We start from the raw sequence: 71,665 nt of genomic DNA on the forward strand, positions 1-71,665 counted from the left end.
TCTCTGCCCAGCACCTGCCCACATGAGATCAACCTGCTTCAGCCCACCTGCTGCGAACTTTGCCCCCCTCCCTGCCATGTGCCTGACTCCTATGTGCCATCCTCGTGGCTGCTCAGCAACTGCCACCCTCCTCCCAGCCTCAGCAGCATCTCGCTCACCACCTGCGACCAGGCTAATGAGAGTGAACCTCCGCACTGCTAGATGAAGATGTTTCAAACCCTTACGGACCTTTAGTAGTCAGTATAACTACTCAGCCAGTGGCCTTCAAATTGGATGCTCTGCAAGGAAATGCTTTGATCCAGTGTCTCCATTTTTCCAGAAATGATCTTTCAAGTGAGAAATTGAAGAAATTCTACCATGGAATTTTTTACTCTGAAACTAAATAAAAGAGGTGGGTGTTGTGGTTGCAATGGCTTGTGCTGCGGTTTGGAATGCCTGTATTTTGGAATACTTGCATCCTGGCTACTCTGCTCCTGATCCAGTTTCCAGTTAATGTGCCTGGGAAGGCAGTGGATGAAGGCCCAAGTGCATGGATTCCTAAATCTCAGCGTGGCCCAGCCTTCGTTGTAGCAGGCGTATGGGAATGTAAAATAGCACCAGGACATTTGTTCTCTCCCTTTCTCCCCTCTTACTCCCTTTTTTTCCCTTCATACCAAACAAATAAAAATAAATAAACACTTCTTGAGAAATTAAATAAATACCACCACTCCCCAAACCACATAACACTGCAATATATAATACTTAAATTATCCAAGGACCAGATGTAGCTAGAATGGGTATGAGCCAGTTGCGCAAGCCACTGTTCCTGCTATGACAACAGGCGGACTAAATCAGCCTGGCCTAAGGACCCACCAGTGTGTGCAAGATCTGCCACTGGGAGAAGATCTGCTAGAGGAGCTTGGGGATGCAGGAGCTTTGTCAGGATGCAGTCTCTGCAGCTGAGTGCAAGAACCAAAGCAAAGAGCAACTCAGACCAGGCCAGGTTACAGTACCCACTGGCATATGTGTGACTCAGGTCTGGGGGCAGGAAAGGATGGATCAGTTCAAAACATCCACTGGCAGATCTGAGAACCAGAACAGAGTGTGGGATGGGCCGGGTTGGGCCATAGTAAGAGCCAGTCCACATTAGAGACAAGACTGGGAGCTAACTGGGCCGAGTTGGGTGGCAGCAACCATCAGCATAAGCTGGAATTGGGGGCAGACCAGACCAGGCCAGGCTTTGGCACATGCTGGCAAATGCTGAGGTGAAATGGGCCATGCCAGACTGGCCCATGGCACCCACCAGCACATACAAGACCTGGTTGGGAGAGGGGCAGGTATGAGCCTGGTAAGGCCTGCTGGGCCAAGGCTCCTGCTGATGAGTATGAGAGCTGGGATTGGGAGCCGACCAAGCTGGGCAGGGCTACAACTCACCGGCATACATTGGCCTGCACATGAACTGGGTTAAGAGAAGAGTTAGGTTGGGTTAACTGACTGTATCTACTGGTGCATGCGTGAGCCAGAATAAGGGCAGACTACAGCATCTGCTGGCAAGGGTTTGGACTAGGGGGTAAATCCTGTTGAGTTAGACTACAGAACCACCTGGAGAGTACAAGATCCAGGACTAGGAATGGGCCCAGATGGAAAACTGTGGGCACCCCTCTGATGGGCTGCAACTTCCACGGGTGAGCATGAGAATCAGGGCCTGGCTAGACAGGTGGTGGCACCTGCTGGCATGAGTGTGGACAGGAGGGTGGAGTCAGTTGGGATGAGTTGCAATTTCTGAATTTCTGAATGAATTGCAATCACTAGTGTGGATATAGGCTGTTGTGGGTGACAGAATGAATTGGACCTGGTACAAGTGGGAGCGCACACAAGAGATAGGTCTGAGATCATCTCAGATGAGATTTCTTTAAGAGTGCCCCCAATTAAACTGCTGGACTCGTAATTCCAACCATGGGGAGAGCAGCAAGACCTGTGGTCTGACAATGGAGTGCATGTTTCAAAACTGGGCCTCCTCAGTGGCTTTGATGGAGCAGTGGACAGCATACCCAGAGACACATGGAGGATAAGTCAAACCACTGGAGCCTGCAGAGGACACCTGGTACCATAGCAGAGGGAGGAGGGGGGCCAAACAAATTGGTTAACTACCCCCAGTGAAGCATGACAGTAAATTTCTGGTTGAACGGAGACTCAAAAGTGAACTGTGTCAGCCAATGGACCTTGGAAGGTTATCCTCACCCTTGCATCTGCGAGATCATCAGCATCTCCGAACTATCGGAACCACTTAAGCAGAGCCCTCAGAGCATGCACCACATCAGGGACCCTGGATTGATATCAGGTGGCCATTCCCCAGCCCCGAGTGCTGAAGTGGTTGGGAGGCTGGATTTGGCTTCTCGCCTTGTCTCTCTTTTTCCCCCAGATTCAGGAAGAAGAGAAAGAAAATATGGAAACAATGGTCCCACCCACTTTCCCCTGATCCTAGACCCTTCCCACCCTAGTCATAAACATAATCAAAAATAAAATTTAAAAAAATCCAACATCTCTTCATAGCTGCAACATGAACTGATAAGCATATGCAGTCAAATTACATTTGATGATGACAAGCTTCATAGAGATGGGCAGAAGATGGCAAGAATAATAAAATACATTAGGTTCCAAGTTTGGCATTTAAGTTCCCAGATCAGCAACTTCTTTTATTTGTTCATTTATTTATTTATACATACATACTTGCTTAAGCAAACTCATATATAACCTTGAAAAGTCTCAAGAATCTGGTAATTAGAAATCACCATATTCAGGGCGAATGCCATACCACAAGTGCCAACATCCCTTATAGGCCCTATTTAAGTCCCAGCAACTCCACTTCCCATCAAGCTTCCTGCACCCACCTGACAGATCCAGAGGAGGCTCCTGGCTCCTGGCTTCAGATCAACCCAGTTACAGCTGTTGTGGTCATTTGGGGAGTGGACCAGCAGCTGGGAAATCTCTTTCTGTGTCTCTCTTCTCTCTGTAGCTCGTTCAAATAAAAATAAATATTTTTTTCAAAAGAAATCAACATGTTCACAGAAGAGGTCTAAAACATTGAGCTGACAGATTTTTTTTAAATATCATTTTGGTGGAGTTTTGAATGTAAAGCTAGTCTGGCAACTTTAAAGCACTTTATGAATGTTATGAGTCATATGAAGTGTTACTATTATAAAGGCTATTATAAAAACAAATACCAATAAATAAATAAATACATTCTAAAATTGTAATTCATAATTTAATACAACTCAATGAACATTTGTCTAATGCCTTTTATGTTCCAAGTAGGGGCCTAAGTTTAAGCGAGAGAAGCAAGCTAAAATACACAGTCTCACTTTATTCTATTAGAGCGGGAAGGACAAAGGTGAGAGACAAAGTACAATATGAGGTGATTTCCAAAAATTTTTGAAAAATCGAGTTAAAAAATGATAAGTCTGGAACTAGCACCATAATGTAGTAGGCTAAGGCTTCACACGCAGTGCCAGCATGGTATGTAGGTGCCAGCTCATGTCCTGGAAGCTCTACTTCCAGGCTAACTCCCTGATCATGGCCTAGGAAAGCAGCAGAACATGGCTAAAGCCCTTAGGCCTCCGAACCCATGTGGAAGACCTGGAAGTGTCTCCTGGCATCAGGTTGGCTCAGCTCCAGCTATTGCAGCCATTTGATGACTGAACCAATGGATAGTACTCTCTCTCTTTCTCTCTCTCCCACCCTTCATTCCTCCCACTCCTTTCTGTAACTCCGCCTCTTTAAACTAAACTTTTAATAATAAATCTTAAAAATATGATGTTTGGGGGGCGTGGTACAGTAGCCGAATGGTAAAGTCCTCATCCTATATGTGTCAGGATCCCACATGGGCGCCCGTTCTAATCCTGGTGGCCCCACTTCCCATTCAGCTCCCCGCGTGTGGCCTGGGAAAGCAGTTGAGGACGGCCCAAAGCTTTGGGACCCTGCACCGGTGTGGGAGACCCAGAAGAAGCTCCTGGCTCATGGTTTTGGATCAGCTCAGCTCTAACCATTGCGTCCACTTGGGGAGTGAATCATCGGACAGAAGATCCTCTCTGCCTCTCCTCCTCTCTGAATATCTAACTTTGTAATAGAAATTTTAAAATCTTAAAAAAAAAACATATATATATGTTCATATCAGCTGAGCTCCGGCCATTGTGGCCTCTTCGGGAGAGAATCATCGTCAGAAAGTCTTCCTCTCTGCCTCTCCTCCTCTCTCTGTATCTGCCTTTCCAATAAAAAATGAAAATAAAACTAAAAAGATAGCTTAAAATATGACGTTTGGTGCAAAACATTTTTAAAACCATGCCGTTTTTTGGAATATGGATTTTCCACAAACTTCCTGAAGACTCCAACACATCAGAATCAACAAGGTATAAAAGGACAGGCTGCACATTTTGTGACAGCAAAAAACTGAAATATCTTCAATAATCATCTGAAGTTTCTTTATGAAGGAAATATATGAGATGAAGCTCAAAGATGAGAAACAGAGAATTGACAAGGGTATTTTAAGCCAACGAAACATGATGAACAAGGTCACAGAAATCTTGGATGTCTGGGAGATACTAACTTCCAGTTTTGTTTATTTGAAAAACTGTATGACAAATGTCATTATTCAACCCAAAATTAAACCAACTACATCCACAAGCTCTTCATATTACTCTTGTGGAACTCACTTTTTGTATTTTCACCAATTTTTTTTATCAGCAGCTTTCTTTCTTCTTTTTTTAATACAGACTATCTTGATTTTGGATAATGTCCTCACCAAATAATCTGTACCTGTGTTTCCTCAATAATCGCTTGCTATCCAACAAATTATGTGATTTACATTCTACAGCATGAATCACTGTGCTGACCATAGTGAAGTGTGTGACCAGGCAGGAACCACAGAATACTACACATTGGAAACTATCCTTTCCAACTCCTACAGCTACCAACCTCAGGCCAACCACGGCCAAACGAGGTGACACATGCTGTGAAAGGCCTTCCTCAAAGAAATTTACAACCTCACAGAAGATCCATGGTACAAAAACAAACAGTAAAGTAGGAAATTAGTAATGATGTCTACACATACCTTAGTTCTAAATCACACTGGACCTGATCCCTGCCAAGATCTGCCATTATTCTGTGAAATTTGTGATTTTTTTTTAAGTTTCTGCTTCATCTTACTTTTAAAAAAATTTTACAACTTATTTGTTTTTATTTACACAGAGGAGGAGAGACAGAGAGGAAGATCTTCCCTCAAATGATTCACTCCCCAAGTGAGCGCAACGGCCGGTACTGCGCCAATCCGAAGCCGGGAACCAGGAACCTCTTCCAGGTCTCCCATGCAGGTGCAGAGTCCCGAAGCTTTGGGCTGTCCTTGACTGCTTTCCCAGGCCACAAGCAGGAAGCTGGATGGGAAGTGGAGCTGCTGGGATTAGAACGGGCGCCCATATGGGATCCTGGCGTGTTTAAGGTGAGGACTTTAGCTGCTGTACTATCGCCCCAGGCCCTAGGTATTGAGGTATATATAGAGAGAAACAGAGTCAGAAAACACCACTCTTTTCTACTAATTCACTCCTCCAAATGCCTGCAAAGGCCAGGGCTGAGTTGAGGATGAAGCTGGGAACCTAGAACTTAACTGAGGTCTCCCAAGTAGGTAGCAGGTATCCAGTTACTTGAACCATCACTGCTGCCTTCCATGTCTATATTAACAGAAATCTGTTATCAAAACTAGACTAGGATATTGTCATACACAGGCTTCCTAACTACTAGGTCAAATGCATCCTTCCAACCCCTCCACACATGCACACCTTCATCTTGTTTTCATTTACAAAGATAATACCACTCGTATGAAAATGGATGAGGATCGAGGTGGCTTTCCTTATTTTCCTCTTTGACACTCATAGAAACTGAGATGAGAAACAGAAAAACACTGCATCTACTGGCTCACCATTCAAATGTCCTCAGTAGGTAAGACTGGACCAGGTTGAAGCCCAAAGGCTGGAAGCCAGAATTCAATCCAGGTCCCCATCTGGGTGGCAGATACTCAATACCTTGAGCCATCACCTCTGCGTCCCAGTGTCCACATTAGCAGGAAGTCAAGAGCTGAAGTCAAGTGTCCAACCTAGATATGCTGGACTAGAGCACAGGAAGCCTAACTGATAACTCATGTTCACTCCTGGACATCTTCAATGGTACGCTGAGCAGAGGAGATCACTGGGTGCATCTTTCCTTCCAATTGATGCTGGACTCACTGTAAGACTGGCATAACTTGAGAATGTAGACTAGTAAACAACTCATAGACTGATATAGTAGGAAACTTACTACAAAGCTATTGAAAATGATGAGAAGAAAATTCATCCTATACCATTCGGTCACTTTTCTGGTTTAATAGAACTGAATTAAATCATCAGTAAATAACATATATGTGCCTAAAATCCAGACAGTCAGGGAAAATGTTCATTTATAAATAGCCATATTTTCGTTGACGTTATTGAGTCAAAAATGGCCTAATTAATTAATTTGAGCTGCTTGTTCTAAAATTAGTCATTATAAATCACATTGTATTATGCACATTATTTTAAATTAACTGGAAAAGAAACCAAAAAGATGATAGCCTCCAAAATTATAGCTAAATCGTTACTTGGACTCATCAGCCATAACTCACACGATGTTTGGCATGCCAGAACTCTGTGAAGATAAAATGTGATGGTCTTATGACAAAAGTAATAAGTCAATGAGTCACAAATATGAGGAATGTAATAAGGACAGAAACTGAGTAGGCAAGAAAATACCAAACTTATTAGAGAATCTTAGTGGAAAATGATGTCATAAACAAAAGTAACGAAAGAAGCCTTCTGGTTGGACCAACACCCACTGGGGAGGGTATATAAGAGCTCAAAGCCAAAGAAGACATCTGTAACTCAGAAACTTCATCCGCCTAAGAACAAAAGGAAAACCAGACTCCCCACACCATGGCTTGCTGTGTTGCCCGCTGCTGCAGCGTCCCCACCGGCCCTGCCACCACCATCTGCTCCCACGACAAGTGCTGCCGCTGTGGAGTCTGCCTGCCCAGCACCTGCCCACACACGGTTTGGCAGCTGGAGCCAACCTGCTGTGACAACTGCCCCCCACCCTGCCACATCCCTCAGCCCTGTGTGCCCACCTGCTTCCTGCTCAACTCCTGCCAGCCAAGGCCAAACCTGGAGAGCTACAACCTCACCACTTATGTTGCTCAGAACAGCTGCTGTGAGCCCTGCATTCCCAGAAACTGCTGATGTGCAGAGGTTCTGCTGAGCACCTGCTAATGAGGAACCCCAAAGTCACCTTTCCAGGTCTCACTTGCCTCACTAGCCTGCAGACGTGCAGGTAGACCAGCAGCTCCAGATGTGGAACACTATCTTCAATTTTAATGGAAACAAAATCAAGAATTTTTTATGATTATTTGGAGCTTAACTATTTAACTCATTTGGGCAAATGAATGTCTTCTAATATCAAAATACTATTGAAATTTTAGTATTTCAGATTTCATTTTCTCATCCTACATGCTGCCCAGATTATTTCTTGTGTTGAGTATTTACGTAGTGGCTGAAGGAATTTCCCCATGAGTTTTTTCCAATAAACTTTATTTCCCTGGCAAGATGTGTTCTTCGTTTATGTTACAGTATGCGGTATATCTCTTTTTAAAAAAAAATATTATTTTAACATTTAAGTTGATAATCTCTTAAAGGACTGCCTAGAACTAGTGTGCTAACTTGACTTTTTTGTTGTCTTTTTTGTTCATCTTCTCTTTCCTCCTCTTCCTCAAATATAATTTGGGGACCAGCCTCCATTTATTTACCTACTTTTGCTATTGATTCCCAGGTATTAATTTATTTAATCCATAAAATAGCACTAATAATGAGGAAAATGAAGCCATAAGAGGTACAAAACATTGGCCAAGTCATAAGGTCAATTGCTCATGAAAGCAGGACCAGCGTCTTCTATGTCTGATTGTAAATCTGGTTCTTCCTACACCCAGCTCCCCAATAAGGCTTCTGAAGCTCGGACAGCCAGAAACATAACGAACAGAACTAGGACTTTAACTGAAAATATGCAAGAGAAACAGAATGGTGAGATTCTTTACCAAAACCTTCCCATTCAATTACAATGGGAAAACCGTGTACTGGTTCATGGATTGAAATTAGTACAAATTCAAGTTTAAGATCTGAGTCATGTAATGAGCCTATTTGGACTTAATTATCTCTAAGAGCATATAGAAGCTAACTCTAGTCCTAGCACATAGAAACATGCTTGTTACCACACTCCGAAGTCCTGCTCTAGCAGTCACTAGAGTGCCTGTACTTGTCATATGAGAGCTAGATCTAAAATGGACTGAACGCAGTTTAACCTACTTAGTTTTATTGAATGCAGATTACCATTCAGGTCTAGTATGGTAAATATTATATATATATATATATCTGTATATATATATATATGTTGCATAGAACACACACCCATACACATATACAACACAGAAAGACTTAAGTCAAAACACTGAGATAAAATGAAAGAATGTACATGAGGGGGTTGAACAAGGAAGGGGGAAAACAGGCATTTTGAAACAAACGTGTAAATGTTCTCAAAGTGCCGCTCTGCAAGAGGCACACTCTCAGAGGCTCCTAGAGACTGAGTGTCAACTCCGCTCTGGACACACAGAATTCAGAAGCCAGGGGTTGGGTGAGACACACCTAGGATATTCTCAATGAGAGATTGGTCAGTCGACTAACCCACCTGCCCAGTATTTCCTGAGTGCTTCTCCTGGGCCAGACACCACGATCATCAGGGAGTAGAAAGATCAAAAGAATGCTATTACCTAAAATACCATATATTTCTCTAGGACAAAAAATAAAAGAAGGAAGCAGACAGGCAATTTTACTCATAAGACATGTATAATACATCTGTTGTACAAGCGAGCTGAGCAAACTGTGTGATCTTGCTGTGTTGGAGAAGAGAGCGGTGTCTGCCATGCCAGTGACAAGAAGAATGGAAGGTCCCATTTGTGACTGTCAAGGGTGAGCAAGAGTTGGGGAAAACCTTGGGGCTGTCCAGGCTAAGCCTTAAACCACGTGAATGCACAGGAAGTAGACATAGGGAACAATTAGTCTATATAGAACAGAGACTTGGTGATTCCAAGTCATCAGGGAGCTACAGGGGTAACCAAGGGTGATTGGGGTGAGATCGCATGGGAAGACAAGGAGAGCGAAGAGGAAAGAAATGGGGACACTCTGCACAAAGTAGTTTGAAAGGAAACCTAGAAGCAACAGACTAACATCACTCACTCGTGTTTCTTTTCATTATCAATCAGATTTATAGCTTCCCTGTCATAGGTATCCTCATTGATTGTGTAAGATGTAATTAAAACTGGACAAGTCCTCAGATATGTGTGAGTAGGGTTTCACCCCTTTGAACAATCTATCATCTAAGAATGAATCATTTGTTTTTCCTGCAACAGCTCCAAGGAAAAAGAGACCCTTGCTTCTGAAGATAAAGGGTGTTTTTTTATCTCTGACATGAAGTTTCGTTTTCAACTGCAAGATAGGTGGCTCAACCGCACTGGGTACTCTATTTAGATTATAACAAGTGAATCAGCAGGCCAACTAAGGCACATTATCTCACTTCTCCTGGATGCACTATCTTAGTTTATAAACAAAGCTGAATAATTCGCACGTCACTTAGATGATGGGAGAGAAATAAATTTTATAAAATACCTTAAGCATAAGCAATAAAAGGTGGGTTCATTAGCATAAGCTTGTTACTTATAACTATTTTTGATCTGTAACATTAAGCCTTGCTTATGATTGGAAAATATAATTTTAGACAATAAAAGCAAACTGAACAGCAACAATTCCTTTGCCTTTTATGGAGAACTCAAGGTAGCACTTCAAGAAAGAGATGGTATCTTTCTGCCATGAATTTTTTTTTAAGATTTATTTTTATTTGAAAAGCAGAGTTACACAGAGAGACGGAGAGACAGAGAGAAATCTTCCATCAGCTGGTTCATGCCCCAAATAGCTGCAACAGTCAGGGCAGGACCAGGCCAAAGCCAGGAGCCAGGATTCTCTTCTAGGTCTTCCACATGGATGAGGGGCCCAAGCACTTGCGCCATCTTCCACTGCTTTTTCAGGCCATAAGCAGGGAGCTGTATTGAAAATGGAGCAGTTGAGACATGAACCCACATCCACATGGGGTACCTGCACCTCAGGCAGAGGCTTAGCTGTCTATTCCATGGCACCAACCCCTGCCATAAAATTTATTTACGAAGGTCTGCAAGTCATTTTCCTTTCCTCAAAATGACAGAATAATTTTCTTCTTGGGTCCTTTGTTTTGTTTTGTTTGGTTTTGAGTTGATTTGAATTCCATTTGACAGACAAACAGACAGTGAGAGATTTTCCCATCTGCTGAGGCTGGCCTCGGCCAAGCCAAAGCCAGGAGCTGGGAACTCAGTCCAAGGACTTCCTGCTTAAGTCCTTCTTCTCCATGGGTGGCAGAGATTCAAAAACTTGAGCAATCATCAACTACCTCCCAGGATGCGTTACAGTGAAGTAGACCAGAAGCAGTGCAGCAGGACTCAAACCTTGAGAGTGTCCCAAGCTGCTGTGCCAAATGCCTGTCCTGATGTGGGTTCTGCTCTTACAATCTACTCTTTCCCCTTCCTACCATAATGTAGACCAGTATTTTATGTGAGTGACAAGCCCTTCCACCAAGCTACATATTCCACGATAACAGTGATGATGCAAATTTTTCACTACTGTACATCCAACAGTAATCACATTTTCTAACATGTGACAGTGCCCAATAACTATCTATTGGCTTTGTTTCTTTGATAGTGAAATATTGATCAGTACCAACTATCAGGATGCACAATTTGATAGATGTTCAAACCTAGGGAATATCCTGGTACACTTCACAGATATCATAAATCCACATACAACCATGGAGAACTTTTTCAGCTTTTCAGATTTATTAATCTATGCATCATCATTTTCTCTAATTGAGATGTTGAGCAGTCAGTTGTATGAACTTCTAAAGTTCTTCTTATTTCCTTTAGAGTTCTCTTACTTGCCATCAGCTCTTTTCCCTCCTTTTCCAACTATATTTCTTTTCTCTTGCTTTGAATTCGATCTACAGCTTACTTTGACATTAATAATAGTTTTTGTCTGCATAGCACCTGATGCTTGTTCATGGATTTCATTTCTTTTGATCTAAGATGGACCTCATAGCAACCTGAGTGGAAGAATACGGACATCCTTACCTGCATGTTTCACAGAGAAAAGAAGGGGCTCCAGATAAGGAACTAGTTACTATAACAACAGAGGTAAGAAACAACACTGGAACCAGTAAAGGCCTATTCTGATCCCCATGTGTACACTGGCTGTACAACCCCAAGCCCAAACAGGCACATGTGCCATCACACACAGAGAGGCAGATACATGGAGGAGATGGGAAGAATGTGAGAGCAACCATGGGCTTGATGGATGAATGGGTCCAAGTTGACAGAAGATGATTAGAGGCATAAGGGATGACATTGGCTAGCAGCCCATCCAGTATTCCCTTGTAAATACTGAAGCAACATTAACATCTAAAGGGTAAACTGGAACTAGAATCCAAGTCTATCCTATCATAGCTATACTTAACTTTTGGAGAAAACACATTATAATGAGGGTACAAAAACAGAATCAAATCAATATTCAACAGATTAATCTAGTTAAAGCATGTAACTTTCAGTTGGTAGAAATTTTGATTGAAATTAAGTATCATAGTCTTATACAAATCTTTTATTTCAGCTGTTAGACATGAGCTAAAAAGTCACCTTGCACACAATTGGCAAGGAAGGAAATGAAGTGAACACATTCTTAATAGAAAAAGAAATGGCCGATGTACATACAGAGGAGTGTTTTAAACTAATTAAAAATATATAATTATTGCAATGCAATTTCATTTTTCACACTGCAAGTTGGTTGTTCCATCACTCTTGTAACTGCTTTCTTCACTGTACAGAAGCTTCCTAATTTAATATAATCTCACTTGTCTAATTTAGCTGTCCTTGCTTGTGTTTACACATGGGCCACCATCCACTGCTTCACAGGCGCACTATCAGGACACTAGCTCGGAAGAGAAATAACCAAGACATGAACCAAAATGCCAATATGAAAATTGAGGGTTCCAAGTAGAAGCCTAACTCAACTGTGCACAGTTCCTGTCCATGTGACAGGGAGTGAGAGGCAGAGATCTTCCATCTGCATCTTACCAAATACCCACAATAGCCAGGACTGGGTCAGGTGGAAATTAGGAACTCTGAGACCCACCAGCCAGGTGTCCCACAGGGGTGGCACACCACACCTGCTGTCTCCCATGGTGCACAGTATCAGGGTGTTGGTTTGAAAGTCGAGATGAGAACACAGGCAGTCTTCTATGGGATGCTGCCACTCCACGTGGCATCTTATCTGCTGCACCATACCACCCCCTCCCAAGAATTCCTCTCCATGAGATTATGGATGAGTTGCTCCCAAATACTCTGTTTTCCGAGTTTTTTTTTATAACAAATGCACAAAATTTTATGATTTTTTAAAAAGCTGTGAATAATATTTTTAGCCTCCCATTTTTTTAAAGATTTATTTTTATTTTATTACAAAGTTAGATATACAGAGAGGAGGAGAGACAGAGACAAAGATCTTCCCTCAGATGATTCACTCCCCAAGTGAGCGCAACGGCCGGTACTGCGCCAATCCGAAGCCGGGAACCAGGAACCTCTTTCAGGTCTCCCATGCAAGTGCAGAGTCCCAAAGCTTTGGGCCATCCTCAACTGCTTTCCCAGGCCACAAGCAGGGAGCTGAATGGGAAGTGGAGCTGCTGGGATTAGAACCAGTGCCCATATGGAATCCTGGCGCATCCAAGGTGAGGACTTTAGCTGCTAGGCCATGCCGCCAGGCCCCTTTAGCCTCCCAATTTTTTTTACCACATTAGTGTAATTTTGTCCTTCAAAAGTTAACAGAAGGTAGCCAAAGTTAAATGCAGCTCTTTGAAGCACTACTACTCCATCAGAGCAGTCTACACAGAAGAGGTAAGGAGAATAACAGCCGAGCAGCCTGGACTGGCTGCCAGACAGTATTCCTCCACCTGGCTGGTGCAGGAATCCTAACCCCTGAAGCCTTTGGTGATTTGTCACAAAGCTTGTGCTGTGACAAACAGCCGAGCAATCAGTTCAGATATAGTACTCAACTCAAATAAAAGTTAATTACGAGAACAGAGACTCTTGACAGACATTTAAATGCCCAAACAATTAGAGGATAATGGGCACACGAACATGAACAAGCATCAGGAAAGAAGCCTCCTGGTTGGACCAACACCCACTGGGGAGGGTATATAAGAGCTCAAAGCCAAAGAAGACATCTGTAACTCAGAAACTTCATCCCCCCTAAGAACAAAAGGAAAACCAGACTCCCCACACCATGGCTTGCTGTGTTGCCCGCTGCTGCAGTGTCCCCACCGGCCCTGCCACCACCATCTGCTCCCACGACAAGTGCTGCCGCTGTGGAGTCTGCCTGCCCAGCACCTGCCCACACACGGTTTGGCAGCTGGAGCCAACCTGCTGTGACAACTGCCCCCCACCCTGCCACATCCCTCAGCCCTGTGTGCCCACCTGCTTCCTGCTCAACTCCTGCCAGCCAAGGCCAAACCTGGAGAGCTACAACCTCACCACTTATGTTGCTCAGAACAGCTGCTGTGAGCCCTGCATCCCCAGAAACTGCTGATGTGCAGAGGCACCTGACATTGGACGAGTCAACGAGTCTTAGTGGTCACCTGTCTCAGCACCTGCAACTAATTTACTTCACTTTAGAATATAAAACAGATGGGGTGGCACCTGGAAGTCCCTGGACCTCCAAGAAGAAGAAACCAAGAGCCTTTCAGGAGCCATGGAATTCTTCTCTGTAGCCACGCAACCTGGTGCAAGCTTGAGTAGGTGGATGCCCTGGACTTCCCAAACTTGATTCCTTCATATTAAAGGATATCTTTCTTCGGGTGATTTAGGTATTCTGCTTCTTGGCCTTGTTTTATCTTTCTGGAAACTGAAGAACTTCTTCCTTACCATCCTAATAAATTTTGCATCTCTGGCATAGCACAAATGTTTAATGAGTATTTTTATTTCTGTGAATGTGTTAAATGTTTTGTCTTAACTCCTAGTGTCAACCTTTTAAGAAAAATGGGGACCATAAGTAAAACCGACAATACTAGCACTAGAGAAATTTTTGAAAAGATTTATCTTATTTTTATTTGAAATACACACTGACAGAGAGGAAGAGACATCTCCTACCTGCTGGCTCACTCCAAATGATTGCAATAGTTAGAGCTGGACTGGTACAAAATCAGGAGCCAGGAGCTTCTTCTAGGTCTCCCCTGCGGGTCCAGGGACCCAAGTACTTTGACTGTCCTCCACGGCTTTCCCAGGACATTATCAAGGAGCTGGATTGAAAGTGGAGCAGGTGGGACTTCAGCAGGTGCCCATAAGGGATGCGGGTGCTGCAGGCAGAAGCTTAGCCTGTTGTTTTGGTATTGGCCCTAGAAATGTTTCTTGCTTTTAGTGTTCTTGCTGTTTTAAGATAACCAAATTGCCTTGTTTACAAAATGGTCCAGTATATTGGCATAATTGAGATTGACTGAGCTGATCCAAACCTAGGAGCCAGGAGCTTTTTCCAAGTGCCCTACACAGAGTCCCAAGGCTTTGGGCCATCGTCTGCTGCTCTCCCATGTCACAAGCAGGGAGCTGGATGGGAAGTGGAGCAGCTGGGACATAAACCAGCACTCATGTAGGATCTTGACATTTTCAAGAGAAGGATTAGTCAGTTGAACCATTGCACTGGGCCCCCTAAAAAGATATTAATATTGGCTGAGATATACTTAACATGACCCAAGGACCAAATATACCAAATCCATTAACTAATCCAGTGACCTGATCTAGACAAGAAAATATTTCATTACATAATAATTTCTTTCAAACCTTTATTAACTATCTGTTTATGTGCCATCTATTTTACTACCCTTGTTGTAATAGTGAACTGTTATAGGAGCATAATTTTGAGTACAATTAAGACAGTTCCATAGGGACCAGTGCCACGGCACAGTATGCTGAACTTCTGCCGGTGCAAGCATCCTATTTGGGCACCAGTTCGAGTCCCAGCTGCTGCCCTTCTGATCCAGTTCCCTGCATACAGCCTGGGAAAACAGCAAAGGATGAACCAAATCCTTGGGCCCCTCCACCCAGGTGGGAGACCCAGAAGAAGCTCCATATCCTGCCTTCGGATCAGCTCAGTTCTGCCTGTTGTGGCCATTTGGGGAGTGAATCAATGGATAGAAGTGTCTCTCTACCACCTAATGCCAGTAAGGATGGCACACATACAAAAAACCACCGACAACACTTGCTGGCGAGGATGTGGGGGAAAGGGAACCCTACACCACTGCTGGTGGGACTGCAGACTTGTACAGCCTATATGGAAATCAGTATGGAGAACACTCAAACAACTGAAAATCTGCATACCATATGATCTAGCAATAGCACTCCTAGGAATATATCCAAAACACTTGTTACATGAGAAACCAACATGCACCCCTATGTTTATAGCAGCACAGTCAATAATTGCAAAAACTTGGAAGCAACCGAAATGCCCATCAACAGAAGACTGGATAAGAAAGCTATGGTTCATTTACTCCATGGAATACTACTCAGCTATTAAAAAAAAAATGCAGTTTTTCGTGGCCAAATGGGCCCAACTGGAAACCGTTATGCTAAGGGAAATGAGCCAATCCCAAAAGATTAAATACCACATGTTTGCCTTAATATAAGATGAAAGGATGTCAATCCAGAAAATAGTACCCATATATTGTAATACTATTTTAACCTCAAACAGCCTGTATCTAATGCATTAAGATATTGTGATGTGATCAATGAACATACAATTAATGTGAATCAGACTGCTTATGTTCAATATCAAAGAACTGTAAGACCTAACATACTCTTAAGACCCTGAGGTACTTGGAAATGGGGTGGGAGGGCAGAGAAGTCTTCTATCTCCTTAGAATGTGTGAGGAAGACGTAAAGTATAACCTATCAGAAACATAACAGGTAATTCATAGACAACAGACTCGAATCAGCATTAAACAAAAGTTAAATTACAAAGACATATAGGGGGAACCAGGAGCAATCCTGACAACCTCTTAACAGGAGGTCATATGCACAGAGCAAGGGGGGACCCCAGAGTGGAGCAGGTGGACAGGAGGCTTGTATCCCAACTCTGAAAACTCAGATCCTCACCAAGGACTATCAGTATGGGCACCAAGGTCTACATCCCAACAGACAAGGAGAACACAGGGAATTGGAGTGCCTTCGGAGGCCGAGAACTCCGAGGTCACCCAGCCCCGTCTAGATCTACCACATCGGATGGAAGAGGCCCAAATCCTTCCTCACAGGACCCAAGGTCATCGGAACAACAGCCAGGAGCTCTGAGGAATCTGCAGAAATAGAAGAACAGCAAACCTCCTTTGGAACTAGGGAGAGGAGCTTCTTCTGGTCCTTACTTAGTTCCAACTTTGGATCCCCACCCTCACTTGCAATGACCATCAGGATCGCTCCAGAGGCCCTCCCCCCCAAAAAATGGAATAGATAGAGAAATACAAGCAAAGCTTAGAACCAAACAGGAAACGATCAGCATGGATCCACATATACCTTACTAGATAGGACACAAAGATTAGTTACCCCTTACTAGGGGATGGAAGATTTCTCTGCACACCCCTCCTAAAACTGTTCTGCACCTCAACTGTTGACAAACGCCTTGTTAGATTTATAAGCCAGTTTAGATTATCCTAAAATCTACCAAATTCAGCAAAATTATGCGTCAACACAATAAACTGCTAAATACTAAAATGAAAACAGACACAAGACAGCTGAATAGCACCCTATAACCACTTCAAGATGTATAGCAGCCGGTTCTGTGTACAAACAAAAATTGAAGGGTCAATGAAGTAGTCACAGGGTGTGGTTAAGAACTTGCACTGTTGGGCCCGGCGGAGTGGCCTAGCAGCTAAAGTCCTCATCTTGAATGCGCCAGGATCCCATATGGGCGCCGGTTCTAATCCCAGCAGCTCCACTTCCCATCCAGCTCCCTGCTTGTGGCCTGGGAAAGCAGTTGAGGATGGCCCAAAGCTTTGGGACACTGCATCTGCGTGGGAGACCTGGAAGAGGTTCCTGGTTGCCGGTTTTGGATCAGCGCAGTACCGGCCGTTGCGCTCACTTGGGGAGTGAATCACTGGACAGAAGATCTTCCTCTCTGTCTCTCCTCCTCCTCTCTGTGTATCTGACTTTGTAATAAAAATAAAATAAATCTTTAAAAAAAAAAAGAACTTGCACTGTTATAACATATTGATTACTCAATACCATGTCAACTAATTCCATAATGTTGTAAATTGTTGTTGATGTTGTGCTGGGGCTTCTAATTGATCGGGATGATATTCTGCCAGCTCCACCCTCAGGCCAGAGATGGTCTCCCCAAGAAACTGTTGAATATATCTGGACAATAAGAGGCTGGACTCTATGCTTGGTGTATGTTTGCAATGAAAGAATCTCGACTTAATTTGAGCTGTAATACTGCAACAAGGTGGAGGAATCCACCATGGGGGAAGGGTACGGGGAGGGGATGGGGGAATCCCAGAGCCTATGAAACTGTGTCACATAATGCAATGTAATAAAAAAAAAATGTCTTTCTTCTCTCTCTCTCTCTCTCTCTCTCCCTCCTCCCTCACTCTCTTGCATGCTCTCACTCTGTGTGTGCGTGTCCTTCTCTCTGTAACTGTGTCTTTCAGATAAAAATTAAAAATAAAGACAATTGCATAAGAATAGAGAAGAAAAATACAAAGGCAAATTTACTGGAGCTAGTGGTAAAGGACGATGACACATAGGAAAGCATTAAAGACAGACCAGATAGTGGAGTCATGTCAGCATCCGAGTACGGGAAGAAAGAGGAGGGAAGAGGGAAAAGCTATGGTCTGCCCTAAAGCAAACAGCGTGTCTATGTGGAGAGGAAGAAGATGTACGTGGGGAGGTGCGGAAGTCCCTGTGAAACTTGCTCTCAAACCTTTGCAGAGGGCTGTTGCACATAGGGAGGCTGCGATTCCATGAAGCCTAAGAAGAAGTGACTGGCAGGGGCCCAGATGTTAAATGGAGATATAAAGGCCCTTTGCCACTAATAGATGGTGGTGTTACAGCTCAATCAGAGAAAAGCTGCCGGTTCCTCAGAGACTGAAAGTTTAGAAAGCATACACCAAAAGAGTAAGAATCACAATGCTGAGTAGAGAAATATACTAAATTACACCCACTCAAGCAAAGCTGGAAACCAAACTCTTGGGAGAATCAAGAGGATGAAGAGGATCTACTGGGGGACATTTATATACAGAGAAAAATGTCTTTAGAAACCACCGAATCTTAAAATTGGTAAGTCAGTTGTTGATCTTAGAGCTGATAAGTTAACTTAGTACAATTTTAGGATGCAAAATCAACACACAAAAAAGCAATGACTTTTTTTTCCAGTTTACAAGTTTATTTAACTTTTTTTATTAATTACATTGCATTATGTGACACAGTTTCATAGGCTCTGGGATTCCCCCATCCCCTCCCCGTACCCTCCCTCCATGGTGGATTCCTCCACCTTGTTGCAGTATTACAGTTCAAATTAAGTCGAGATTCTCTCACTGCAAGCATATACCAAACATAGAGTCCAGCCTCTTATTGTCCAGATAAATTCAACAGTTTCTTGGGGAGACCATCTCTGGTCTGAAGGTAGAGCTGGCAGAATATCATCCTAATCAATTAAAAGCCACAACATAACATCAACAACAATTTACAACATTATGGAAATAATTGCCATGTTATTGAGTATCCAATGTTAAAAAAATGCAAGTTCTTAACCACATCCTGTGACTACTTCACTGACATTTCAATTTTAGTTTATATACAACCTGCTTCTATACACCTTAAAATGGCTGTAGGGTTCTATTCAGCTGTCTCATGTCTATTTTCATTTTAGTATTCAGCAGTTTATTGTGTTGAAGCAGAATTTTGCTGAATTTGGCAGATTTTAGGATAGTCTAAACTGGCTTATAACTCTAACAAGGACTTTTTAAAAATTGTTCATTTTTATTTGAAAGGCATATTTTACAGAGAAAGAAGGAGAGACAGAGAGCTCTTTAAAGAGAGACCTTCCATCTGCTCTTCACTCCTCAAATGGCCACAATCACCAGAGCTGAGCTGATCCAAAGCCATATCAAAGTCCAGTGGAGTCCTAGATGGTCCACTTCCAGTCCATCTTCCTGCCACTGTGCCTGGGAATCACAAGTACTTGGGTCTTTGTCAGGATGGAGTTCCTTGCCCAAACCTGGCTGTGGTGCCATTTTAGAAGTAAATTGGCAGAGGGAAAGTCAACATCTCTCTCTCTCTCTCTCTCAAATACATAACTCTTTATAAAAGAAAACTTGCACACTAAAAGCTACTGTTAGCAAAACAGTATAGTTCTGACATAAAAACTGATATGTAGACCAAAAACAGAATAGAGGACACATAAATAAATCCACACATCTACAACTGACAGGCCTTCAACAAAGACACTAAAAGCATACATTTGAAAAGGGATGGGTTCTTCAAAAACAACTGGGCATTCATATGCTGAAAAGTGAAACAAGAACCCTATTTCTCACCTTATTTTGAGTCCAAGGACCTAATTGTAAGATCTGCATTTATGAAAGTACTAGAAGAAAATACAGAGGACACAGTCAGAACATTGATATGGGAAATGACTTTTTTGGATAAGACCCTGACAGCACAGGCAACAAACACAAAATGAGATTTTTATTTTATATAAAAATAAAATTTTATATAAAATAGGATTATGGCTAACTAAGAAGCTTTGCACAAAAAAGCACACAATCGATGAAGAGAAGAGACAATTTGCATAATATGAGAAAATATATGCAAAATATTCACCTGGCAAGGGAGTCACAGTCAAATATACAAGGAACTGAAAAACTAAACAAAAAATAATTTGATATTTATCAAAAGAAGATATGCAAATAGCTAATGAGTATATGAAAAACTACTCAATATCATTAATCATCTGGGAAATGCAACTTCAAAACCACAATGAGATGTGACTTCACTCTAGTCAGAATGAGTATATTAAAAAAAAAATGTGAAAAGTGACAAGTTTTGGTGAGTTTGCAGAGAAAGGAGACCTCTTACACACTGTTAGTAGGAATGTAAATTAGTATAGCCTAGATGGAAAACAATACTGGGCTCCCCAAAAAGCTAGTACAAATGCCACAGAACCCATCACATATACCGCTACTAGATAGCTACCCAAAGAAACGAAACCAGCACATCAAGGAGTTATTTGCACTCCTACGTTCATTGCAGCAGTACACACAATAACCCAAATGTTAAAGAGAATGGACGAAACAAAGGCTCTCACGAGGAAAGTAGAATTTCAACTTCTATTTTAACAGTAGAAGTTAAGCTTGAAAAACTTACATTGAGAAGGAAATGAAAGTTCTAAAACTAGGATGCATATCAAAAATAAATTACATGAAATACAGATGGAATAGCAGATTGCACATTACCAATTAGGGATGAACCCAGTGAACAGGACAAAATGATCTTAAAATAGGTAAAATATAAAAACTAAGAACAGGGAACTGCTAGGGGAAAAATGAACAGAGCCTACACAGGCACGGGCAACATATTTTTGATTAAGACATCAGTCAATTAATATAGAGTCATTTCAACAAATGATGCTGGATCAAATGAATGGAATAAAAATTAACTCTATATAATATCCCTCCAAAATGAGGGCTTTCTAAACTTAAACACAGAAGCTATAATTATAGATACTAGAAGAATTAAGATAGAAACTATAAATTCAGAAATCACAATGCAGAGAGAGAAATACTTCTTAAAGAGAACACAAAAATACCTAAGCAGGAGAAATTATAACTAGGGCTTTATTGAGATTACAGAAGGCATCATTACAAGAATCAAGAGACAAGCCATTAGCAGAGAATATTGTGTAAATACATAATTCTGGTAAAGGACTTGTACTCAAAATATAAACAGCAACTCTACAAAGCAGTAATAAAACACAACCAATGAAAAATAACAATAATCTTCAGTAGTTGTTTAACCAAAAGAAGATCTCTACAAGGGCAGCAAGTGCATTAAAAGATGCTTAACACAATTTATTCATCGCAGCAATATGAGTTAAAATCTATGCCTTCCAAAAACCAAAATGTCTAAAATTAAAATGTCTGAACACATCAGACATTGGTAAAGATGCGCAGTAATTCAATTTTCACCCGTTATTGGTGGAAGCATAAAATGCTGTAAGTACTTGGAAAAAAGTCTGATAGTTTTTTACAAAGAAAAATGCATGTATATGTTATGAACCAACAACTTTTGGGACTTAAAAGATAGACTATTTTTTATATTATATTTTACATTTGTATTTTTCACTCTAAAGTGTAATCAATTCATTTCTAAAGAGAAAAAATATGTCAGAATTTCTATTTCACTCTTATTAGAAATACAAATTCAATAAAATCAATCCAAAAATTCTATGTAGGAAAACAGAGAAGGCAAATTTCAGGAAATCAAAGATTCACGCGCAGGCCTTGATAAACAATTTACATTTTTCTCTACAAGGCACAACTTACTCCCATCAGTTATATTTTTCTATTTCTATACAGGGAAATATGGTACACAAAGACACACACATGTGCACACGCACGCACACGCACACACAAACCTAACACATATCTCATTCTTCTATAAGCATATGCTTTAAAGTCACAAAAAGCATGGCAATATTACTCATCACACTAAGCATTATTATGGCAGTGGCACTAACAAACAAATATCCTTTAATGAGTGGCAGTGTTCATTTTTAAAGTAGAGGAGAGGAGCTCAAAGGTGACAAACATAAAGGAAAAAGAAGGAAATGGACACGCTGCTTTGACCTGTTGACACCGTACACCTGTGCTAAAATACTGCTCTGCACCCCATGAAGATGCAGCAGTCACACACGTTCATCCTACAAAGCAGACAGAAGCAATCAATGCACTGGATCAGTCCGTGGGGATATAGTTTTCCTTGTGTGTGACAAGTTGTTACATGTTGTTGTTGCTTGGCCACATTGTCTCTTTCTTCTCTTATTCTGTCAAAAGGGCAGGCTTTCTATAATTTTTTTTTTTTTTTTGCAATAAACATTTTGTCCCACTGGTCTGGGCAAATTGTGTAGGGCCTGATTTAGTAACCTGAAGTTATTCCTCTTTTATGAGGCATAGAACTCTTCTTCAGCAAATAAACACCACTAATGAAATGTTTGTACGGAACCCGACACCAACAGGGAGATAGAAAACATCTGGCATGATCTGTAAATATCCACGGGGACGTATATAAAAGACCTGGGAGGGAAGGAGTCTTTTGCAGTCCAAGCAAAGGAGCTCTACAGTCAGTCTCTGCTTCTACAAGTATGACCTCTGACTCTTCTCCCACACACTGTTCTGCTGAGTCCAGTGCTTCCGGCTGTGCACCTGCTTCAGCCTGTTCCCTGGAAACAGCTTGTCTCTCCAACGACTGTCCTACATTCAGATGTCAGACTCCCAGCTTCCTATCCAGTGCTTGCTTATCAACCAACTGCCTCACACCATGCTACTTTGTTGGAAGCTGTGACAGTCCATGCTTGATGGGGAACTGTGTGTGGTGTGAGGATGGGGTGTTCAACAGCAACGAGAAGGAGACGATGCAGTTCCTGAACGACAGACTCGCCAGCTACCTGGAGAAGGTCCGCAGCCTGGAGGAGACCAACGCCGAGCTGGAGCGCAAGATCCAAGAACAATGTGCAGGGGACACCCCTTTGGTGTGTCCTGACTGTCAGTGCTACTTCAACACCATTGAAGACCTCCAGCAAAAGGTTTAGTCTTCTCTCACCTTAATGCTCCACCTTCCCAATCTATACCTTGTTTTATCTTTAGCTCAGAAGAAGCCTTCTCATCGAAAGAAGCCAAAGGGAGGCAAAACTTCAAGAGCTAATGCGATAGGAAAGAGAGAGGGCTCTGGAGTGAGTCAGGAATCAGTACCAGCCCCGGTTCTGCCTCTAATCACACTAATCACGGAACAGTTAAAATGAAATCAGTGAGCTGTGTTCTCCAGCTGTATCATCTATAGCGGCAGAGGACAGGGTGGGGAGGTAAATATTTATAAAATCTACATCCTTTTTATACACCAGGATTGAAGCATCCTTCTTATATCATACAGTTTCACTTAATCATTTTTCGCTTACTGATCAATTCTGATTATCATGGATGAGGATATAGTCCTAATACAATCTACAGATGGTGAAAAATTTAATAGCATTTACCTGCCAATGAATATTGTGAAACGTTCTAGACCATTCTTCTACCGAAGCTGGCATTGCGTTTTCTCTGTGGAATGACAAAGTTAACAAGACAAGGCTGAAAGGAATTTCATACTGTCTTGCAGAACCTCTCACAGATAACTAATGGCACAGCTGTTAAAGGTATAGATGTTAAGGTTTCTTTCAATAAGACACTTATCGCATAACAATTTGCTTCTTAGATCTTGTGCACGAAGGCAGGGAACTCCAGACTTGCTGTACAGATAGACAACTGCAAATTGGCTGCTGAAGACTTCAGGTCAAAGTAAGTTTAATTGCAATTTGACTATAATTTGTGATTCTCTTTCCGTGTCTCTTATACAGAGAGAGAGAGAGAGAAAATATTCTCTATGTAATGTTTTTAAAAATCCATAATGCTCTAATTCCTGAAATTTATAATTATTTTGTGTGCAAAAGAAATTATACCCTGTAAATGCTGACGATTGAAGGAATACCTTGCCTATAGCATACCATCACCTCTGGACTGAAAAACTGGGAAGAAATTTAATTTTCTTCTTTGACATAAATTAGAAAGCTTAGTGTGCTGGGTTTCCTTGCTAGCCTAGGCCAGGGAAGTGGGCTGATAGCATTAATTCAGATTTCAGAAGTTAGCTAAAGCTGGGTTTGTGTAGATTCACAATATGCATGCAGTATTACCTGCAGCACAGAGCTCATGTGTGTACAGGCTTTGCCTGACCCTCATCTCATTACTTATGGAACTCCCTAAACTGCCATGGAAACATACCAGCAATGCTTTATTGCATGGATCTTTACAAACTTTTTCAGGGCACTACTTGTCACTTTTCTGAGGTAGCCCGAAGGTATGTGTCGCAAGGCTTTTGCTGCCTCCTTGTGCAGCATTTGATGGGAATTATTTTATCAATTTGCCATAATAAAAATAAGCCAGGATGCAAACAATGTTTTTTTAAATAACCTTAAGGCATGGAGCTGGTTTGGGGCCAAAACTGTAGTAGTTAAATTTAAGCTATGTTCTATTAACAGCTATGAGTGTATTTCTCTAAACATATGTTGAAAAAAAGCAAAAGAAAGGAAGAAAGAGAGAAACAAAGAAAGAAGACAGGAAGAGAGGAGAACAGGGGTGGGGGAGAGGCAGGAAAGGAAGAAAAATGGAAAGAAGGGAGAAAGGAAAGCCAGCAAGAAAAAAGGCAATTAGAGTAGGGGGCTTCCTTGAGGCCATTTGTCAGTCCCCAGTGCACCCAGCACTGGCAAGGTGCAGAGCAAAGCAAGCACTGCGCACCTCTCTCTCTGTGTAAGGTATGACAGTGAACTGTCCCTGCGCCAGCTGGTGGAGAACGATATTAGTGGCCTGCGCGGCATCCTGGGTGAGCTGACCCTGTGCAAATCCGACCTGGAAGCCCACGTAGAGTCCCTGAAGGATGATCTCCTTTGCCTGAAGAAAAGCCACGAAGAGGTGAGAAAGAGACAGCATCCCTGAAGGACTCAGCGTGGGAAAGTTACACTGGGAGGGTTCAAGTGGACGTGTGCACGCTGAACCCAGGAGGACGTTGCTGAAGCTGATCTAAAACTCCCCAGGCACAACCCACGGTTCAGCCTGACCGCCACAGTGCACCTCTGAAGGCGGCTGTGACGCACAACACTTGGGAAACAGCTTCCGATCAGGGCCAGCTGGGGGCACCGCACCCTTCACCTGCCAGTGCCTTGGGGGAGGGGGTGTGCAACTCCACACTCAGCATTCCTTGGAGGGTTTTATGCCACCTCTGACTCCAACACGCAGATAAGAAAATTGGGTTGATAAAGCCAAGAGGTTCATACTAAATAGGACATAATGGCTCCTCTGGTATCTGGACCAGTTTTAAATCTTTCATTTCTAATTTTTTTAAAACCATCAAAAATGAAAGCCATTGTAGCACTTTGGCAAACTGAAAAACAACCCATTGAATGATGTAATTATGTGTATTTTCTTGTTGAGCCTTTGTGAAGATGATGATAAAAACTCACATTTATTGAGAATTTCCTGTGAAAGACTTTTGCAAGTTATATGTACAAGTTAACATGTGCATATGTAAGGGGAACGTGTTAACTCCTGGGTAGCTCACAATACCCTCCTCAGGGGAAAAAAAAAACATAACTAGAAGGAACAGAGGCACTTACAAGTGGCAAAAAGAGAATCAGCTCAGGGGATCTGAATTAAAATCTCTCACACTTTATTCTGTGTATTTTAAAAATCATGATGGGATACCATGGCTTAGCACATGGATTTTTTTTCCCTACCACTCTGTGATAATCTTGACTCCAATTCCATTTTCAGGAGGTCAGCTTGCTCCGTGGTCAGCTTGGGGACAGACTCAGTGTAGAACTGGACACTGCCCCCACCATCGACCTCAACCAGGTCCTGGATGAGATGCGTTGTCAGTACGAAACGGTGCTGGCCAACAACCGCAGGGACGTTGAGGAGTGGTTCGCGGCTCAGGTCGGCCCTGGGAGTGACACGGTGGTGGGCCTCCAGGCCTAGCCCTCCTCTGGGTTCTCTAACCATGCTTGTGTTTCAGACAGAGGAGCTCAATCAGCAGCAACAGTCCAGTGCACAGCAGCTGCAGGGCTGCCAGGCGGAGATGCTAGAGCTGAAACGCACAGCCAACACGCTGGAGATCGAGCTCCAGGCACAGCAAAGCCTGGTGCGTATGGCAAAGACAGTGCTGCCTTGGTCAGCATCAGCTTGCTCGCGGATGGATCACACTCTGAGCTGCTCCTGTTTTCTGTAATCCAAGGGAGAGACTCCCAGCTCATGTGACAGACCTGAATTTCTAAAGGGCAAGGATCCCCTCACCTTTCCTCTCCTGAGCGCCATGCTTCCCCAGCCAGGAGCAGAAGTGACAGGTCAACTGCTTTCACTGTCCCACCAGGATGTCCTAAACGTCGCTGCCCCCTCTTCCATGGGCCGGAGCATGATCCTTCAGCACCCTCCAGAAACAAGCAGAACGAGCAAGGCCAGAGCAGAATAGGCCCAAGGCACTTAGGCATTCCACTGCATTTTAAATGTTCTTTTGATCTAAGCAATATGCCAGGTTCACCATCACACCTAACCCTTCCCCCAAAAAATTGGTTTTTAAGCTTTTCATCCTACAACTATCATATCATTTCTTAGGACCCTTCACTGCACACATCCACCCTATGCAATTAGACTCCCATGTAGTCAAGGTTACCTCAGCCAGCTCCAGTCAAGCAGGGCAGTGGGAACGGGAGAGGTCCTGTGGAGAATCTCTAGACGAGTAATAGCTGAGCTTTCATCTTGTGCAAGGCATCGTGCTCCTTCAAGCCTCATCATAATCTTTTGGAATAGAAACCGTTGTTAAATCCATGACCCTGATAAGGAAAACTGGTATTCATGTTAACAAGCCAGCAGAGGGTCATGCGAAAGTGGAAGCTGAATCCAACTGCTCAACCCCAGGGCCCCTTCTGTCAACCACATTATACCACCTGTTCTGCCAAGAGCCCAAACTCAAGTTCCTCTCAGATGCTATGGATCCTCCTGAAGCTACACAAATACCTCCACCAGCTGCTATAGTCACAGTTGCAGCAGCCAATACTTCCATAGTCCTAAACATTTCCAGCAATTTCTCTGAGTACTTGACACATATCAGTTCATTTCACCCTTACAACCTTCCTACGAGATAGGAACTTTGCCTTCTCCATTTTATAAAAAATAAAACTGAAGTTTAGAGAAGCTAAAGAATGCTCCCAAGGTCGGAGTGAGGATTTAAACATGAGTAATCTGGCCCTAGAGCCTGTGCTGGTATGGTCCTTGAACCACGTCTTCCTTCTGCAGATAGAATCCCTGGAATGTACCGTAGTGGAAACTGAGGCCCAGTACAGCACCCAGCTGGCCCAGATGCAGTGCCTGATTGATAACGTGGAGAACCAGCTGGCTGAGATCCGCTGCGACCTGGAGCGGCAGAACCAGGAGTACCAGGTGCTGCTGGACACCAAGGCCCGGCTGGAGTCGGAGATCAACACGTACCGGGGCCTGCTGGAGAGCGAGGACTGCAGGTGAGTTCCTCAGTGGCTTTGAAACTCCCCAAGTCAAAGTGGCTGATGTGAAGAATCCCCTGTGCACAGCACACTGTGAGGCCAACATCCAACCTCCTCAGAGAGTTAAGGGATGTGTTTGAAAAATGGATGAAAAAGTGGCAGAGGACAAACACTTGCCCATAGAAAAATTCTAGCATATTCTGAAGACGCAGAACAGAAGAAGGATCAAACTGGGGCTTCCTTGTATACCTCTTGCACTGATGGGCATTCAAGAGCATGCCTAAGGTGGCATAATGCAAAAGTTTGAAAACCCCCCACTTATCATTCAACACCACTGCTACAACATGCATGATACAACACTTGCAGTCCAGAGTTGAAACAGGCTTACATGCAAAGCTGTTCCACAAGGGGTTTTCTACAGATTGTAATGTGTAGGGTGCCCTTGAATACGTGATTCCATGGTTCCGCTTTGGTTCAACATTAATTTCCTCCCCTCTGCCCCAGGCTCTCCTGTAATCCCTGTTCTACAAAGCGTACAACAAACAACACTTGTGAGCCATGCTCAACCTACGTTCTCTGCACAGTTGAAAACTGCCATGCGTGAATGTTACACACTCAGCACGGTGCATGCGGATGGTGAAGCCAGGGGATGGGGCTTCAGTGGTGGGCAGATTGAAACCAGAAACACAAGTCTAGAGGCCTTTGTAGCCTAAATTTACTAAGTACCCATGAATAGTTCTGCTTCATAATTTTCTCTCCTCCCAAGTCATTTTAGTATTCTAGGAGCTCCTAAAGCTTTCTTGCTAAGCTCCAAATAAAATATATAATATTGCTTCAGCATGGGAAATACAACTTTATGGCTTCCTGCTTTTAATACAAAAGCCAAAGGAATTGTCTAAACCCACAATCACAGTTTGAGTCTGCAGAAACTCTGGTTGAAGACATTTTTAATAGCTCAAATACAAATAGATTAAATTTATGCAAAATGTCCCCTACCATGGGAGACAGTTGTTTGTATCTTCTGAAGAGAAAACTTAGTAATACAATAAACTGGAGCAGGAACTATTATGATTCCACTTGTCTGGGTTCAAGTTCAAGCTCTGCTACTGACTCCAGCTTCCTCCTAACAATGGGCACCCTGGGAGGCCCCAGGGATGATTCAAGTAGTTGGGTCACTGTTACTCCTATGGGAGATCTGGACTGAGTTCCCAGATCCCAGTATTTGAGTTAGGAGCCAACAGATACCTGTCTGAATAGCTCAATATTTTGAAAATATACCTTTTTTAAAAAAAAATTATCAACTATATAATGTGTTTTATTTTTATTATAAAAGTGCTAAACACATTAAAGGAATGGATGTAATACCATCTCTCTGTCACCATCCCTCCAACCCGCATCACACAGTCACCGTTAATATTTGGGAAGAACTTCTCTCCAGCTTGTCTTCTTACAAAAGATTTCACCACTTAGGGGTAATCACACTTGCAGAGATAAACAGTTGTGTGATTTTTTATGATGTCATTTAAGCATTTTCAGTCCTAATAAAAACATAAAATTATCCTGTGACCATCATTTTAGTAGTGGGATAAAATATCCTAAGGCACAGGAATTTGGAACTTAAGATTTAGGTAATAAGAACAATTAGGAACATACACCTAAAAGCGAAGTAACAAACTTGCGCTTCCAAAAACAGTAAGTGGATTTACATTTCCTTACTATCCCTGCTCTGTATAGCTAAAATTACTGGAAAGTACATGTAAACAAATATAAGTAAGATTCTGAAAAGTGAAGGAATAAACAGCCAACTATACAGATCTGGGGACTCAAATTGCAACATAAAGGTGACAGAGCGTGTTGAATCATCTGGCAAGAATTTTGAAGCAACCTATTAAAAATGATCCAAAATGCATAGTTCCAATGATCTGTTGCAACAAATGAACAGGAGGGAAAATCTAACAAAGAATAATCGAATGAAAATCTCAGAACTAAACAAACAAAAATGAAACACCAACTACAATTGATCAACAGCAGAATAGAGGAAACCAGTGACCTTGCCAATGAGATAAAAGCTACCCCCAAAACTGACAGCAGGGAGAACAAAAGCTGAAGGAAAAACAAAAAGGTCAATAGGGCCTCAGGGAACTCTAGAACTATGTCACAACAGCCAGCACTTGGGCAGCACCATGGCATAGTGAGCTAAGCCTAAGCCTGCAGTGCTGCCATCCTACATGGACACCAACTCGAGTCCTGGCTGCTCTACTTCCAATTGAATTCCTTATTGATGGCCTTAAAAGAGCTGCAAAGAATGACCTGAGTCCTTGGGTCCCTACAGCCACATAAGAGGCCCAGAAGAGACTCCAGGCTCCTGGCTTCAGATCATGATGGCCATTTGAGGAATGAATCGGAAGACAGAAGATATCTCTGTCCCTCATTCTCTCTACACAATATCTGCCTTTTAAGTAAATAATATTTTAAAGAAAAGAGCCAACATCCATGCCATCAGAGTCCCACAGGAGAGGAGAAAGAGTGGGACTCAAAATGCATTTGAAGAAATACAGGCTGAAAATGTTTCCCAGCTTGACAAAAGACAGAAGCCTACAGATTCAGAAAGCTAAGCAGACCCTTTTAAAAAACGATAAATACTAGAAATTTATCCCAAGTCACATCAAAGTCAAACTTCCTAAAACAAAAAGGGGGGAAACCATGAAACCAGTGAGAAGAAATGACACTTAACCAATAAGAGAAAAAGAGTTTGAATGATGGCAGACATGTCACCTAAGCAATAACCAAATGTCCTTGAGATCTCAAGGTTATCATGCTAAGTGACAAAGAGCATCTTCTAGAGTCAAGTACTATTTGGATGACATTACTGAAATGCCAAAACTAAAGAAATGGAGGATAACTAAGTGTAGCAGGAGGGAGAGCTCTATGATGCCTGAACCTGCATCTTTGTTGCCAGGACTTGGTGGCTACAAGAATCCCTACTCATAAAGGAAAAAAAAAGAAAAAGTATAACAACCAAGTCTGCACAGTGTTCCAGTCTCCATTTCCTTGTTTGACCAAAGTACCATAGGTAAGATGTAACTATTGGAAGAAACTAAGGGACAAAGGACTTCATTGTTCCTTCTTGGCAAAATTCCTGTCGATCTATAATTATTCAAAAATTTAGGTTTCGGAAAATACAAAGCTAGAGGAGAGGTTCCATCTCCACTTCCCTACCTCTCTCTCTTGAACACACTCACAAACAAAGTGCATATCATGAAAACCATTCATCAAAGGGCCAAATTTCAGATATAAAATGTTATGCTGCATGTTTTTACATAGTATTTTTACACAGTACATTTTGAATTTAACAACTTTAAGAGTCAGAATGTTCAAAATAAAAATTTCCTAGATGGATAAATCCATAAAAATTGCTCAAACACCATTCATCACTCTGACAAAGAAATTGAGAATAACTGTTAACAGGATGCAGTGGTATCATAAACCCAGCCATTAGGAAGGTTTCATTATGTAAACCTCATGGATTGCTTACCCACCTGAACTGCACCTTTGCCGTATTTTCTTTTCTACCTTTATTAAGACTATGGGGAAAAAGTATGTTTTAGTTTAATAGCTTTCTCAGCATCTGTTAATAATTCCCAATGAACTATGTCCAAACTTCCTATCAGAAAGATGCACATGACTACCTCCTTTGAGAAATGGCATTTTTCATCAGTTAATTAAACTATTGGTATTTGAGGAAGTAAGAATATCCTTGACCTTACATAAAATAAAAGTGGAACCAGAGCGGAAAAAAATTAATAATAAAAGATGGCCATTTAGGGAGTCTGCTGAGGGTATGTAGTTGGAGTTAATGACAAAGGTGTGAAGAGGACGACTCCTCTGCTGGCAAGGCTGCAAGGAGCTTCCAGCTGTATGGCAAGGCTTGGTGGATGCCTTTCCAACCATATCAATGCAGTTTCACCCCCTTTTTGCATGGATACTCAGCTACCCCTTTAAAAAATCCTGAAATCTGTTGAGGCATTGTTGTTTGCCGTTGTGAGATGGTCTCTGTAACTGATGTGAGCTTAGGAATTAATGTCATTCATAACATCTTGGTGAGTGGGCCTTTAATAGTTTATGTTGTTTTGGCCATTCCCACGACCCTTTGGCTAGAGGAACTCAGGGATATTTGTACAAACATTATAAAACATGCCTCCAAACTGATTAAGGGATTGTAAAACCTGTACTTGCAGTGGGGATTTACGATTGAAGTTTTTTGTTTCTGATCTTTATGTTTTTTCCTTTATGATATATTTTCTCCTTTGAATGATGAGATAAATTGTAGAAACAGAAATGCAGTAGGAATATATTACTGATTAATATGTGCTGCCAGCCAAAGAATTCCTAGGCTGCAAGATCAGAATGAATAATGGCCTGCTTTAAAGTGAAATGATTTGCAGAATCATGTTTGAAAACACCCACTTGACCCTGAAGTAAAAAAGTTTGTGCAAAAACTTGTGAAAATTTCTGTATAAATAAAGGGGACAGCTTTCTTGAGTTGTCCGTTACGATTGCTGAGCCATAGTGGTCTGTATCTCCTTTCTCTCCAACTCCACACACCCTTGTCAAGCTCCAAACTCAGCTGGAGCAGGTCGCCAGCAGGAGCCCTCAGGTTACCTTCAGCCCTCCACATCTGTTTTTGAAGGGCATTTTACTGAACATTGTTAAAAATAGAGGTTCATTCCAGATCTGAGCTTTTCTTGTATTTATTTTTCTCATATATTTTTTCTGGGTTTCCAAATGGTTGGATCAGGGACAGGGGTTTCAAGCTTTCTTGATGTTAATTCACTTGGGCAGGCCAAATGACCTTTCCTTTCCAGCACAGATATAAAAGTTCTAAAGTTCAAAGGGCATTATATATGTACTTACTTTAACAGTAGTGTACTAATTTAACTATAATTGAATATTCATTCATATGTATATTTGTAAGTCTGGTGCTTCAAAAATTATCTACCAAAATTATTGTTGTTATGATTTAAAAATCACTGTGTATTCTGTAGTTGGTCAAGCATCCCATAACAAATTAGTTCATGTCGATGATAAATCAAGATTAAATTACACACAAAGAATAAGAATTTCAACCATTCAAAGTCTTACATTTCAAACAAGTTTTAAGTAACTTTCCTCCAAACTGCAGACATTCCAACTTGCTTTTCTCTCCTTTCATTTTTATTTGAATGCAATATTCAGAATAATTGTGAAAAGGAGCCAATATTTCCCAATTTAACCTGAGTTAGAGTATGCAACAACCCAGTATTTGGGATTTCATTTTCCCACCCTTTTCAAGATCCAATCATCAATATTTTTGAGTATTTACAGTATAGAAGGCACAATCAAGCATACATAAAACACCATCCCCTCTTCTGAGGAGTTCACATTCAAGTAAAAAACACACATCTTAAAGTCGCATTTTTGTTTGTTGCTTTCTGCAAAGTACTAAGGAAATATTCTGGAGGGTGAGCTTTGGGTGTAGCTTGGTGTCATCACTATTTAGAGAATACAAGAAGAGAAGGAGGAAGAACTAAGCAGGATGAGCAGAGTTCACAGGGAGGATGCCACAAATTTCTTGATGTAGTAAGAACTGCCTCGGCAAAAGTTTGAAGAGCCCTAACTTTTTGTTAAGAATGTCATATTTGAGTGGCTGTGATAGTTCATTTGACAAGTTGGCCAGTAACTTCCCTTAGTATTACAAAAAGTTAAAATCATTACTCACCTTAAAGAACTAACAAGCACAAAAATTCCTTACATTCTAGGTTTGTTTTATAAAACCCACCATGAGGGCCCTCATGAAAACTGGCCTCAATGCTCACCTGCAAGAATTGATGACTTAGGGACTCATACTTCTCATAGTACATATTTAGTACAGTTATGTATCACTTTATAATGGGACTACATGCTGAAAATGCATGACTAGAAAATTTCATCTTTGTGTGAACACCAGAGTGCATACTTAAACAAACCTAGAGGGTACTAAAAGTATCCTTTCAATGCAACAAGATACGTGGCAAATCCAAAATATATGGGGCTGTTTCTGGTGTGACATGTCCTGCTGCTCATGGTAAACTGTTCACATACACATGTAAATATGTGTAAAAATATATTTTCAAAAGTAAGAGTAAACTCTAATGAAATAAAATATAATAGAAAAATAGCAACAGTATGATTAGCAAGTATTATATACTGTACATAATTGTATTACTACACTTACAGCACAGTAAGTTTGTTCAAATCAGTCACCACAGTAAGTGAGTAACATATTGTAAAACAACATTACGATGACTCTGGCTTCACTAAGCCATGGAAATTTGAGCTCCAGTATAATTTTATGGAACGCCATCATGTATGTAATCCACAGTGCAGACCAAAACATCACCAAACTGGGCATGACCCACATTTGCAATTCATGTAGTCCAGGCTCTCTGGAGGCAAGTGTTCCCACTTGTTCTCTGCTACTGATCTCAAACTGTTCCCAAAGCCCAACCTTCCTCTATCCTGAACACAAAGAAGCAACACCCAGAAGGCAAAAGCTGCTTTCCTGGAGGAAGTGCTTCACGGTAAAGGCAACACATGTTTTAGGGTCAGGTAACAATCGTGCTCCCTGGGAAAGTTAATCACGGAGCAAAGACAACATGAAAGAGGAGAGAAATAGGGAGTGGAGCTGATGAACATGTCCCCGCAGGAATCAAAGGGGAATCAGCTCAACAATGGAAGGAAGCAGGCCATGGCAGGGGGGACCATGCCTGCTCGTAGAACATGAAGCTGAAACATTAAATAGCGTGTAGACTTCTTTCTGATTCTGAAAGGGATATATTGATTTGTGAAATTGACATAAAATAATGAAAAAGATAATAATCACCAGTAACTGTAGCAACAAAAAAATCCACTGTTAACATCTTGATACATTTTCTCTCAATCGTTTCTATGCATTTTCAGAATTATGAACTATTTCAAAGAATGCTATTTTAGGGAGTCAAACTGATCGATTTTTATGGTCTCCTCGTTTCGAGTCATTGCTGCAAAATGTCTCAAAGGCCTGCCTCACTCTGCATTTGTAAAATAATTGTTTTCTCTTAGCACACTTGTGATTTCCATTTAAGTATAGGAATAAAGGTAGCTACATGACTGTATCAAATCTTAGTTTATTTTATGGGGGTTTGTGTTTATATAAAATTTTCATGCAATCAAATGCATCCGTTGAAGTGTGGAAAACACATGTACTCCTGTTGTTGCCCAGGTCAAGATAATGAGCACCAAAGTATAGAATATCAACCTTCAAAGTCCATCTACTGTACACACACAGACATGTACAGAAGCAACCACCATACTGATATTTAGCACTGTCATGAGTTTTGCTTGTTCTTAAAGCTATACACATAATCAGACTGCTTGTTCTCCTTTGTACCTGACTTCCTCGGACCCGCGTGTTCTTGCTATTCACCCAAGTTTTTGCAGATATCAGTGGCCCATTCTTTATTGTTGTAGAGTACCGGTCCACTATAAAAGCATGCGATACTTGGTCTGTCCATTATCCTGTTCGTAAGCAGTTTGGTTATTTCCATTTTGGCACTATTAATAATTCTGCTGCTATAAGCATTCTTGTGCAAATCAGTCTATATCCGTAAATATGTATTGCCTTGTGGCATATACTTATGTACAAAAAAAGCTTAAAAACAAGCGGATTTTAAATCGTTCATGGAAAGAGCAGTATTGGGGTCACTATTTGCAACACTGGCTGGTTCACATCTCATTGGCCCCACTCCCAATCCAGCTCCCCGTTAATACACCTAGGAAAATAGCAAAAGGTGAGTCAGGTGTTTGGGCCCCTGCACCACATGAGATACCTCATTGTTTTGGTCTGGCCCAGCCCTGATTGTTGTGGCCAATTGAGGAATTTGGGGAATGGATCAGCAGATGGAAGATTCTCTCTCTGTCTCTCCTCTCTCTGCAATTGTGCCTTTCAAATAATGCAAATCCTTTTTTTAAAAAAAAAAAAGTTTCTGGAAATGAAATTAAATTAGTGCAAAAATGTTTAAAGAAATACATGTTTTTTTCCCATTAATCTTAGAAGACCTTTTGTATGCATTTTAAAAGAATTTTCCTTCCTAATTTATTTTCTCATGGGACTTCAGAATATGCAAAATAATTGAAAACACTTAAATTTGGGGAAGATCTCAATACATTTATTGAGATCTAAGTTGTATTGACCTAGAGACAATTGTCATTTTTACAAACTTGAATACTGTATTTCTGTCCTAGAATGTGAAATATATTTCCAATTATTCTAGTTTTCTGTTCTTCTGTATATTTCAACACATATTCCTAAAGATCTGGCATCTTCCTAACTCAGTTTATTTCTGCCTATTTCTTATGTGCTGATGCTGATGAAAACTGTAGGACTGTTTTCTTTCTACTGTATAACATGCAGCAGCATGAGTCCCCAGAACCTGTGATGGTTAGGCTAATGGCAAAGCAGAAGCAAGGGTGCTCAACAGCTGACTTTGAAACAGAAGGTTACCCTGGATTACCTGGGTGGATCCAATATAAGCCTAAGGACCCTTCACTTGAAACCACGGAGTATTTGTCACTGTAGTGTGATCTGAGAAAGACTCCAGCAGCTCTGTGGTTCTAAAGATGGAAGGCAACCTGAACCAAGCAGGCAGACAGTCCCTGGAAGCTGAAAAAGGCAAGAACATCTCTCTCTGTCTGTGGACTTCCATAAAACATCAGGGCCAGTAACTTTCCTAAGAACATGAAGAGTGATATTACTCAGAAAGACATATCCTTCAACAAATATTTAAACACCAAATATAAACCAACATTGTGACAAAATTTTAGCTAATGTCACACCACAAGCAAACACTGAGCACTAAACATGTGACAAAACAGAGGCTTTGGAAACCAACAGGTTCCCAGCCTCTTCTTCAAGAGATTTCTTGTGAACAAGCAAACCCTACCTGTAAAGTTAATACATGGATCCAGCAAGAGAGTCTCATATAAAATCAATCATATTTCATCCATGCTCACAATGTCCTAACAGAGAAAATGGGAAATTAGTTGGGCAGAACAAAATAAGACACAAACTTCCAAATCCGCCAATAATGACTAGATACTAACAGTTTCCCTTTCCTAGATAAGAAAGGAAAGAAGGATAGACTCCTTCCTGGCCAAGCTGAAGGCCAGGTGGCGAGGTCAACAAGGACTTAATGAACTTAATGTGCTCACACCTGCTTACTAATGGCTGCTGTTTGGATGGTGACACAGTTCTTTTGAAGGCATACTGTGAAGCTCTGGATCCAATGAGAAGTAGTAGTTGGGATGGGTAATAACTTAGTAACCGTCTAAATGCTCATTTTTATGAGACAAGTAACTCTTCTCAGGCAAGTAAAAAGCAGACTAATGAGATGTTCCTACAGGATTTGATATAAACCTTAGAGAAGAAAACATCCCAACTGCTGTGACACCACCTAGAGGAGAGGCTATATAAGCACTTCAAAGACAAAAAGCTGACAGGCTTGGGGTTTACACACAGTGGAGGTTGTTTGAGCTGATGACCACAGACTTTGCAATCCTGGTGACCACAGACTCTGAAGGAACTGAAGCCGGACACACACCATGGATACCAAGGGCCGTGCAGCAACTACTGCTTCTTCTTCAGCCTCATCCCAAAACCACTGTAGGATTACAAATGTTATCCATTCCAACAACACCTGCTGTCGTGGTGGTTCTAAGGCCAACAGCTGCCGTGTTCTGAGAACTGTCCAGGTCCAGGGTTGCCATCATCCTCCTTGCTTTTGTCGCAGACCCATGTACCTGGTAAAGAACTTCAGTGCCTGTTCTCTGGATGACTGGGGTTGCCGTGGTGAAGGCATCAACAGTCACGAGAAAGAGACCATGCAAATCTTGAACGACCGCCTGGCTAGCTACATGGAAAAGGTGCGAATACTGGAACGAGGGAATGCCAAGCTGGAGGCTCAAATCCAGGAAGAGAGCAACAAAGAGCTCCCTGTCTTGTGTCCCGATTACCTGTCCTACTATTCAACCATTGAAGAGCTCCAGCAGAAGGTGAGATGGTTCAAGAACTTTAACACTCATCATAGATAGATAAAAAGATAGACTTTTCTTTTTTAGTTTTACGACGTTTTAAATGAACATATGGGTTTGTAGCAACAAGCGTAAAACAAAAGTAAATTTGAAGTTTTTGTCTAACACAAGGATACTAAAATTATGATGTCAGGAATAGCTGATTTCCTGCACTGGCAAATATATGAGAGTTTCTTTTGCTTTGTCTTCAATACTGAGCAAGCAAATTCAGTCTACATTTGCTTCACTCAACTAAGTTAATTTGAGCTTTATCAGAAACACTAGCATCTCAGGTGGAGGAGGGGAATGGAGCCTTAGGCCAACCTTCAGAGGGCCATGGAGGAGGCATTTGTGGTGCAGAGTGCCACCTGTGCTTATTTGAACATAGGCTCTTTCACACAACTTTATTTTTATTTTTTTAAAGAGTTGTTTATTGTTATTGGAAAGTCAAATACACAGACAGAAGGAGAGACAGAGAGGAAGATCCCCTATCCATTGATTCACTCTCCAAATAGCCGCAATAGCCAGAGCTGAGCCGATCCGAAGCCAGGAGCCAGGAGCCTCTTCCAGGTCTCTCAGGCAGGTGCAGGGTCCCAAGGCTTTGGACCGTCCTCAACTGCTTTCCCAGGCCACAAGCAGAGAGCAGAATGGGAAGTGGGGCTGCTGGGATTAGAAAGAACCAGTGCCCATATGGGATCCTGACATGTGCAAGGTAAGGACTTTAGCTGTTATGCTATCACACTAGGCCCTTCCACAACTTTAAATCTATGACTCTAGAAGACCTGAAAAGCAATGTGAATTGATGGTACCCAAGCAATGGTTATTTGTTCAACAGTAATATTTTTAGTTCCTTTTATGCTGATTTTTAAGAAATAAAGATAACTAAAGACAGATAGATGGACATATGGAAGGAAGGAAGAAAATACAGTAAGGTATAAAGGAAGAGAAGGAGAGAGGGAAAGGGGAGGAGAGAGGAAGAGGAAGAGAATGAAAGAAGCGCAGAGGGGTGAAGAAGAGGGGAGGAAAGGGGAAATGAAGAGAGGAAGAGGGAGAGAGAAAGAAAGGGAGGGGAAGGAGAGAGGGAGAGAAAAGAAGGAAAGGAAAGGGAGGGGGAGAGATGGAGAGAGAAGGGGATCTGCTGGTTCGCTCTAAATGCCTAGACTGGCTCCTGGCTATGGCCAAAGATGGGAACCAGAAAATCAATAGGGATTCCCCACACAGATAGCAGAGACAACTCCTTGAGCATCAGCAGGAGCTAGAGTCGGGAGCCTGTGCCAAGACTGAGACCCAGGCACTCCAACCGTAGGTGTGCAAGCATCTTAGCTGCCAGGACAAATGCTGGCCCTCTAACACTTTCTTTTTTTTTTTTTTTTTTTTTTGGAAAGGAAAATCCCTTCAGTGGAAATAATCATCTGGAGGTAGTATTCAGAATTTTACAGGTTTCCCTTTTTCCAGAGATACAATTTACCATTATAAATAATGCCAAGCCAAGACATAGTAATGGTCAATTGCTATCATTTCTTTAACGAAGATAGTAGGATGGGGGTCTGATAAAATTTTGTTTTGACAAGTTTCTAGAGTTCTGTTCTTATCTATTTATCAACCATCACAACCCTTTTCTCCTTTTGTGCTCATTTTATCAACTCCATATATTGTTTAAAGGTTAACCCTGGGTATGCAACTTGGAATAACACACTGCTGCTGCACATCTGGATTTACCCGGTTTCACTTGTTGAACAAATATTAACAGAGAACTAGCAACAACGTGCCAGACATTGTTCTGGACTCTGGGAAAATTAATGTGAACTTCAAAAAGTTCATGGAAAATGTAATAAAAAAGTAAGTTTACTTAGCTGCAGAAATATTTTGAAATTTGTGCTTGGATTTCTCCTACTGAATATTTCTCATGGACTTTTTGAAGACCCTTATTATTGGTAAAGTTTAAAAAAAAGATCCATTCAAGGGTATCGTGCTTTACTACACTAATTTAACAGCAAAATATGTACTAAGATTTTTATCTCAGGAATGTTTTGCTGATTGTGTGGGACAACAACAACACTTTCCAAGTCTTCCTGGGCACTGCTAAAAAGCTTATGAGAACTCTAACTGGCCTCCCCCTATACATGAAACATACACACGCCCCTTGGTTCTTACACAAGGAGATCCTGGTGTTAGTCTTATTTGTGTGTACAATTTCTTAATTCTAGATCTTGTGCACCAAGGCTGAGAATTCCAGACTGGTCTCACAAATTGACAACACCAAACTGGCTGCAGATGACTTGAGAGCCAAGTAAGCCTGCTCAGCACTGTCCCTGGTGACAGAACCTACCCTCAATCTGCCCTCAACACTCCCAATAAGATAATCCCCAAACGTACTAACCCTCCTGCCTCACACCATGTTGGCCCTAACCCAGAGAAGACTTTCAATGTCAATTATTAGTAGTAAACACTCACAGGTATGCAGTACCTATAGCTTCTAACACATGAACCCATCTGGGAACTTGTGCAATAGCTCGGTAAAATAGATAGGGCTGATATATTTTTATCCCATTTGGGATGAGAAAACTGTTTTTCAAGAGTTTACATAATTTTTACAAAGGTATACAATCAATTTAGGAGGCCCAAGCTTTCAGAGTCCTAGTCCTATGCTCCTCTCACACCTGTAGTGCCATTAAGGCACAGGAAGGAGGAGAGATCCCCACCTCTCAAAGACCAGTAATACAGCACCGCTCTGACGAATGAATTTAGGAATAAAAGCAACTGATCATATTTATGAAATGTCTTCTCCTCTAAAGAGAATAAAAATCTCAGTAGAAATACACTCAATGAGAAACCAGGAAGAAAAGGGAAAGGGACATTCTACTTGGCTTGGGATGCTCCATCTACTCTTTAGTATCTTTCTTTCCATGCCTGGTTTTTCAAGGTATGAAACAGAGGTGTCCCTACGGCAGCTGGTGGAGGCAGACACCAACAGCCTACGGCAGATCCTGAATGCACTGACCCTGGCCAAGGCTGACCTGGAGGCGCGAGTCCAGTCTCTGAGGGAGGAGCTTCTCTGCTTCAAAAACAACCATGAACAGGTTAGAAAAATGCTAAGAGAGTCATAATTAACTAAGCCTCTGAACACTGCATCAGTTCCCTTGACCTTCACCTAAAGTGGGGGAGGGACAGAGAGGGGATTTGCCACTAGACACTATCCTGTTAACACTGACCACTGCTTTGACATGTTTCAAATCCATTAGCTAAAACACTGAAGTCGCATGGCTGAGAAAGACCTTCGCAGATTCCCCTTGCTTCCCCATGAGAAGAAAGCAATCCCACGTTCCTATCCCCACGAGTTTTCCATCTCTTTGTAGGCATCCTTACACAAACTTCTGCTACTTCCTTTTGGTAAAATATTGGTACAGTATTGCCACCACAGAGACCAAGTTGTTTCATAAATCGCACATCTAGGCTGCTTTTCCCATTATTCATCCCAAGAAATTATATGAATTCTTTGGAATTTTAATCCTGCTGGTCAACTCCTTTTAATTTTTTATATATTTAAACGCATAGTCATATATGAAATAGCCTTCAGTCATTTTATAACATCTCAATAACACCTATAAATCATGTATAGGTGTATTTAAGACACAATTAAGCCAAATTATTGCTGTTAGACTGAAACAGGAATGCAAGGGGATCATCTATTCATTGAGTAACTTTAAATCTGTTTCATTCTATAGGAAGTGAATTCCTTGCAGTGCCAGCTTGGGGACAGACTCAACATTGAAGTGACCGCTGCCCCTTCTGTGGACCTAAACCAGGCTCTACAAGAAATGAGATGTCAATACGAGTCCATCATGGAGACAAACCGTAAAGATGTAGAACAATGGTTCAACATGCAGGTGGGGAGAGTAGCAAGTGAAAAAGCAAAACGCTAACGTTGCATTTCCAGTCTTTACTCAAGATCATGTTTTCTTCTATAATGCACACAGTCTTTGTGTTTCAGATGGAGGAGCTGAATCAAGAAGTGGTGACCAGCTCTCACCAGCAGCAGTGCTGTCAGAAGGAGATCATCGAACTGAGACGTACCGTGAATGCTCTGGAGATTGAACTGCAAGCCCAGCACCGAATGGTACCCAGCAAGCTGACCCAGACTAGCACAGCAAGGATGTCAACAGTCCCTTGGGACCTGGGTGTGCAAGGTTTCCCAAACTGTATCTGACAGGACATTTCTTTTGCTTGTCAAAGAGCCTATGGACAAAAATAAGGGGGGTTTTCTAGTCATATAAGCCTGAGAAATACTGGATCCAACAAAAGTTAAGTAGGGTGCATTCCTGCAAACCTGTAAGAAGTTGAAATGCATGAAGCTTCTCCAAGGAGGGGATCCCTGGTATCCAGCATTCCAAAACTTACTTGCTAGTGAAATCCCCTTTTGGAGAGCATCTCATGGTAATAGTCTGTGAGATGTACACCTTGGGAAACACCAGGAGAGCATTTTATTTTATAAGTTATCCTAGTAGGTGTATAAATAATTCTATGAGGGAGGTGGCAATAATTACTAAACAAATATATAGATGATGCTCTGAGATTAGGATACAGGTGGGGCTCTGCGAACCAAGGTGAGTTTTCCAAGCTAAATCCAAGATTAAGTTCATCGTATCTAGATAGACACAATAAGTTCCTGAGGCATTAAAGGAATTGCCCCCTAATCACAAAAGAAATGTATCTGAACCAAAATTCAGATTCCAAAACCAGTACTCTAGTTGCCTCTTTTTTATTGACTTGGGAAATTACTTAAATGCTCTGATGGAACGGGTACTAAGAACACCACCCCCAAGTCTTATGACTGAGAAACTCACTCAATTTCATAAACTTCAGTTGTATGAAAGTGGGATAATTGTGCAAATAACAGGTTATTAGAACCTAACATTTCACCATTATCCATCATCTTACAGAATGATAGAGTGGGAGATAACTTTATCCATCCAAGTTTTAACATACATGTTTTACATCTAAAGGGACTGATGTAGTAATGGACTAATGTTTATGGTTAGTCACACATTTCCTTTTTAAAATCCCAACACTCCCTGAAGAAGGTGCTGTCATGATGCATTTTTAACTCATGAATATGCAATAGGCTGAAATGTTTTGCTCTCCTAAGTAGAAAAATGTGATGAAAGATTGTCAGTTGGTCAAGATTGAGGAAAAAAGGTAAAACAAAAATGGGGGAGCAAAAACAAGAAGTTAAAGAAAAGCAAACTCTAGCATAATTAGTAATTATATCTTTTCATTTATTTGGTCAGGAGGTAATGTGAGGGTTTGGAGATCTGTAAGTACCATCACAAAACCACTGTTTAAAATCATTTAAGCAATGACCTGGGCTAAATCAATCATCATTACAAACCCTCCTTTCTCTTCCATGGTAGAGAGATTCCCAGGCATGCATGCTGACGGAGACGGAGGCCCGCTATGCCACCCTGCTGGCCCAGATTCAGAGTCTGGTCGACAACCTGGAGGCTCAGCTGGCAGAGATTCGTAGTGCCCTGGAAGGACAGAACCAAGAATATGAGATTCTGCTGGACGTCAAGTCCCGGCTGGAGTGTGAGATCGCCACGTACCGCAGCCTTCTGGAGAGCTCCGACAGCAAGTACGTAAATAAAAATGACTTGCCTTAAGAAAGATGAGTAAAGGCGTACACGTGTGCCCTGCCCTCTGCAGCAGGGAACAACTGCTTTGATCTGGCCAGGCATGGGGAGCTTCTTTTCACACACACAAGCAGTGACTTTCAGAGATTAGCAATGGTGATCTGGTCCAAAGTTAAGACCAAAGTTGAGCTAGCTGCTTTAAAGGGCCAGTATACCAAATTCATTCCTCACATGATATTTAGCTTCTTGGAATTTTAAATGTAGTTTGAGGGGGGGATGATTACCCCAAAGAGAGACATTTCTGGTGACAGACTCTCCCCCACACCCCTAAGACAGCATCTGATTTCCATGAGGTTGAACAGGATAACCCTGATCTCTTCACACACACACACAAAAAGACTGCTCAGGATGAAACCCCTGATTCTCTGTGCAGTCACCAAGCCTTAATGCCAACAGTATCATGTATACATATGTATTTCAGCATATTTTTCATGAAAGTTATTTTAAATGAATGTAAACTAAGCAAACCCATAGGAGCTTGCCAGGAGTATGAGCTCCTCGATGTGATTCAGTCCAAACTCCTATCAGACTTAGTTACAAGGAGACCTATCTCCTCCTCCTTCTCCAACCCCTCCCCAAGATAACTGACACTCTGTTTACAGCAATCCCTATGTGACATGTCCTTATTATATTAGCACAGCATTAATCAGAACCAGCCCCTTAAGGAGCTATGATACACCAAAGTGGCTCAAAGAAAAAGGATTGTGTTTTACCAAGAGTGTTTCATGTTAACTGCTGCTTATTGTAGTCCTCTAAGAACTTTTCAGCTAGAAACCTGGCTTATCTGAAGGCACCCACTGATAAAAGACAAAGTTGGGCCCCATCCCAGTCCTCCACTGCTGTGGGTATTCTTCCTACAGGATTGGGGCTCCAATTTCTGTGCAAGTTGCATAATCTTACACTCACTAAACCTAGGATGCTGTTTTACAATGGGTCTTGTCTGATTTTGTTGATTGCACTGAACACAGCATCAAATGGATGAAGAAGCTTTTGGAAGTATGTGTTTTGAGTGCCAAGGGTTGATGAATGAGCCACTGTCATTTTTCTTCAACATCATTGCCCTCCCTCCATCACAACTAAAATTGCTTTTCTCTATAGGCTTCCCTGCAACCCATGTGTCACCAAATGTGAGCCTGCCACGTGCACATCCTGCAAGGCCAGAGCCAAAGAATGCTCGACTCCAGTCCATGTCTCCTCAGTCCCTCATGGGATCCTGAAGCCGTGCAGTGCCTATGGACCCCTGACCCGGCTACTGGTTAAAATATGCACCATCACGCAGGAGATTCAGGATGGGAAGATCATTTCCTCTCACGAGCATGTGCAACCTTGCTACATCACCAGACTGGTCAAAGTCTAACATCCCAAGGTGATGAAAAAAAAAAGGCCCGTTTTCATGAGAGAGACATGCTCCTTCCAGAAAGGTTTAAGAACTCCCCACTCCCTGCAGGTATTTAGCTTCTTGCTACTACAGCTGGTCACCCCTCATGGCTAGATGGAAGGTTTCATGCTGCTCCTTCCCTAACCGCCACTGCCAGAATGGCAGTAAATCACACTTCACTGGAAGGACTTAGCCAAGGGAGGGCAGCCTGTGTGTAAGTGCTCAGGAAGGTGACCCATGTGGCTCCACCCACACGTGATTGGCAGGCAGCTTTCCTATGTTTACTCAGGCTTGTTCATTTATCTTCCTCCTTAAAGCCAGTCAGACTAGTTCTAGGATTGCTTTTGGCCATTGGTATGTGAAGGTGAAAAGCTTTCCTTTCTGAACTCCCTTTTTAGGTAACAGAAAGAAACCCATTAAGGAACAGGTGGAAGAGAATAAGCTTTTTTTGAAAGATTTATTTTTATTAGAAAGGCAGATTTACAGAAAGAAGGAGACATAGTGACAAAGATCTTCCATCTACTGATTCACTCCCCAGGTAGCTGCAATGGCCAAGACTGAGCCAATTTGAAGCCAGGAGCCAGGAGCTTCTTCTGGGTCTCCCACGCAGATGGAGAGCCCCACTTTCCAAGGCCACAAGCAGGGAGATGGATGGGAAATGGAGTAGCCAGGACATGAACCAATGCCCCTAGGAGATCCCAGCACTTAAAGGAGGAGGATTAACCAGTTGAGTCATTGTGCTGAGCCCCCTCCCCTGCCAAGAATGAGATATTTAATATTAGCTACCTTGAGCACATGGACACAAGTCTAGAACCTAATCTGTCCTCCTGCTTCACCGGCTATCCTCACAAATTTTACTTTTTCAAGGTATTTTAAACAAAATCTATGTTCTCCAAAAACCATGAGAGCCATGTGAAAGCTGGTAGGTTCTCCAATTTTTTTTTTTTTAAGAATCAGGGATAGATTTTTGTGGCACAGCATATTAAACTGCCATCTACAACATATGCATCCCATATGAGCACCAGTTTTGAGTCCTGGTTGCCCTACTTTCAATCCAGCTCCCTGCTAATGTGCCTGGGAAAACAGCAGAAGATGACCCAAATTTAAACCCCATCTACCCACATGGGAGACCCAGATGATGTCCCAGGCTACTGGTTGCAACCTGGCCCAGTCCCATCTGCTATAGCCATTTGGGGAGTGAACTAGCAAATGGAATATTTATCGATTTATCTTTCTCCACACCCCCTCCTTTTGTAACTCTGTCTTTAAAACAAATAAATGCATCTTTAAAACAAACAAACAAACAAAAACAGAAAGAGCTGTGGGCGACGCAGCTAGAACATTTTTATGAAACAGCTGAAGTACTTTCGTTAAATATTTGCTACTTCTCTTTCTATTCTTTAGGGAATGGAGATATGTCTGACTGTCTGGGATTCTCAAGACACAATCCCCTTGCCTCTCTCCCTCCCTGTGGTGGCAACAAAGGAAAAATAGCTTAGCTTGTCTTCATTCTTTCCATCAGACATGCATGCACCTGGTTTCCACAAACTTTCCAGCTAAGCTGTAACGAATGATTTCTGTTCAGCAGTTCAAAGCAGTTCCAGTGTGAGAGGGCACTGTTTATGTCCAAACCTACCTTCTTATAGGGCTGCCACAATACATGAAAGGCATTCCCTAATAATCAGACACTTCCAGATGCTTCAAGGAACAATTCCAAATCAACCCCACAATGTGGAACCGAAAGACCTCAAGTCCTGAACCTGCCACTTCCCCACCATTACCTGAGGCACAACCTTGAACCTTCATCAACTGAATTTGTTTGTTAAATGGGGATCATGCCAACTTCAAGGAGTTGTGAAGATCAAACGAAACTGCTTATGTAATACTATTTATACATTGGAAAGTCCTACAGAAAAATTCAAGGCCACATTCATGTAGGCTTTGCTTTGCTTTTAGCAACAGTCCTAGACCTAATTGTGTCATTATTACCTCATTTAAAACCTGTTGTCCATGAAATGCAGTTGTCTAGTCATGATTTGGGAATTTTAATAATGTTTAACTTTTGGTTTAGCCAAAAGGGAACAAGATCTCCCAAAAGCAAACTCACAGTTCTCCTCAAGGAAAAATCCTGAATTCTCAAGAGTGTGTGTCAGGTATCAATAGACAGCCAGAGCCCACATCAAAGACACGCCTACTGCTTAGCACACCACTCAGCAATTTACTTCCTCCAAACAAGTAGGAACTCACACTAAGCAGGATGCAGAACTCCCAGGATGATCTCTCTCCTGTCAATAACTTCTCCTTCATCTGAATGGGCACAACAGGTCTGGTTGGGCTTTACCTGCATGGTATCTCCATTGCAAGATGCAACTGTGAAAAGAGCCTAAAACGTGGGACTCAGAAACCCGGGATAGAGTCCAAATCCAGCCAGTGTGTTGTTGATCGTAAGTCAAAAAGGCATAACATAGGTCTCTCTACTCTGCCGCAGGAAGGATTAAATGGAATAACAAGGGTGAACGAGTCTTGTGAACTATACGGTGCTATGCAGAAGCGAATCCTTATTCCCTAAATTAAATACCACGTATTTCTACCCACGCCTCCTTCCTTTCTGGCTGGCCTAGATAGACCCTGATACTTAATTATGAGCACCAACTGGGAAACCAAATGGTGAGAGATACTTAGTCCACTCTGAGTTCCAGTAAAGCTGAGAATTTCATAAACACACTGGACCTAGGCCAGCTTTGAGCAGAGGTCTCAATACCAGTCTCAGTTTATCCCAGAAATACAATGTCTTCCTCTCAAAGTCACCCACCTCTTGGTCTTCTATGACAAAAAATAAGTTATTATGAACCACGTGGTCAAGAGAAGTTTGGGTCATTCAAAGGTTTATTGAATTTTCTTGCCTGTCTTCACTGTAAAAGCAAATGTAAACCCATCTTCTGGACATGTTGAGGTATGATGAAATCTAAAGGCAATAAAATGTCTGGAGTTTGACTAGGAAGCTCAAGTATTCCGTACAGCTCCAGGGGAGTTCAAGGTTTTTGGTTTTCTGTTTTTTGTTTTTAAAATACCTGAGCACAGGTCAACAGCTGTAATAGAAATGGGGCTTAGAAGAAGGCTAAAAGGGGATTCCACACAAGCATAGTTTCAGCACAGTTCTCAAGACACATGGGTCAGGACACACACGTGGCTTCTGGAGCTGAGGTCAAATCTTTCCCCTGCTTCTCACTTCATAGGTCTGAGGAGAGATGTTTTATGTAAGATTGTTTTTCTTGGGCCCAGTGCAATAGCCTGGTGGCTAAAGTCCTCACTTTGCATTAATATACCAGCTGCTCCACTTCCCTTCCAGTTTCCTGCATGTGGCCTGGGAAAGCAGTAAAGGATGGCCCAAAACCTTGGAACTCTGCATTCATGTGGGAGACCCGGAGGAAACTCCTGGCTCCTGGTTTTGGATCTGCTCATCTTCGGCCATTGCGGCCACTTAGGGAGTGAGCCAGCAGACAGAAGATCTTCCTTTCTGCTTCTCCTTCTCTCTATAAATCTGCCTGACAGAAATAAATAAATAAAAAAATAAAAACAAAGAAATAAATAAATCTTAGAAAAAAGAGATTATTTTTCTTAGATTTCATTTTCTCCCTCTACTTATTGCCATAGTGGTTTAAACTCTTGCAAATACAGAGGCAACCATGCGTTCCTCTGCCCTCTGCCCCTCAGCCCTTCACTGCCTCCCCTCACCTCCATCCTAACCTCCCGATCAGCAAGCAATGCTCAGAGCAGGTTGCCCACGTGGCTTTTCTGGTGTGATCCAGAAGCTCCCAGCTTACAAAATACAGATTCCTTGGCCTTCTCCCAAACCTCTTGCCTGAGCATCTACAAGTAGGCATCTGGGAAAATGCTAAGCAAAGTCCTATGTGTGATTGTGTGTGTGTAGAATTCAAAGCCATCCCATTGTAATTATCAGTGCTTTTTAGCTTTAACATAGTGATTTCATGCTTTTTTTAAACTTCTTTTTTAGATTCTAACAATGGCTTGGCAGATTACCACACTTACAAATAATAAATCTCCAGATATACCCATCAATTTAGAAAAATGGAGCCAGTCAATAATCGATCTAATACGTGTTATTCATATAACCCTCACAATGACACCATGAAGCAGCTACTACTCATGCAAAAGAGGAGGAAACTGCAGGACAGAGTTCAATGACTCACTCCACGTCACCCAATAGTGAGACTGAATTTGGAGTATTCGGATTTCCTCATGGAGGTCACGGTAGGACCTGACACATTACACAGTCAGTCTCCAAAAAATGGAAATAAACCACAAGAATGACAGATTGTTTTTCAATTCTTGCAAACACCCTTCTCCAGTTGCTTCTCACCGCCCCCAGCGAGAAACCATCCCGGAATCTTTGCACCATTAATACGGATGACTCCTCATCTAGAAAGACATGGACTAGGGGAGTCCTGGAATTAGAAAGGTGGTGGCTTTTTTCATGTCAAAAATAGAGCAGCTGGGTCCCAGAGAGAAAGGAAACTGGTCCATGTTCCATGAGGCAACCCAGCAGGTTGCCTTTCCCTTCCCCCACTACCTCCACAATGGCCAGCATTGGAGCAGGGTCTAATGGACACATACTGGGCCCAAGACAGTGGCCACCAGGTACAGCTCTCAGCAGCATCATTGGCTTCTCCATGTCTGGGCTCTGAGCACCCACAAAGGACCATTCAGATCACACATCCTTAGTTTCTCTTGTAAGTTTTGATATCACCTCATCACATCCCGATTTCTCATTCTGTGACTGTAAGATAATTCTAGAAATAATATCCTCCAGTAGAAGCAATGAGATGGTATCAGTAATACCTTTATATTCTTTAGAAGCCATTTAATATCTTGTTATTATTATGAGTTTGTAACTTCTACTTATCAAATGATGAAAAAATAATATTACTCTGCACAGCAATGAAGGGCAATGCCTAAGTAGATTAACCAGAAATCTTTCCACTTTAATTTAAAAATCACAGTTCTGACAAGATGTTTGAAGAAAAAAAGAAACATTCTCCAAATGAGATGTTTGGAGAAAGATCAAAATTCAGTGGAAAAGGGAAAGAAGCTGTGCCCACACTGTGTTAGGGAGGAAACCGAGACCCAGGCACTCAAGTATCCCGGGCACAGGGTCGTGGGCTGGCCTCAGCATAAGGAAGCCCAGAATGCACAAAAAGTTTCAACACTACGCTTACATATTTTTCGTAGGAAATGAATGCCTGGGCTATTTCATTGGCTGGAAATATCTGGCCAATGTGCTCATGCATGATTCACATGCTTTGTGGGAACAGCCCACGCACGCAGTTCAAATGGGAACAACCCTGTTTGGCAACCTTGTAAAGGTTTATTTTAGTTGGAATTATGCTTTCAGGTTGAACGTTGTATTTGGCGAGTTTTCTTAGGTGACACAGTTAAGCCATAAGCCACAACTCACATAACCATAAGAAAAAACTTCATATTCCAACATTGCTAAATATCCCAAAAAAAGCTGTTCCAGTGGCAATATTTCTGAATGCCCTGGTTCTCACTCTCTCTCCTCTGGAACAACAGAATCAAGGGAACCATGCTGTTGTCTAGGAAGAGAGTATGTCTGGGGTTCCCCCATCTGTGTCTTCCTATTTAAAAAAAAGAAGAAAAGGAAAAAAAAAAGAAGAAAATAAATCAAGACGATCTTTCTTCTGATATCCCAACTTTTTTTAAAGTTACTGTATTTTTTTAAAGATTTATTTATTTTTATTACAAAGTCAGATATACAGAGAGGAAGAGAGACAGAGAGGAAGATCTTCTGTCCATTAATTCACTCCCCAAGCAGTCACAATGGCCAGAGCTGAGCCTATCCAAAGCCAGGAGCCAGGAGCCTTTTCCGGTTCTCCCACATGGGTGCAGGGTCCCAAGGCTTTGGATCATCCTCCTCTGCTTTCCCAGACAACAAGTTGGGAGCTGGATGGAAAGCAGGGTAGCTGGGTTGTGAACTGGTGCCAATATGGGATCCCAGCATGTGCAAGGCGAGGACTTTAGCTGCTAGGCTATCACACCAGGCCTGGTATCCCAACTTCTTATGGGGGGGGTCCTAAGAGAGCCAGAGGATTCCAGAGAGCTGTTCTGGAGAAGATTGTGTCCATACTCACTTGGCACCTGTGACCCTCAGAGAAGCCACTTTACTGACCCAGAAAACCTAGTGAGAAATCAGACCCAGTTCTGAATTATCACACATCTATCCCTCCAGCCACCGAGTTCTCTTGCATGGTCCATGGTAGCTGTATTTGACTTCACAGTGAGACTCCTCTCTGAAGCCACAGAGACAAGGCTGGGAGGTTGGTGGGAGGCGGATGGAGGCAGGGTGGATATCTTTTGGGCGGTGAAGGAGGAAGGACAGTTATTCCCGTGGATCAGTGGAATGAGCTGAAAATCACGTGTCCCCTATTAATGAGTGTTTGTTGCAGAGAGAAGACCTTTTTACTCCTACATACAAGAGGGGATAGGTAGTCCTCTACGACTGTCTACACAGAGTAAGAGAGATTCAGCTCAAAGTGCGGTCTCTCTCTAGGTTGGAACAAGTGTCCCCTCCTGAGGCCTTAGAAGAATCTAGAACAGAACGCTGGCCCTCTCTGATCAAGAAAGAGAATTACAGATCGACTAATAACCAGATTTAGTCCCAGCCCTGTCACCTACTGTGAATCTTGGCAAAGCTACTTAATCTCTCCATCTCTAGTCCCACATCTTTAAAATGGGACAATTAATAGCATCCACTTCATGCGGTTGAGATGATGACATTAATTAGCACATACAAAGTCCTAAAAGCATCCCTGGCACCCAGCAATGTCATTATACGATTTCATTACACTGCTTTGGAAAACTTGCATTCAACTGGCCAAATACTAGAGCACATGAATTAATTCATTTGAGCTAACTGGCAATGACACAGTCATGCTGGTGACTAATAAATACACCAGGCTGAGGATAGAATTGAGTCATACAATGGCCCAAATAAAAGCACCTGCAGGTCCGACCTTTCTATCTTCCAGAATGTCATAGAAATGTTAGAAATGATTATTCCAATTGGCAGCCAATAGAAGTCTGTCAACGAACACAGGGTTGCAGCAACAGCTACCAGACATCAACATTTCCAATGAGTTATTTGTAGCTTCGTTGGCATCTGTGGGGTGCTAAGGGCACAGGGGGCCTTCTGATGTTCACCCATCCCAAGATTGATAGCACACAAGGATTACAGGATGTGATGATATTCAAGCCCAAGTCCAGGATCCCTTTTTAGAAGGGCCACAAATTGTTGAAGAGCAGTGATAGTAATCAGAAATGAAATCAACTGCATTAGGTTTGTATTGAAGCAGAAGATGCTCTGCCTATGAACACAGGGGAGGCATTGGATGAAAAAGAGAAAAGAAAGCACAAAATAGGTATGCACCTGCAGCTACAGAGTGATGAGAAACAAGAGGTAATGTGAGGCTCACCCAAGGAGTTTAGAACGCTCAGGCAGGGCAAGGTCCAGGGCCCCAGTGAGGGGCTTGACTTGGTGGAAACGCCACAGGTATGGCAGCATGTCTGCGTGTCAGTGATATGAGGCCTGTGGGTAAACAGCAATTAGTGATGGGGAAACCAGTGGTTTGAGGAGTACTGCCTGGAAGGAAGGGCCACAGAGGAGTTCAAGAGCCATGGACAAGGGCAGAGACCAGGAGGGAGAAAGGTTGAGATTCTAAATAAACACCACACATTCCCACCTGCCCCAGTGACGATAGCCCCATGTCCTTGGTCTCCAGAAATGGTCTTGAGTGTTTACGATTTTATCCTTTTCAATAAAAATGACTTGTGAAATGTTTAATTCAATGTGATTGAAATCCCAAAATTAAATGAAGTGTTATCCCATAACTCAATTTTCAAATAAGAAAAATATGTCTCTAATTTGGCTAATATAGGGTTTTTGAAATATAGTCACTAAACCATTTCCATTGTTATGCTTAAAGATCCTTACTAAGTATGTGTAGTGACAATTCTTTTATAAATGACTTGGAAAAATATTACATCCAATTTAATCTTTAGCAAAAATCAGCTGCTAGAGTTTCTATTTTGTGCAAACAGTACACACATTCACACCACTTCACACACACACACACACACACACACACCCCTATGCATGCTTTCAGGCACACAATTCACCACACACATAGCTAATTTTCTATTGTTGCTCTTACCAATGATCAGGAACACAATGGCTGAAAATGATGCAAATGTATTCTCTCCCAGTTGCTGCTTCCAAAGTCTGCCAAGGCCTAAAAATCAGAAGTGGCCAGGACTGTGCCCCTTCTCGGAAGAGCCAGGGGAGAATTCGTGCCCTCTTCCAGACCAGCTGCTGGGGGCTGGGACTGCCCACACGCCTCAGCTTGGATTTCCCTGCCATCTTCAAGTCAATGCACTCCTCTCTCCAAACTCCACCCCATCACCATCTCCTTCCCCAGCACTGACTATTTTTCTGCCTCCTTTCCCACCTGTGAAGACACCTGCAGCTACACGGGCCCACCACAGTAATCCAGAATAATCTCTCAATGTTAAGGTTCCCTGGGCAACCTTAATTCTATGTGAAACTTCAAGAACATAACATAGCTATTCATAAGCCCTAGGCATTAGAGATTGGGTAGCTTCGGATGAGTACTCTCCTAGCTATACTTGTTGTTGACAATAAGCCAAAGGAGAGCCAGAGACAGAGACCAGGGCAGACAGATAATGTATTATCTCAGAAAAGCACCAGGACCTGGGGCCAGCGCTGTGATGTAGTGAGTAAAGCCACCTCCTATAACACTGGCATCTCATGTGAGCACCAGTTGAAGTTTTGGTGCCCACCAGTTCCAATCCAGCTGCCTGTTAATGTGCCTGGTGAAGCAGCGTAAGATGGCCCAGCTTCCTGGGCCCCCACCATCCGTGTGGAAATCAGAAGAAGATCCTGGTTTCAGCGGCTCCTGTGGCTGCTTAGAGAATGAACCAGAAGATAGAAGACCTCTCTTTCTGTGTAACTCTACCTTCCAAGTAAATGTTTTTATTTATTTATTTTTATTTGAAAATGAGAGTTACAGAGAGAGGAGAAACAAAGATACTCCATCTGCCTGCTCAGTCTCCAAACAGCCACAATGGCTAGAGCAGCCCCGACCAGTCCTCAGCCAGAAGCCAGGATCCTCCTCTGGAGCTTCCACTTACAGGAATCCAAAGACTTGAGCCATCCTCCACTGCCTTCCAAAGCCGTTAGCAGGGAGCTGGGTCAGGATTGGCGCCATATGGGATGCTGGTGTCGCAAGTGGAAGCTTAGCCCACCATGCCACTGTGTCTGTTTTTCTTGAAAAACCACACCTTCACACCTCCACATGCACCAGAACCTAAACTGGAGACCGATGTGCACAGCAGTGAAGTCATGAGTGTCTAATCCACCAACCACTCACGTGCGCATGCTGTCTGTCCAGCCTGAGGACACCAGCTGCTGCACGCACAGGGCATATCTCTTGCTTCCCTCAACCAGCAGTTTGAAGATGTAAACACACTCCATTCCTTCCTGGGCATCATTTTGCTGGAGCAACAGTAGTAATAGCAGTAAATACTGACTCAATACCTGTAATGCACTCAAGAACTAAGTGTTCTCCACACACACATTCTACACAACCAGTCAATGCTAGAGGAGGTCCAAGAGGGTGATGCTTACAGGGTCCCACGGTATAGAGCTGAGATTCAAACCCAGACTGTGGCATTCCTGAATCTGAACCTTGAGCTGTCATGTAATAGTGCCTCCTCCTTTTCTTTCGCTACCAAAATGGAGTGTCCCCACATGCACACTCCCAAACACACTATCCCTGTAATACTACAGAGCACTTTCAATAGACAACGCATCGATGACCTGCTCTAAATCCTCCCGCAGGGGTCAAAGGCACAATGTGAACTCCAGTCTGGTCATCAGAACAGTGAGCAGGGAGTGTATTTATAAAATGTTCCCACAGACAGGGCTTCTCTCCAAATTCATCTGGAGATGCAGCACGCCTCTCAGGCCAGGGTTACTCATCCAGCCCTCGTGACTTCCTGCCAACCTCACAGGCCTCCTGCCGGTCCAGACCTGCTGGATCATTCCTTGTGGGGAAGACCGGGGGCGTGCACAAACTTCGTCACCCTCTGACTTCATTTTCACACAACTGTCTACAGACTACAAGGCTCACGCATGCACTTACAAGAGCTCACTGTACACTACCTGCAGACGACATGTCTCAAAGGTATGCATTACATACAGATGCATATTACATACCCCCACGTATGTATATTACATATAAACTACAAAGTTCTTCCATGTCCATGAACACACCTGTAAACATCTGTAAACTCGGTGGTCTCGTCTGCGTGATAAGGACACTGGAATCTGAGAAGCTAGGACTGCCTGGTGGATCTACAGCACAGCCGCACCTGCAACAGAGATACAGAAAAGGTCATCACCAAAGTGGCATCTACGAGGAATGGGACAAAAACACTTTTGAAACCGGGAGAACAGAGCTTGAAAAGCAAGAAGCTCTGCTAGCCTAAAGAAAGGAGCCGAGAGGAAAACAAAACTCAGCCTGCTTCCCAAACTGAAAGTCAAATTGTGGTTAGCAAAGGATAAAGCAGTGAAATGAGTAATGAGAATGGCATTCTCAGATATAGAAGAAAGACAATGAGAAGGAAAGCTACAAATGAGAGTTGGAAAGGTGCCATGAACCCCACTCTGGTCTTCAAGCACGGGGACAGTCGACAGAGCCCGGGGTTGTGCAGGGACCAGGCTCCACAGCTCCCTTGCCACTGATTCACAGGCCAACCCTTCGTAAGCCCAGCTCCTCTCATGGCTTCCAATTATTTCACCTATGAGAGAGAGAGAGAGAGAGAGAGAGAGAGAGAGAGAGCCCATTATTGTAGTTACCTGTCCATAAAACGAGCTGAGTGCCCTGAACAAAAAGTACTGTAGCAAAACATGTGATTAGTTCACTTCCAAAAGCATCCCGGTTAGGATATGTCAAAAGATACAATTGAAGACGTCGTAAACCATAAGCTGTGTTATTACATAATCCTAGACTAGGCAAACAGCATTACACAACATGAGTGCCATAAAAACCAATAATGAAGTGGATTTTACTGTGATGTCTTCTTTTTCATAACAGGAAAGCAGTTCTCACTGTGCTTGTGATATTCTGGCATATTTTGCCACTACCAAAAAAAATAGAGGGCTGGGCACTGTGAATTAGCAGGTGAAGCTACCACCTGGGATGCCCACATCCCAGATCAGAGTGCCAGCTGGAATCCCAGCTGCTCCATTTCCAATCCAGCTTCCTGCTAACACACCAGGGAGGCAGCAGACGCTAGTTCAGTAACTGGGCTCCTGCCACCCACATAGGAAACCTGAATGGAGTTTCCCGGCGTTGGTCTCTTCCAATTCTGGTTAGCACGGGCATTTGGGGAATAAACCCACAGACAATCTCTTTGTCTTTGTATTCCTTTCTCTCTATTACCCTGCCTTTCAAATCTATTTTAAAAAATATTAAGTTAGTAAACACCAACATCTCTCTTTTTTACGAGGGCAGTATCCTCTTACTGGTCCCGAAACACCTACTCTTGCTCTCACTCATTCTCCCCAAGGCATCCGGGCTGTGTTTTGAGCTTCAGATGTGATCATGACATGGCACTTCCCTGCTGCAAACCTCCTGTGGCTTTCTGCAGCCGTGCTATGTTGAAGATTGGAATTCTTTGCAGAGTTGAGAAAACGAGAACAACCCAGCATCTACATCTTCCCCCGCCCCCTAAGATTCATCTCATCCTGCATTCCTCCCTGTACTCTCCACTGCACTCACTTGCAGATTTTCAATAAACATCTTCTTGAATAAATGAATGAACAAGCAATGCACGTGTTTTGATTTTAAACAAAACGCAATGTTTTGGTAAGCTGGACAATCCATGGTGGCATGCATTTCAGGCACCAACAGCTATCAAACAGAGGGGACAATCCTGGGAGGACCAGCCTCCCTCCCCTACCCCCAGCCACACACACACACACACACACACCCCAATAGCTCTCCACACCCTGGCTCTGCTACAACATCAGTCACACTGGGCTAAAGGAGAAGCTGACAAGGACAAGACCTTAGCCTAAGCCATGAGCTGACACCTCAGCAAACCAACACTGCAGTCACTCTAAACGTCTCCATACATGGCGAGAGAAGGAGAGAGACACGCCCTAGGAGCGCACAGCTAACAGGAAGGTGACTGCTCAGGATTATCAGTGGCAGCAGCCTTTGTGGAAGGGACTTGTTTGATTACCTATCATGTTTGGGTCACGGAGATGGATAGTAAGGAAAAAAAAAAACCGATGGGCGAACTCACTTCAGTCTTGCAATAGCACTCTCCACCCAGTCATGGGGATCTGCTTCCCTCCTGTCATCTTAAATGAACTAAGCTGTCCTGGCTGTCTTGGTGGCATGCCAAAGGTAGCACAAAGGGACTCAGAGATCTTTCTAAAGCCAAGCTTAGATCACAGCGTCTCGGCACTCCTTTCAAAATAATCTAGCTGAGGTACAGCTCCCTTTCTCAGACAGGTCGCTGGCAGCTGAAAGCGAGAAGCAGAGGCTGGACCTCCTGTCTGAAGGTGGAGATGAAAACTGAGCTTCAGCTTCAGGAATTACAGCATCCGTTGACCCATCCCTCCCCACTTCATGCTGAGGTATTGAATAACAACTGTGTCACTCAAATGAGGAAGACTTCACTGCTCCCAAGGTGAAAAGACCTCAACAAGCCAGGATGACGGGATGCTCACTGCTGGTGATGATGACAAATCGCTGCCTCTCTGAGAACTGACTGAAGGTTAAGTAGAAATCAGCTAAGATGGAGCACAGCACACTGTGTCACTTGGCAGAACACTAAATCAATGCAGGCATGCGCAGCCACACACACACACGGGTGCAGAAACGGAAAGATTGATGGTGGGAGAAATTGGGTCTTATGAACCTTTCTAATGCCAGAGTGATAGCACCGCTAAAGTAGACTCCCAATAAAATTAAGAATCAAAAGAATTAAATTTTAATTAAAATTATTTGTGACTATGAATTTTAGCCAAGAATGAAATGGGGGATGGCACATTGGCTCAAATGGTTAAACCTCCACCTCTAACCTCCAGGATCCTATATGGGCTTTGGTTCGTATCCCAGCTACTCTACTTCCCGTCTAGCTCTCTGCTTGTAACCTGGAAAAGCAGGAAAGGATGGCCCAAAGCCTTGGAACCCTGCAAACACACGGGAGACCCAGAAGATGATCCTGGCTCCTGGCTTCCGATCAGCTCAGCTCAATCTTTTGTGGCCACTTGGGAGTGAACCAGCTCATGGAAAAGCTTTCTCTTTGTCACTCCTCTCTGTAAATCTGCCTTTCCAATAGAAATCAGTAAGTTTCTTTTTTTTAATTACAAAATTTTAGAAAAAGAATGAAATGAGAGCATATATGTATAGATTGAGGGTAGAAGAAAAATGGAAACATTTCAACCATAGCTGGTGATATGCAAATGAATAGGTATTTAGCCTACAACCCACAACTGCCAAAACGCCAGTGAACCTGAATAAGACGAAGAAGAAGAAGACGAAGAAGAAGAAGAACCATTTCTATTCTGAGCAATTTCAACTCCACTGAATTTTCTCTTTTAATCTGAAAACCATATTGCAGGCGAGATACTCCTTGACCCAAAGGATGACTAAATGGTGAGCCTCTAATGGAAATGCAGTGGGAACCTTTGCTCCTTGAATTCTTTGTACACAGTCGGGAAACAAGCTCCATGACCTGCTGCTGAGTACAGGAAAGAGGAAAGCTGCAACGGATGACCTGGTATGTTCTTTCCTGTCTTGTGGCTCCACAAGTACCAGCACTGACAGGCTCGTTGACTCCCGCTTCAAAATGCCATCACATCTCCTCAGTATAACAGATGTTTATGAAGCTATTGAAAAAAATTTGACGTCAATTTTTTAAAATGTGATGAGTCTTAAAATTCTACAGGAAGTACATAACTAGAATAAATTCATTTTGTTCCTTGTCGATTACATTTTTTTTAATTAGGGCCAGTGCTGTGCTGTAGTTGGTGAAACCAACACCAACATCTTGTATGGGCACTGGTTTGTAGTCCCGGCCGCTCCACTTCTGACTCAGCTCCCTGCTAACTCGTGTGGGACAGCAGCATAGGATGGCCCACATGCTTGGGCTTCTGGCAGCTATGTGGGAGACCTGGTTGAAACTCATAGCTTCGGACTTCAGTGTGATCCAACCCTGGCCATTGCAGCCATTTGGGGAGTGAATTAGCAGATGAAATGAGCTCTCTCCTCTTCTCTCTCTGTAACTATGATTTTCAAGTGAATAAATAAACCTTTACCAAAAAGTAACGTAATTCTAAGATTGAAAAAGTTGTGTGGCCTCATTTTTCTAAAGTTATGCTGGCTAACCATACCTCTTGCAATATGGATATATCAGTACAAGGGCGAGTGGGGGAGGGCAGAGCCTCACTGTTCTGCAGAATGGAGGGGTGGAGATGCAGGGTCACAGAGAAGTTGTGCAGTCCAGCTCCAACCAGTCCAGGAAGCGCTCCCAGTCCAGCTCCAGGACACTGCAAAGGATCTGTGACTACCAAGGCTCCCAACCTACTGATGGTTCAGCATAGGCAACTGAGGGCTTGCTTACAAGTTCTGGGGAGGTGAGGGACAGTGAGGCCAGCACTGGGGTGGCCCACATGTCCTCTTGGAGACACTGTGGACAGATGAGGGGTTGCATAGGGTGCTAGCAGGTGCTGAGCGGGGTCAATGGAAGTAGCTGCAGCTCTGTGTGCAGGAGGTAGAAATCCTCTCTCAGTCCCTTACCCAGACCTGCCTAAGCAGAAAGTTCTCATCGTCTTAAAGGATATTCACCAGGGCTGTGTCTGTGTAGTGGAATCGGGCTGCTTTTTCAAAGCACTTGTCCTTCACATATAATTGCATTGTTTATAATTAAAATGCATCATGTGTATCCAAGAGGCCTCATTTCTTTTGAGAGCCAAGGTGCCCCACACCTTCAAAGCTATGAGAATTGTACTACCATACCATAGTGCTGCGAGACTGTTTCTCCCACTCGGGTCTCCCCACTTTGCACCTGCTACACTACAGCAGACACTTTGCTCCAGGTCAACTGCTATAAATCAAAACTCCCACACATGTAAAGGAGACACAGCCCAAATTTACAGAGCCAAAGTCACTGCCTCTCAAGCTCACCTGAGATGAGTAGGGATGGATCGGTTCTGTTACACATTCCCATGAGCTCATCCAGCACAGGGAGCACAGCCTGGCTTCGCGCAGGTTCCAGGGGGCTGGCCTCCTCCCTCATGATGCTGGGACTAGGTAGAGATGATCGCAGCCTCCAGTCAAAACCAAGGACACGTCTCCATCCTCACCCCTCAGCACCCCACCTCTAAACAAGCCTTTGTCTGCACCATCTTCCTGAAGTCTCCCCATCTTCCTGCTACCATAGAATAGCAGAGACACAGTGATGTATAAAGAAGCTAGTTTTTTTACACTTCTGGAGGCTACAAGGCCAAGGGGGTGAGGCTGGGAAAGGCCTTCATGATATTTGGGACCACAGAATCTTGGGGCTACCAAGCAGTAAAAGCTGCACACAAGACGCAGACACAAACTGGCTTCGATCACAGACCCACTTGCAAGCTAACCCATAAACCTAAGGATCGACCCATTCGGTAGGGCAGCACCCCTAGGACCTAATCACTCTTCAAGGTCTGTCCTCACACCACCACTCCCCCAAATCCTTCACAGTGGGGACTGAATTTCAACTTGAGTTTTGCAGAGAGGAGGACTTTGCAACCATGCCCTCCCCGCATTCCTTCTTCTTACATTAGAGATCTAAGTGACTGCAGGCACCCACTCTGAGCACTCCTCGAGCTTCCTGTAACTGGGGTTAACTTTTTTCTCCTAAACTTGTGCTCAGCAAGAGGAGGAAAATCCAAAGGACTTTCCTTGATATGGCTGTGTTGCAGGGGCAAGCAGAGCAGGCTGTGTTGCAGGGGCAGGCGGACCAGGGCTGGCATGCTTCATCTGCAGACAGAAGAGGATGAGCCTTGAGGGTGGCTGTCCCAAGAGGAGAGGCTTTCTCCTGCTCCCTGGTCTACAGCGCATACCTGCTGCAATGAGTGGATGGTGGTACCAACAGAGCAGCTCACTCTAAAAATGTTCCTCATTCAATTTACACACAGGAAAGAGCTGACGACAAGCAGCTAGTCCTGGGTGGGAGAAAGGCACTTTCCAGAAGCTGGGCCCAGTAGTCGGGGCACTCCCAGGTTCCTGTGCCCAAGGCAGGGCAGGGACACCAGGCTGCCCACCCCTCTGCAGGCCCTGGAAGATGCAGTTTCCTGCTAGACGGGGGTACTCAGTTCACATCGGACACCCTTGAAAATGACTGTTGGAAGAGATGCCCTTGGACTGCCAGGAAGCAGCGGTGGGCATGTCCAGGCTGAGGACACAGCACAGACCAGGGCAGTGACGCCCGTGACTGACTGCATACATGTTCCTCAGCTCACAATCACCCACCAACAGGAGCCCTGGCTCCTGCCAAAGTGAGGACACGAACTTTCGCCTGGCTGTAATAAGAAATGCTGTGGGGATGAAACAAAAGCATGGAGAAGGGCCATGATCATCATGGGAGAGAAGCATTATCCATGACCCCATCTAAATCACGGGACTGTGTGGGAGACAGAACCCTGCTGTGGCTTCACCCCTCAGCAGGTGCGTCACACACCCACACCAGGCCTCCGTCTTCCTCATCTGTAACACTGGTGGCTTGGAAGTACCAAGGCTGAAACCCCTGCCGATACTAATGTCTTAGTGTCCTTTAAATCTACTCGCCAGGAACCAGCCCAGGCTCCTGCCCCAGCCTACTTTATTCACTCCTAACCTTTACCTTGGCAGACAAAGTTTAAGATTCAACAGGCATGTTAAACAACCCGTGGTGCGTTTCCTGCTTCCTGCCGTCCCCTCTGCTGGACACACAGAACCACCTCCTTGGGGCTCAGCCCGGTGTGGGGGGCTGCTGGGTGGCTCGCGGCCATGCTGCCCCCAGAGGCCAAGTGCAGGGTGAGCTTATTTGATTTTGAGGTGTGCTGGGATGAAAGGCAGCTGAAAGCGGAAGGCTTGGTCACTCATTAATTAATTGTAACCATAATTGAGGGCTTGCTCTGAAGAGCAATTCCTTTGAAATTACTTTCCATCAAACGGCAACCGCCACAAAGGGATCAGATAGTCAGAGCCTTGCCTGTTTCCTTGGCGCGAGGAGTTTTACTCCTGGACTTGAGGTTCTGTTCCGATCTGACTCCTCTACTGTTCTCCCACTCTCTCTTTAAAGCTGGGCGTGTGTGCGTGTGTGTGTGAGTGTGTGTGTGTGTTTAATGTCTGCTTTTTCAAAGGAAATCTAATAACCTCTGTGAGCTTTAATCTGACCTTTTTTCAGAAACATGGATAATGGGAAAATTCCACAGGAAGATAAGAACGACGCCTGAAACATACCCACCTGAAGTCACGGACCACACCTCCGTGCTCAGGATTCCGACTGGAAGGGAGGAGGCAAAGCAGTTTGTTGGTTCTAAACAACAACAATGAATGAAAAGGCTCCGGGGCATCTGAGGATTGACCAAGAGGAAACACATGTTGCACAATGATACGATCTTGTTGGTACAGTTGTCAGAGCCGGGAACTCCCACTGCAAAGGGCATAAAACCATCCAAGGCAGTCTGGGGCGGTTCAGTTCTGCAGCGCCAGACAACGCAGCAGGGCCAAGACACAGATGGCACCATGAACTCCAGCCACAGCTTCAGCCAGAGCTCCCTGGCCTGCCCCCATGGCTCTGGAGGAGCACCGGGTCGGCCAAGAAGCTTCCCCAGGGCTCCCAGCGTCCATGGCGGCGCAGGCGGAATGCGCGTCTCCTTTTCCTTCACCCCGCCAAGCCGCCAGCCCCCCGGAGGGTCTTTGGGGTCCAAAAAAGGCAGTTCCCTCCTGGGAGGAAATGGAAAGGAGACCATGCAGAACCTCAATGACCGTCTGGCATCCTACCTGGAAAAGGTGCGTGCCCTGGAGGAGGCCAACACGCAGCTTGAAAGTCGCATCTTGGAATGGCATCAGCAAAGAGAACCGGGCAATAAGAGAGATTACTCCCAGTATGAGGAAAGCATCAGCCACCTGCAGGAACAGGTAAGACCCTGGGGAGTACCGGGGGAGGGGGGAGACGTTGGTGCTAAGAGGTAGGGTTCCATTTCCAGAGGACTTTGGAGAGGAAAAAATAAGGCAAAAGATAAATTCCAGGAAACTGCCTTGGGGGGGGGGGGGGAGTGTGTAAAATAATTGTGCACAAAGACATTCAAGAACATTTTCTTATCAGACCTAAAATATGGAATTGGGAAAGTCTGTTTTGTAAAATTAAGCTTCTGTACATGAATTAGGTAGAAAACTAAAGCAACAAAATCAGAGAAGGATTATAGGTGATTTTGAAAATGAGACTACCTGATTTTTTACATGCCACTCCCCCCCCCAAAAAAATTAAACACTGAGGCGGCTGGCTGCTGAGCAGTATCACCTGTGATCTGATGATGCCGCAGTCCTGATAAGGGCTGGCACTGGCTCTGCCTGCTCGGCGCACAAGGCCCAGGAGAGAACCTCCTTTCTCATGACTTCAGCTCGGCTCCACCTCGGAGTCCTGGCGACAGAGTGCTTATCCACCAACCAAAGGCTGAGATATACTGTTTGGGAGCTCACATCAAAAAAAAGGTCACACCCTCTAGAGCCACCAGACCAGAGGTGCTCACAGTTTTCTGAGTGTGGCATATAACGAGAAAAAAAAAAACATAATAAAACGAACATCTGTTAGGATCTGAGCAGAGGCATGAGTGATGGCGATACACTTTAAAAAAAATAATAACTTCTCAAAGCAGACATTTAAAAAAAAAAGTTAAGCGTGTACCTTTTGGGATATCTCATAACCTTAGCCAGAAGTCGAAAGAACCCAGATATTTGAGAAATAAGGCTGCACAGCTCCCCTTTTACGCACAAGCAGTCCCACAAAGCTCCCTCTGTGCTGACTACTTCACCTCCCCGAAAGGGCACCACGGGTTTCCAGCATCTACACTGGTAGCATTTTGCAACATTCAGCTGCCCTTGCTTGAATATAGGAAGGACCAATCAAGATAATACAAATCTGTCCTCGTAATGAACCCTAATTATTGAATAATCAGCCTAATAACTGACTACATAATTACCTTAACTATACAGTGCATGGCTGTCTTTACCAAAAAAACAAGGTGACTCAACTGTCCTCACCAGGTTTCTGCATTTGATAAAGTCGCTCTGGTTTGGGACTGGCAGGCACAGAAGCTTTTTGTTGATAGAGAGCTGAGAAAACAAAGGTGTGAGTTCAGACCCGGCCCAAAATGATCTCCGCCAAGAATGGAGAGAAACAAGAAAAGGGGAAGACAAGCAGGGAAATGTCTGTTGAGCCTTCACTGTCTGCTGGGCTTCCCGCTGGGTGCTGAACACTCAGGCTCGGGCTGTCCAAGCTCTGTCTGCACCTGAAGAAAGATTTCATGTCATCAAACTTCATTCTCACAGCCTTAAGTTTGGAGAAGTTGATCCGCCATTCAAAGCTACCAGCAAGAGATGGAAGAGGATTAACTCAGGACTGTTTCCAGTGGCCTCTTCCACCTCAGCGTGGTGCTGGACCAGTCTGCCCTGCCCAAAAATCATACTTAATATGAACAACGCTGATGCATTGCATTTGCATCATCAATCGTGGAACACACGTTTCATTCACGTTCCCTCACTGAATTCTCACAAGTGTGAAGCAGGTATTTCTATCCTCACTTTATAGATAGGGATGGAGAGCCAGGGAATGTCTGAATTCTTGGAAAGAAACTTGGGAAAAGTATGTGGATACAATTACAAGGAAGGGGAGACATCTCCATTGTCCAGGAGGCATAGAATTCTGGGTTCTGAGATCAAATAGCAGCTTTCTTTAGCCTTGAATTCCACTTCTTCCTGGATTTTTACTTTAGACATTGCACTTTCTCTACCTTTGAAGAAAGCAACTTGTTGCAGTTGAAGTTGTACGTCTATCCCAAACACTGCCCCAACTCCTAACTGTAGAGGAGAAAACAGAAGCCTAATGAGGTCCCGCAACAACCTGGGGTCAGGCCCTTTCTGAACAAATCCTTCAGGGTGACACAGAACCCCACCACTACCACCAAAGCCTTCACTTCAGAGATACTGAAGGCTATGCAAAAACTGTAAGAAATCAAAACGTAATCCAATTCTTTTGAAACACGAAATTGGGCACTGTCGTGGGACAACTCATACACAAAATTTCTTGAATGGCTTTCAACTTGTGGGTCTTTTGGTTCACGGTCTTCCTTCAAAGATCACACAGCCTGGAGCAACAGTGCTGGGCTAATCCACAGGCTAGATGTTAACAGAATGAACTCAGGGCCCTGGGGAGAAGCCAGGTGACTAATGACAATGTGCAAGGTAAGACCTCAGCCTTGTGCAGTATTTCACAATCCATCCCCATCCACCTACGACCTGGAAGGATGTTTCAGGTTCTAATACCGTATCAGGTTAGTACAGTTAGTGGACAATAGTTTTCAATGTCAGAACTCATATTCATAGAGACTGCTTTTCATCTTTCATACTTAATCAGGGAGCATGGGAGGAAAGGCATTGGTGAGAATGCTCCCTTAGCAATATTGCAGATGCAACCTACCAAACCTACTGCTCCTGTTCCAGAACAGAAGAAGACATTGATCCATTTACAATCCAACCAAGGGAAGAAGGAGGGGGATGGGGCAGCCAGCAAGGCCATCTCCCACCAGGTCAGCATGTGGAACCTGGGCAAGGCTCTGATGCTAGACTCTAATTACAAACAGGCTAGGTTTTCTTTTAAAAGGAAGCTTAAGTGAATTCAGCTTCAAATCATTTTGAAGTATTGACAGTATGCCAGGAATATGCTATTCTAGCATCATTTTATTTTTAGCTCTTCTAACTCTCATAATTTGATAAAGCAGCTTGTATTGTCATATTTTGATGAGGAGACCAAGCCTCGGCCCAGCTCTCTCAGCCGGTGGCTGTTGCCGTAGGATCCCAGGCACTGTGGCTCAGGTTCCAGGCCTGGTGTTCTAACCATCCCCTGCTGGTGTGCATTCTCAAGGCCAGATTCCATGTAACTAGTGGAGCTTTAACCTGGGACCACATTTATGAAAGGTGCCTTTGTAAAGAGGCATGGCTTTGTCCTAAGAAAATCCTTTCTAAATAAAGGAATTAACTGTATAAATACAATGGGACTGTCAGAGGAGTCTCTAACTGAATGCCAGCCATTTAAGGCTAAGACTGCGGAGGCCACCTATCGCTAGTCCCTAACTTCGTAAGTGTGAACACTGAAGCCTGGAGTGGAATAACCAGGTCCCGTCCACATGTATGGTCAAGGACAGACCTAGAAGCCAAGGAAGGCTGTCAAGGTCTAATGGAACCAAAGTAGCACCACATTCTGATACTGCGACATTCCCCCTCTCCATTTCCTGAAGACATTGACCAGGATCTATTTTGCAAGTACAACTGCCCCATGAAACAACTTCAACGTGTTTTTTTTAAACAAAATTATATGAACATTCAGGGAAGTCTAACTGGAGCCTTTGACACTGCCAAAGTGTATCAAGTAACTTCATTGGATGGTGAAGAATTATTTAATTAGTATTTCAATAGTTACTACGGGTTGCAAGCTTACCATGCCTACAAGTTAAATCAATGGTTATGACGACTTTAGGTTAAAAAAAAATTGTGCTATGTGATAACTATTAAGAAATCCATTTTAAAAGACAGTGAAACAGATTTGTGGTTCATATTCTTACTGTAAGACAATTCTGTGCTCTGTACCTTGTATGTGCTCCATGAACACATATCAAGTGGCTGACTCAGCATCGCCCTGCCATGTGTTACAGATCGTGGATGGTAAGATGGCCAACGCTCAGATTGTTGTCCTCATTGACAATGCCAGGATGGCTGTGGATGACTTCAGCCTCAAGTAAGTCCTTCCTGACAGTGTTCTCTGGTTTTGCTGTTGTTTGCTTTAAAGAAGGAAAACTCATCATCTTGTCATGACCCACATCTAAAATCTTACTGGATTATAATTACAAAGCATGACAAAACCAAATGTGTGTGACTCAAATGGGACCTAACTTAAACAAACCAGAACTGAAACATGTTATAGGGTGGAGAAATGTGAACATGAGCTAAGAGTTAAATGAGATTAAAGACTATTACTTTAGGGATGATATTCTTATGCTTATGCAGGAAAATATTTTACTTAAAGGATGCATTCTGGAATACTGAATGATGAGAAGATATGAACAGTATAATTTCTTCTGAAATGTTTCAGTGATAAATATTGGTGAGACAAATATTGCAAAATACTAATGGTTGTTAAATTCACATAATGGGCATAATGTTGTTCATACCTTTATTTTCTCAATCAAAACATTGAGTCACTATCATAGAATAATGTAGTATAAAACAGCTATGCAGAGGATGCTCTGTCTGTATTCACTTTTTCTCATTAAACCTAGAAAGTTAAACATTAGCCCTCCAAACTTTATAAGGTATATCCTTATAAAGACCACAGCCATCCAACAATGGATATTCTCTTGCCTTCCTTATTTTACTTTTATATATTTTGAAAACATTTTGTTATTTAAAAGACAGCAATAGAGAGAGAAGTAGGAAGGAGAAAGGGGATGGGGGGGTTTAGAACAAATCAGAGGAACCTCTCCCACCCTCTGGTTCACTCCCCAAATGGTTGTAATAGCCATGGCTAGGCCAAGCCAAAGTCAGGAGCCGAAAATTCATTCTGGGTCTCCCACATGGGTGTCAGCTACCTTCCCAGGCACTTCAGCAGAAAGCTGGATTGGAAGCGGAGCCACTGGGGCCCAAACCAACACTTGGATATGGGATGCCAACATCACTTAACCCACTGTACCACAACACCCAACCGGGCCCTCTCTTGCCTTCCTTCTAACAAAAGGTATGAAAATGAACACTCCTTTAAGAAAGACTTGGAAATCGAAGTTGAGGGCCTTCGGAAGACCCTGGATAATTTGACCATTGTCACAACAGACCTGGAACAGGAAGTGGAAGGGATGAGGAAAGAGCTTATCCTCATGAAGAAGCGCCATGAGCAGGTAGGCTGCCCCAGGGTCCTCCCGAAATGAGCTCCATTCTCAGCCTGCACATCTTGTCGGGGGTGGGGGGGGTGGGAAACATTAACTGAACACCACTCCTACTACCCTTTCACCTAAATCATACTAAAGAACCATATAAATATATAACTCCTCCAACTTCAGAGCCATCTACTCAGGTGACAAGTGCAACAACCAAACTGCAATCATAAACAAAGACAAACTGGTCAGTAATTTTGATAACACACAATGTTTTCCTAGATCTGTGTGTTAGTGCAGGAGTAAATGTGTGAGACTGAACTTCCCTCATAGACCCAATGTCCAGCAAGCTGAAGGGCAACCAAATAAAAAGAAGCTGCTATGGACCAAGATAACAGTGTCAAGTGGCAAAATCTTAACATCTTAAATTCCACAAGCAGCTACGGCTCTTATAAGGCTCTATTCTCATTTTAAAAGCGAAATGGTTTCTGAACATCAAAGCGTGCAGGTTTTTGGCTAGATGGTGGTTGCTCATCTTTCCTGTGGCTGCTTAGGTTTTCAGCAAATCCTGAGGTCGTTGGCTTTGCAAAGTCATAAGGCAGGAGGTTTTCAAAGCCTCTACACCTTTTGGCTTTTTACTGAAACACCTCCCTAAAGCTTTGACCCATAACCTGAAGTGTCCAACTTCCCCATTAAGGAGCCACTTCATCAAAGGACAGCTGCTGAGCAGGACTAGCAGCATCCGTGAGCCTGTTTCTGAAATATTTTCAACCAAGGACAAACCTGTAACCAAAGGGCTCATCAATTACCTATCATGTGCCATTTTTCATAAAATTATCAGAAAAAAAATATCTGTGCAACCTGAGAAGACAAACCAGTGAAAGTGGCAATCATATAAACTTTTTAAAGATCCGTTTCCTACTTCCCATGAACATGCAGCCACTTCATTTTCTTCCCCCACCCTGTCACTAAACAGGAAATGGAAGAGCACCAAGTGCCACATGACTTCAAGGTCAATGTGAGGGTGGATGCAACGCCAGGAGAAGATCTGATGCAGGTGCTGGAGGATATGAGGCAGGAGTATGAATTTATAATAAAGAAGAAGCATCAAGAGTTGGACACTTGGTTTAAAGAGCAGGTAAAAGAAAGGTTCCTGAACTTCCCAAATTTCTGTTTCCCTGTGGCCCTGGCCCCAGGACTGATGGCTCTGCCTTCGCTTGGTCTCACAGTCGGCAGCCATGTCCCAGGAGGTGGCCAGTCCCGCAGCTGTGCAGAGCAGCCAGAATGACATCCACGAGCTGAGACGCACTCTCCAGGCACTAGAGATTGACCTGCAGGCACAGCACAACCGGGTGAGTTGGAGCTAGGCAGAACCAGTGTCCTCTTTCACAAAGCCTCCCTAACTTCTCCCCTGGAATTCAAACTCTCAGCCTTCTTAAGCCATGCCTCACATCCTACTTGCCTTACACACTGTGCACAAAGAGGATAACCACAGTGGTCATTTCCTGAGAGCATGGATGGTGTCAGATGCTGTGCTGGGTGCTTCATTATATTCTCACATGAACCTTTTCAGGCAAGTGCTAGTGTCCCCGTCTCTGAGATGAGAAAAACAAGCCTCCAGGTAATTAAATAAACTGGCCAAGGTCACAGTATGTAAGTGACCAGTGCTGATCCAAGTGATGCATCAAAATTAGAGGTTCCAAAACCCTTATGATCTGTTAGGTTTCCCTCTAAAATCCAGTGTGGAGAAGGTCTAAGAACTGCTCTGTGGGTTACCACCTAGCAAACTCCTAAGTTCCTGTGTCAGTCACTTCTGTTATCTTCATGGTTTGTCATGCAATGCTTTGTTTGGAGTGTCGTAGGTACTGGAAATACACGAAATGAAAGCTGCCATTTGATTTGCTCCATAGCCTATTGGATCTTCTAATTGTTCATCAGTTTAATTCCAGAATGATATTCTACATATGTAAACTGGGAGGATAGAATCAGTTCTTTTGTGTTGGCACGTGTGAGTGGTAAATGAATGCTATCTTTCATGAATCAGTGATGGTGAGCAGATGTTAAAAATGTGCACTGTTGAGAAAGTTGAGAAAGGTGTTCAACCTGGCATTTACGATGCCAGCTAAGATGGCTGAACCCCAATCAGAGTACTTGAATTCAATACTCACTCTATCTCCTGACTCCAGATTCCTGCAAATACAGACACTTAGGAAGTAGCAATAATGGCTCAAGTAACTGGGCTCCTGGATTGCATTGCTGACTCTTGGCTTCAGCTCTGACCCTGCTCCAACCTCAGCCTAGCCATTTGGTGCATTCAAGGAATGAACAGACAAGTTCACTGGAGGCTTTTTACATAAGCTATCTTCATCACTGGGAATCCAAACCAGTGCTCTGATAGGGGATCTGGGCTTCTCAATCCGGACATTAAATCCTCATTCCAGCAGCTGCCGTTTAAAACAGGTGGCCAGCAAGGATCTTACTATCAAGGTAGCAACATTTGGGCAGAGAGATAAGGTGGTGCTTTATCTAGCTATGGGATTGTGGGCAGGAGGTGAGGGGGGGGTTCTGATGGGAGAAACAGTCAATGCAAAAGCTCCAGGTGTGAGTTGGAGGAATAGCAGGAGGCCAGTGTAGCTGTGTAAACAAAGAAGAAAAGAGACAAGGAAAGATGAGGGATTGGAAGAAGAGGATGGAAGAAGGGAGGCCCTGGGTCACATGGAGCCAGACTGGGCCTTGGCGGGGGAGTGTTTGAGGCAGTAGGAATAGTTAACTCCTTGAGGAATTCTGCTTTAGGCGAAGGAAAGCTTACAAATTGAAGGATAGCTTTAAAAAAAAAAATAGGCATGGGCTTTAAAGGACCAAGACTTTAAGTTAGGGGAAAATGATGCTGATGAGAATAATCTAGAAGAGAGGAGAACAAGAAGAGATGGGTGTAAGAAAGCCGGTGAGCACAGCAGGAACAACTTGGGCAGAATGGCTTGAACAGAGCGAAGGCCTGGATATAGACCCAAGGATATGGGTAGAAATCCTGGGGGGGTCTCCCTTCTCATGGACTTCCTTTCCCTGATGACACTTGGCCGCCACAGCAAGGGCTAAGGGGATAATGGAAGGACAAGGACAGTGAGGAGACCTGGGAAATGTAGCCTAATGGCCTGGTGCCATTATAGGCCCCCAGAAAATCAGTAACCATGACAAAGCAGTAGTATCCCATCAAGCACTTGCAATTTTCTCTGTAACGTTAAAGTTACAAGTTCCAGAAAAGACCCAAAATCCAAACAGAGCAGCAAAGTGAACTCTAGTTCTCTCCATCCTGGCCCAGTTCATGTTACAGGTTTTAGCATGCTCTGAAAAGAGCAAGTGGTTGCCGTTGTCATAATCGAAAGACTGAGATCAGGGTTGCCAGATTTATCATAAACTGGACACTCCGTACAGCACAGTTTGGCAGGAGTCAGATGTGGGGAGGTTGCCTGTTTCATTGCTTAGTATCACATGTCCCACACAGAATAAAGCAAATTTGATTCATCACTTGTGAAAGATGTGCTAATACAGGAAGTGGGATGAGGGGATTGTGGGAACATTTTCTGAATACCTCAGGATTTTTGTTTTTTAAATTTAAAACTACTCTGAAATGAAATGT

General features: G+C 43.2%; 5 protein-coding genes across 5 annotated transcripts in view; all 5 read left to right on the top strand.

Moving 5' to 3' along the window:
• The first annotated feature begins 6,950 nt into the window (after window positions 1–6,950).
• On the top strand, window positions 6,951–7,278 carry LOC101519170 (keratin-associated protein 3-2-like). The gene has a single exon (XM_004599071.2). It carries the CDS (start codon window positions 6,972–6,974, stop codon window positions 7,272–7,274), a length of 303 nt encoding a protein of 100 aa, XP_004599128.1. The 5' UTR covers window positions 6,951–6,971; the 3' UTR covers window positions 7,275–7,278.
• A 6,200-nt stretch (window positions 7,279–13,478) lies between these two features.
• LOC101533546 (keratin-associated protein 3-2-like) lies at window positions 13,479–13,792 on the top strand. The gene has a single exon (XM_004599134.2). It carries the CDS (start codon window positions 13,488–13,490, stop codon window positions 13,788–13,790), a length of 303 nt encoding a protein of 100 aa, XP_004599191.2. The 5' UTR covers window positions 13,479–13,487; the 3' UTR covers window positions 13,791–13,792.
• Window positions 13,793–22,601: 8,809 nt separating this feature from the next.
• KRT40 (keratin 40) lies at window positions 22,602–27,558 on the top strand. The gene is made up of 6 exons (XM_004599133.3): window positions 22,602–23,042; window positions 23,708–23,790; window positions 24,801–24,957; window positions 25,816–25,977; window positions 26,057–26,182; window positions 27,334–27,558. The coding sequence occupies exons 1-6, from the start codon at window positions 22,602–22,604 to the stop codon at window positions 27,556–27,558; spliced, it is 1,194 nt and encodes a 397-aa protein (XP_004599190.3).
• A 9,635-nt stretch (window positions 27,559–37,193) lies between these two features.
• Window positions 37,194–44,708, top strand: KRT39 (keratin 39). Its single transcript, XM_004599132.2, has 7 exons — window positions 37,194–37,643; window positions 39,869–39,951; window positions 40,585–40,741; window positions 41,387–41,548; window positions 41,653–41,778; window positions 43,073–43,293; window positions 44,450–44,708. The coding sequence occupies exons 1-7, from the start codon at window positions 37,194–37,196 to the stop codon at window positions 44,706–44,708; spliced, it is 1,458 nt and encodes a 485-aa protein (XP_004599189.2).
• A 17,816-nt stretch (window positions 44,709–62,524) lies between these two features.
• The window catches only part of KRT23 (keratin 23), a 12,771-nt gene continuing 3,630 nt past the window's right edge, over window positions 62,525–71,665 (top strand). Inside the window, 5 exon segments of the mRNA XM_058675971.1 lie at window positions 62,525–63,028; window positions 66,817–66,899; window positions 67,896–68,052; window positions 69,005–69,166; window positions 69,258–69,380. Coding sequence (XP_058531954.1) covers window positions 62,633–63,028; window positions 66,817–66,899; window positions 67,896–68,052; window positions 69,005–69,166; window positions 69,258–69,380 — 921 coding nt within the window. The 5' untranslated portion in view covers window positions 62,525–62,632.

Source organism: Ochotona princeps, chromosome 17, assembly GCF_030435755.1.
Source record: "Ochotona princeps isolate mOchPri1 chromosome 17, mOchPri1.hap1, whole genome shotgun sequence".
In the NCBI taxonomy this organism is placed as follows: Eukaryota; Metazoa; Chordata; class Mammalia; order Lagomorpha; family Ochotonidae; genus Ochotona; species Ochotona princeps.

What these genes read in the sequence shown, in the direction of transcription:
- LOC101519170 (XM_004599071.2), top strand. Translation starts at nt 6,972, where the DNA reads ATGGCTTGCTGTGTTGCCCGCTGCTGCAGCGTCCCCACCGGCCCTGCC.
- LOC101533546 (XM_004599134.2), top strand. Translation starts at nt 13,488, where the DNA reads ATGGCTTGCTGTGTTGCCCGCTGCTGCAGTGTCCCCACCGGCCCTGCC.
- KRT40 (XM_004599133.3), top strand. Translation starts at nt 22,602, where the DNA reads ATGACCTCTGACTCTTCTCCCACACACTGTTCTGCTGAGTCCAGTGCT. An exon ending in GCTGAAGACTTCAGGTCAAA is followed by an intron (nt 23,791 to 24,800) that starts GTAAGTTTAATT and finishes TCTCTGTGTAAG; the next exon opens with GTATGACAGTGAACTGTCCC. An exon ending in TCCAGGCACAGCAAAGCCTG is followed by an intron (nt 26,183 to 27,333) that starts GTGCGTATGGCA and finishes TTCCTTCTGCAG; the next exon opens with ATAGAATCCCTGGAATGTAC.
- KRT39 (XM_004599132.2), top strand. Translation starts at nt 37,194, where the DNA reads ATGGATACCAAGGGCCGTGCAGCAACTACTGCTTCTTCTTCAGCCTCA. An exon ending in TCAAAAACAACCATGAACAG is followed by an intron (nt 40,742 to 41,386) that starts GTTAGAAAAATG and finishes TTCATTCTATAG; the next exon opens with GAAGTGAATTCCTTGCAGTG. An exon ending in TGCAAGCCCAGCACCGAATG is followed by an intron (nt 41,779 to 43,072) that starts GTACCCAGCAAG and finishes CTTCCATGGTAG; the next exon opens with AGAGATTCCCAGGCATGCAT.